A 72,089-nucleotide genomic window follows, 5' to 3' on the forward strand; every position below is an offset into this window, starting at 1 on the left:
GCCCAAATCAAGACCTTTTGCGGTGTTTTCTAGAAGCAAGATAATTTTAGCTATCTTCCACTCGTCAGGTAGCCTAGTTTTCTCAAAGGTAGTGTTCACAATGTTTAGCAACTCACCCGTAAAGCTATTTGCCAAGAATTTGAGCATGCTAACAAATATGCCATCGTAATGCGTAGCTGCTGATCTCATACAAGCTACGGTTAATAAGATTCTCAGACGAGTTGACTTCTTCAAAGTCATTTCACTGCGTCAGCATTCTGAATACGTCAGAGCACTGTGACTGGAATCACAATGCAAGGACACGTGTTATGGAATCAAGATTATTCTTAGCTTCCACTGGGGTCAATACAACGGACTTCGAGATATGGCTGACCGAAGGTTTCTTGTTGTGGTCCATGAATATGTATAGGGCTTTCTTGTTTTTTGTGTCAGATAAGTAAGTGTTTGCATTGGCGTTATAATCATCCTTAGCTTTCCCAATTATCCGCTTAAAGGAGGCCGCATAAAATTTGGTTTAGTTAATCAAATTTAGGCGGGCTTTGGTTATAAAGAAGGCTCTTCCACGCAGCTTCGCTAAGATAGGCCTTTAGACATACCTCAGTCTACCGCAGCGAACCTTTTTTGTTTCTAGTAGAAACTCCTATAGTGAATGTGGACTGTTCTGTTGCGTCAATCAGGCATTTTAGAGCTTGCTCCGCGCGCTCTGCCTTATCAGACGAAGTTAATGAGTTAGAATAAAAACAGGAACAGCGCAACACAGGAGAGTGAGTAAAGAGCACAGGACAGAGTGATGACTAGACAGAGCGCTGACAGACCTAGTCAGCCCTTTCTCCTGTGCTCTTTCCTCGCTCGTCCTATGTTGCGCTGTTCCTGTTTTTTTTTTCTCTGAAGATGAAACAGTCAGTCTCTTTGAACACACTTTTTAAGAGGTAATAGCGGATTTCACAATCTTTCCATGTGTACCGGTGTTGACAAATTTCAACGTTTTATTGCTGACTGTGTGGGGAACACATGATAGAAAAATGAATGGGGAAATAGTCACTGGAAGTCCTGCTATCTAGAGATCTCTACGATGTCACGCTGACTCGAGCAGCTGCCGGAGTTAGGTCAATCACGTAGCTTGAGTCATGGCGTATAAATGTTAGAGCCCGTTTATAACAGCAGCGAACATTTTTGATGATAACTATGACTCCAGGAGATGACCACTCGTATGTGACCGGTAACCCCGCGCGATATGATGTGAAATAATTTCCCTTTCAATGACAGCTCTGTCCTATTTACTGAATTAACCACCAATGTAGCTTGTATTACAAACACCCGTAGGAAATAGAACAGCCTTGTGAAAAAATTTGGAAGGCACCATAGCAACTACACCTCCGCTACGGCCACAAATTCGGTCTACTCTGAAGTCGCGAGATTATTAAAAGAAAATGATTTTACAGGCATCAGCCAATATTCTTGTTAAAGACCTATGTCTGCGTAAGAAGTATAAGTAAGGCGTTGAATATCAATTAAAGAAGACAATATATAGCGGCAGTTCCATTGAAAAACGTTTAACTCAGTCATGAATAGTAAAACACAGAAGAAGCAACAGTCTCTCATGTGTTTTCCGGTGGGCGGTAGGGGGGCTGAGGTGACCAGCTTTCCTATCCGCGTGTATATATATATATATATATATATATATATATATATATATATATATATATATATATATATATATATATATATATATATATATATATTTTATATATATATATATATCTGTACCATAAGAAGCCCACAAAGACACCAACATCTGTACAGCTGTACAGGGCAAATAGCGCGTACCTAGTAATTGCATTATAGAAATGACAATACAATTGAAAGTGGATGTAAGAACAACATGCCACAGGTGGGGATCGATCCCACGTCTTCGCGCGCGTAATGCGAAGACGTGGGATCGTTCCCCACCTGCGGCAAGTTTTAATCCAGTTTTCATCCAGTTTTAATTGCCCTAATTTATCGTTGCTTCAGTTCAATAATTAGCTACACGAAATTTCGCCTGTGCTTTTCTTGGTGTTTTTATTTGGTGACTGCCTATGATGTAATTAATTAAAATCGGTCCCCTCGGTTTACATTGTTTCTTTTCTCGCCTCTCTCTCTCTCCCTATATATATATATATATATATATATATATATATATATATATATATATATATAAATATATATATATATATATATATATATATATATATATATATATATATATATATGTGTGTGTGTGTGTGTGTGTGTGTGTGTTCACTGGAGCGACAGCCTTATATGAAAATGTACATGACCTTCATAGTAGGAGAGAGTTCAGTTTCACAGCCTGAGTACTCTCCCACCACCAAGAATCTGGCGTTTATCAGTGGTGTAATCTTCCACCGTGTAATTGTCGCATCCTTTGCTATCACTAATACTGCTTCGCTTTTGCGGCGAAACTGCATCCTCTCTCTCTCTCGCTCTTCTTTTGTTCTTTTTCTGTGAGTCCTAGTATAAGCGCTTGTGTGCGTGATTGCTGTTGATTCTGATTTCGAGTGAACTCTGCTTGGCCTCATTTCGGTTTCTGATTGAATTATACAGTGTGCCTCAAATATCAAGCACAAACACTTAAAGAAAGAGCAGTTGCACAGTTTTTCGTGTAGCGCGAAAAGAGGAAGGTCATAGTAGAGAAAAACTGCGCTACAAGAAAAACTGCAAGATCTTACACGAACAAGCCCAAATATCTACACTGATAGTGCACGTTGTTTCCAGTAGAGTGGAGTAGCCGCCAGTAATTCTTACGAAATATGAAAAATACCACGTGACTGCGCCCCACCCGCATCATGCAGCAGCGCCCTCAAATAGGCTGATTGGAAGCAACTGCACTGTCTATCGCAAACCCGAAGAGACAGCGCACTACCTTGATAACGGTACAGAAGGATCACCAACAGCAGGTGTCGCGGCTTTGCAGCCTGCTATTCCTTCCCCTCTACGTCCTTCTTATTATCCTTCTCTCAAGGCCAACTGATCACATTCATAATGAAAGCCCGTTGATAACCCGGCCGAAGCACCACTTCGACCACGCGCGAAACGCGAAAATCAATGTAACAGGCATAGCATGTTTCAAAAGCCCGGCTTTGCTCGCACCGCATCGACAGAGTGCGCGCGCAGCTAAATTTCGCGCCATAAACTTGCTTCGGAACAAAGCCAAATTAAGGTTACGGTTTTGAGAGAGAGTGAGAGAGAGACAGCTAGATCAAATAGAGGAAAGGCAGGGAGGTCCACCAGAAAGGCTTCCGCTTTGCTACCTTAAACTGGGCGAAAAAACAGGGAACAGAAAGAGGAAAGCGGTATAGAGGTAACACTGTGTGTGCACACAGCAAAGCGCCTTGAAGTCAGTATTAATTTTCATGAGAGTGTATACGTGCTGCAAAAACAGGTTCATGGCACAACATAAAAGCGAAATGAATAGACCGGGAAGCGATCCATGTGCTGAGAAAAGGCAAAACCGATGTGTTAAATAAAGTAAATAACCAGTTCTTCTAAATGAGCCGAATCGACAATCGGGACGTCTACACAAAAAATAAACGAAAAATGCATCAGACTTCAATGTGCCCATATTTTCTATGAATTCATAAGCGCCGTTGAACACCAGCTGCTCCCTAGAGGACGAGTTCGATTAGGTCTCCTTCTGCACATACGCAGTACTGAGTCCGCTTTATCACTTCGGTGGATTTCTTGACGACCAACCCTTGAATTCTGCGGCAGACATCCGTTGTCTTTGTCTTGAGCTAATCTGACGTCTATCTCAATCATGTAAGCACGATCTTTCACATAACCCACAAAAAACAAATCAAGTGAGAAGAGGCCAGGTGACCAAGCCGGCCAATTTACAGGCCCATGCCTTCCGATCTATGGCGCCGTTTCGTGCTCGGCTGCTTCTATGGGCTGGCGCTCTGTCCTGCTCGTACGACAGAAAAGACGTGACAGAGCCACTTCATTGAGAAACTCATCCACCACTCCTTTAAAAATTTTGTCCACGTAACGCTGTTCAGTCAGTGTGTGATCGAAGAAGATGGGACTGATTTTAGCACAGGCGTAAATTCTGCGCCGCACGTTGAATGATCACTGGTACTGGTGCCGAGTGCGTTTTAACCAGTGTGCCTTGTAGTCGTTCCAATAGTGTGCATTATGCAAAGTTACCTCTGCGTTTCTCTGAAAATTGGCTTCATCTGTGAACATGATTTCGCTCAAAAATCCGTTGACTCATCTGCTTTTGTGAGGACCCAATACAAGAAATCTTGACGATTCTACAGGTCCCTATGCTCCAAGGATTGGTGCTAGTTAAGGTGGTACGGGTGAAAGGCCGTCGTTTAGAATCCGCCAAACTGAATGCCTGGATGGTAGCATGAGGGTTTGCGGCCACAAATACGAGAACGTAGGCGAGGACTAAATGATGGAATTCTGCGCCGCTATATATATATATATATATATATATATATATATATATATATATATATATATATATATATATATATATATATATATATATATATATATATATATATATATATATATATATATATATATATATATATATATGTGTATATATAGATGCGGCCTTTCTCTAGTCATTCGCAGCTCCCAAGGCAAGGGAGCTGCGAACTGCGAACCTTTGAACGCTTGCACCGGCGTTAACAATTCGCTTTTGTGGTGATACGTTTTGTGGAAAAAAAAGAACAATCCATGCACTTTATCTACGCTAAAGCAACAGCTATCGCAGCTTGGTTCCAACTAACACCACACGCGACGTGTTACTTCGGCCGAGGCATTGCCAAAGTAAACGCGCGATCTCGATGCTTCACGGCGAAGCTGTATATGGCTAGCTGATTCGTCCGTCCGTCCATCTGTCGTCTGTACGCCGAAAACTCCTCCGGTGCTACCCCATGCGAATGTACATAAAAATAAAGCGAAGGAGAGACGCGCAATTGGGCGCACGAGTAATGACGTCATCGCCCTCCGTCGCAGCTGAGCGGGCGCGCAGCAGTTTCTCTCAGCCTCCGAAATGAGTAGAACACGCGTCATACGTACTCCTGAGGAGCAGGCAGCTTTCGGTCAGCAACGCCGTGAGCAGAACCGGGAACGAGGTCGTCTACGCAGTCCCGATGATGCAGCCCGGACCCAAGAATAGGCTTGTGCAGCCGAGCGAAGCAGCATCTGCGTACTGAGGATCCGGCAGCGTACGAAGCCGGCGGGTAATGAACCGTTGAGATTAACCTAGTGATAAAAACCGCAGTCGCACGTTTCAGCTTCGCTGGTTAACAATCTGGCGTAGTGCTTGGGCAGTGATTTTTTTCTTTATTTCCTTCATTCTGTTCTTGCTAACACAAAAGGAACCTGTTCGAGGGCGCTGCTTTAGGATGCGGGCGGGAACGGAGCCACATCGTACTCGCCATATTTCGCAGGGTTTCTTTATCAGTAGGAAAAATATCAGTACGCATTGGTACTTTGCTGAAAATACTGCAGTTAGATGTCCCTTGGATGTGCCCACAAATGCCTCTTTGACACTTTGATGATCATGAGAGTGCGTCTCGAGTTAGATAATTATTTGCAACTAGCTAATTAAATATCAGTAACAAAGAAATTACTGGCGGCTATTCCCCTGTAGTGGAAACATGATGCTCCATCCAGGTTTTCTTCAAGTAGCGCATTGCTTTCTTTTAATCTTTGGGCATGATGATAGTTAATTGGGAAAACCTGTATACATTTATAAGCTCTGCATGCTAGTGGCAATATTTTCATATCTAATAAATGCTGCAAATTATTAGAAGTGTTTTTAATCAGTCGCTAACATTGCTAACTGCAAAGGGAAGCGACGCTGAGACACATATCATTCATGTGCATTTCATGTACAAAAGACTCTGCAGGAGGGGTCACTAAAGTATATAGGTTTTACCAGGGTCAAGAAAGCGCGCAAATCATTTTGAAGTGAGGTGAAAATACAGCGACAGATTCATTCTCTAGCCATAAGCTATCCATACCTTTAAAATAATTGTTAATTGGCTACCTCCGCCTCCTTAAAAATATAGTATCAACTGTATGCATATATATTTAAGTACATATTATAAGTGCATATGGTCTTTACAGTGGAAATTAAAAACAATGTTGAAGTGAATAAATACGGATGAGGCAGCCCCCGCTGCTATTTCTAATGCGCTTGTTCTGTTGTCAGGATTAGCACGAACAAAGTAATAAATAAACTCCGTGTACATTCGCGCCAACAATGATGCAGTAACCTATTCGGCACAATAAATTTTTTTATTGAAAAAGTTGATGCAAGCCAAAAGAAACAAAGAAACCTCGAATGATGTGGGTGGCAAAACTCTGGCAATAACAAATTAGAGAGGGGCGGGAGCAGGCTTCGGCATCACCGAGAGGGGTTTGCAAATGGAGAAAGGTTTCGATGAGCTCCAACAGATTTTAGAGCAACTACACGAGTTTTTCACCCCCCTGGCAAACAACCAACGGTGTGAGAACCGACGAGGCACATTAATATAAAAAACCTTTATAGTTATTTTCTGGCGTCTCCTTGTTACTTCGGCAATTTATTTGGAAATAGACCGAACTTCCTAAAATAGCAATACCAAGAAAAGTCGTAAAATGCTCTCTTGAATCTCACAGAAACGCGAACTGAGATGAATATCACTAATGTAGATAGTAAATATATTGAAAAATCAGGCTACCACAACAATAATCTACCGTAACCGACGTCTATGTCTAAACCAGGAAAAGAACCAAACAAAGCAATTTCGAAATCAACTTCAGCGGCTTCCGGTGGCCACGATACGGTCACGTCCACCGGATGACGCGTTGCGATCTTTCGCATTGAAGCTCACGGCCAACGCCGACGACGCCGACGCCGACGGCACCGGCTTTTCTGCGACACGAGCTCCTTAACGCTGTCGCGTTAAAAAATGGCTGTGGCTTAGCTAAGGTTAAGCCCAGGATGCGAAGCATACTAGCCTTTATTTTAACGCTGTCGCGTTAAGGAGCTCGTGTCGCAGAAAAGCCGGTGTCGTCGGCGTCGGCTCAGGCGTGCGGCGTTTGCTCAGGCGCACATTTCGTTGTCGCGCCGAACGCTGCGTTGCTCGACGCTCACCGCGTCCGATGCGGGGCGCGTAGTCGCTGCGCCGTAGCAGAGCCACCTAGAAACAGTCTCTGTAGCACGCCGCAACCTTCGCTTCTCAATCCAACGAGCAGCTCTGTCTCCAGGAGGCATCTCACCTCCTGAGTGTCTAGCAGAGGCAAGCGCAGCTTCTTATATACCACCGCGACGCCGCGAGCGACGGCGCGAGTTGGAGCCCCGTTTCTCCTCTGTCGTGACGTCACGGTGTCACGTGGTATTGAAGGCGGCACTGCCGCGCCTGAGGAGCTGGGTTGAGCTCTAGTAATATGCTTCGCATAAAAATGGCTGTGGCTTAGCTAAGGTTCAGCCCAGGATGCGAAGCATACTAGCCTTTATTTTAACGCGACAGCGTTAAGGAACTCCTGTCGCAGAAAAGCCGGTGTCGTCGGCGTCGGCTCAGGCGTGCGTCGCTTGCTCAGGCGCACATTTCGTTGCCGCACCGAACGCTGCGTTGCTCGACGCTCACCGCGTCCGATGCGGAGCGCGTAGTCGCTGCGCCGTAGCCCATTATCTTACACCCCTTGGCGGGTCGACGGTTACGCTGTCGCGTTCCACTCTTGAAGGCGAAGCTTAAGCGTCCGCTTTGCAGCTGTTACGACGTCATATGGTAGCTACGCGGCCGCGCGTGGCGCAGCAAGGAAGAGCGTGGTTGTGCGGCTAGTATGCTTCGCATAAAAATAGGCCCTGGACCGCGGCGACCATTCACAAAAGGGTTCCTATATTGATAAGTTCAGCATGATCACCTCTAATACAGGGCAGCACAAACTTTGTAAGCTGTGGTACTAAGTGAAAGCGAAACTTTCCTTGCCTCTCCCTGACTCTTTGCGGGTTCAGGCGGCTGTCTGCTACCTTGCACGATTGGTCACGATGCGTCAGGGCTCGAACTACTGGTTGGCCAGTGGGCTTGCTTCGACACAGTATACCATTTTCCTCGCTTTTACCACCTTTCCCACTCAGTATTTGTGGTGGTTCGCTGCTGTGCGACACGATGGACCGGTATAGCAGCTATTAAAAACTAGGGCGGCCCGAGGGTGGGCAGATGAGGCGCATTGAAAACGGAGCACAGAGGTGAGCTCCACCACAGACAACATGACACGGAATCGTGTACGGAGCGAGGATGAAGCAGTGCGTCGAGTGAAGCAGGAACGTGCGGGACCCAAAGCAAAGCCTCAGTTGGAATGAGAGCGAATTTTGACTCGTAAACTCGAAAACGAGCAACATGCGTACGCACCGAATAGCTTTGACAGCGATTGCCCATTTGCTGGTAAACGCGAAACTTGAAGGCGTCGATATGTAGTGCGTATACAGCAATGAAACGGGATTGGGTCGTTTAACCGCGCGAGCAAATACTTTGAGAAACGCCTCGCGCTGAACGACCTTGGTTCGGTGTAGTGTGTGTGACAGACTTTGTTTTGTGGGGTGTGTGTCTGATGCTGGAACACCGCAAATGCATCTTGAGGGAAACCAACTTCAAAAGAACGTGATGGAAGGCTACCTGGTTCTTCCTGCAACGCGTTGAAGGCTGGTGTGGTGTCATTCGTGCTTTCGTCCACGTTTCTTGTCCTGTCCAACGCCTAGGAATAATCCCCGTGAAACGTTTCCACCATTGTGCGCTCTATAGCTACAAATACTATCTAAAAAAAGAACAATTTTTTTTTGAAACGCTAAGTGAATCGTTGCCTAAACTAATTCTCGCTGTACACGCTTATTTTCTGCTGCACATAAAGTGCCAGCCTTTCCTTTCTTTTTTCCTTTGTCGCCCAACTTGCTATATACTCCCTCTCGGGCTCCTAAGTGGTAACACTATCCAGAGACAGGTCAGGAACACTATCCAGAAACAGTTTTGAGAACCAGGCCACTACTCAAATCTATTCCTCAACCCGAGATAGAGAAAAAACACATTTATCGAAGTTGTCTCGGATAAGTGACAGGTGCCGGGACCCACAAATATATATTGAACGCATTTATCGCACATTTCGCTCTCGTCCTCATAAGGCTATTCAGCTCTTTTATTCCACAATCGTTACCCTTATTTGCTTATCTCAAACTTTGTTTCATAATGTTGCCTTGGGTGTGTTTGAATCTAAATGCCTCCAGCATCAGCGCAGCACTTTTTAGACATGGCACCGAAGCACATTATGCTGCAAAATGTCGTCTGTTGTTTTTATGTGTGCATGCAGCAGCATGGCCCAGTGTCGCATATCAAGTAAAAAAAAACACTGTCGTTTAGCATTTGCTCAGTAAAACGTTTTGTCTGGTAGTCACGTATTACTACAAATGGGGGACAGCAGCATCCAATGCTAAACAGCATGGTTATGGCAAATACCCCGGCTAAGGGAAGAGTTTTTGGCAACTCTCCGAATTCCTGCCCTGCATATTTTTTCCAGTGCCGGTAGTCATTTTGTTGCCTTAGGCTAAACTATTTGACGTCAATCCGACCATCTACCTCCATTTGATATGATTTCGTAAAAAAAATCATAAAATACTTACTACAAAATAAAGGACCAATTTAAGTTTTGCAATTTGCGTTAAAAGTTACACTGTTCTTCATGCTATGCCTCATCAAGTAAATTGCAGTGAAGCTGATTGCCGTAAACATGACACAGGCGATGAGAGAAGTTTTATTCAAAAATAAAATACACTTTCAAGGCCCCGGATGGAGAGACGATGTGATGTTGATTTTGCCGGCAGGCGTTTAACGTCATGGGGAAATAGGGGCGCAATTAATGGCACAGCTGTGCAAAACATACCCCATGGAGCTGCTTTCAGAACGATTCAACAAACTATAAAGCCTGTCATAGCATGCTTCGGACCTGTAAGCCTGTCAACGCGCTTCCTATAGACAGCAAATGGTCACGCGCCTGCGCCGTTCAATATGAAATGAATAGTCGCGGATTTCGACTGTTGAAATCTTATGCTGTAATGCAGTCAGTCATCGAGATGCTAGAGGGCTCGGGCTTGTTTATATACAAATTTTTCCTTAGGATGCGCGGGAAAACCATACTCATGGACGGTGGCTGCAGTGCTCGCAGTGGCAGTTGGTGATCCTTCATTAACCCGCCACCTATTAGAAATCGTTCCCCTTGCTTCAACGCTCTCGTGGAAGAAGTATGAAGAAACAAGCTGTATGGTATTGAGTCTGTCGTTATCGAGGCTTTATGACGGAAGGTCAAAAACGCAGTTAGTCAATGCGCTGAAATATATCTGATCTCGTTAAAGTGAGTGCCTCAAGAGCGAACTAGTGGCGTGGCTGCTCAAGTCTACGTCGCCGAGCATTGCAGAGTCCCGCAATCCAAAATACGAATGTGTTCAAGCTATAACTGGATGTGTACCTTGAATAATTTCAGTTAGTGGATTCACTGATTGACTGCCAAAGTGGAATTTGTCCCTGTCTCACAGTTGGCTGTGGCCGCACCTGTGGTAGCATTCCTCATTGGGCGCAAATTGCGAGCGGCGAATCCCACCGGTCGGATCATCATGTGCGCCCACGGGTAGGAGTAGTGGGCACCGTGGCTAAGGGTCATCGGTGAAATCCACTCGATGCCATCACCCACGGTGTCGTGGTGGCCGTTGAGGTTGAGGCCGTTAAGGTTCGAATCGTAGCACTTGCTGTACCACCAGGCCCCTTTGTATTTAAAGGCACAGTTGTCGGGGGAGTTGTCGTTGTCCTCGTCGAAAGTGGAGAACTTCATGTTGTGGGCGAAGCTCAGGGCGTCCCAGCCTGAAGGGCAATATAGAAAAAATACGCTTCATGAATGAGTAAATTCTAAGTGGTCACTCTATAGGGCAGTCTGCCTCAATGCCGCGAGTAACGAAGCTGAGATTTGCTTCTCTTGTGTGCCGTTTGAATCGTAAAACGAAGCTCACTATGATTACGTATACTAGGCCTATCAATTGGAAGTGCGTATGTACACGATCTAACTAATATCCGCGTCTAAATCTCTCAGCCCTTGCTGAACAACAAAAATACCGCGTGAAGCAGGGACTGCTTTTAAGTACTGTAAAAGCTTTTCCGAACAAACTAATCTGGAGAGTGAATGCCTTGATATCACTGTTACTTCAAAAAAAATATTTGTGTGCAATGGAACCTCTATTCACAAAATATATATACACAGAAATAGTTCGTAAGGCAAGATTGCCACAAGCACGCTCCCGGTGGTCAAAATCAACCCTGAGTCCCCCACTACGGCGTGACTTATAATGAGGTAGCGGCTTTAGCTCGTAAAACCTCGAAATTCAATTCAAGGCTGCTACTAATAACGATGTCGGACACATTACTTGTGAAGGTGACCGGTAAATTGCAAACAACAGTTAGAAACGAACTGCTTAGTGAATTGTGGCTCAAGGAAAAACTGAGTGCTTTCAACCTCATGCTCGCAGGTTGTTACTGTGTCTCGTTGAATACATAGCGCACAGTGCTGCCTTGACAAGACGATATGTTTTGGTGTTTCTTCGAAGCCATTATATTGATTGCTTTTTTTATTTAGGCTCAGTCGTGTGTAAAAATGTAATCGTTAGAAATTATTGAACCGTATTATACAGCTGTTGTGTTGTGTCAGGTCATTTTGCTCATCGTTATTTTCCTTTTCGGGTATTTCATCTTAACTGTCTCGGCAACCTCACGTGCCTGCTGGCGGAAACGTCTGCTCCACGAAACTTGGCCACAATACACGTGGAGTGACAGATTTTGATTACGAAGTTACTCACGTGGCTTCCGCAGTTCGGCATGACAAGTATGAAACGGACTATAGACATTTCTCTGTGTTACCTGCGTTCCTAAGAGTTTTGCAGTTTTGCTTTTCTTTACGCGAGCCAAATGCTTTAAGTGAAATATGACTCCCGCACACGAACGTTCGAAAAATGTCCCCAAGCGCCATTCATCCTAAACGCATAAATAATGGAGTGCTGTAATGCAGTATAAACACTCACACTGTGATAATATTATCATAGTAAAAACATGGGTAGTACATTGTGCTCAAAACGCGCAGAAGCTACTCTGAGCACATAGACAAGGGCCTCGCCGCTAGTAGTAAGTAGGAATTAATTAAATGTATTCACCGCATGGCATTTTATCGTTCTTGCCTACAGAAAGCTGCGACTAAAAAACATGTACCTCAGAGTTCCAATGTTCATTTCTGTCGAATGCATCTTATGACCTATATAATATAACTGAGTAGAGAACGTTATGGCTGCGCTGTCGCACGTTCAATACCAGAAAAACATAGCATTGATAAAGACTATGGTACTCCAAAGACTAGATCCATGGCCGGAATGCTAAATTAAATATTTTTTTGTGCATGCGCCTGCGTGTCTTACGAGTTTTAACTACCGGCTCCAAGGAACATTTGTTATATATCTTTGTGTGTGTGTGTGTGTGTGTGTGTGTGTGTGTCGGTGTGTGTGTGTGTAGGCGTTTCTCTCTCTGTGTGTGTGTAGGTGTGTAGGTGTGCGTGTGTGTGCTAAACACAAATGCTAATACAAAACTGCGCGATATTCAATGGGTTCATCCTTTGTAAGCATTCGTGGTTGCCCATGAACGTCGGCAAAACAACTGGTTGTATAGCCAAATAAGCTCTTAGACGCCAAAGGTGCAAGTTTATGTAAGGGGCGATCAAAATTATGTTTCGCAGTGTTAATAAATTTAGGCGCTAGGAGGTACATGAAGCCCACCTATACAAATCAGGCATATGGCACGGACACAAAGTAAGATGATAATTGTCATTATATACACAGTAGCGCAGAAGCACATGGACCCCGAAAGAGAAAGACGGGACACAGCGCCAAGAACCAACAGCGGTGCAAAACGAAAGGAGAAGGAAGACACGAACAAGTCAACAGCAAGATAAAAAAAATGACGTACAGCGCAATGAACAAGGACTGCGAGAAACGACATACACTCTTCTGACTTCCAACAATATTTTATTTTGCTGCCACATCGTGCGCACCTGTACAAGAGGGACATGCGCAGAAAAGCAATGGCTGTCACAAGGGGTGTTTTAACAGCAAGTCATTGTACTAAGAACATGGGCACTTGAAGAAAAAACGTTACGATTTCTATCTGTTTAGATATATGATTTCACTAGGGGTCAGTGCGCCACAGAGGGCACTAACGCACGCACTACCCAGTTTTCTAATGAAATCAGCTTCTGTAATTTCCGGGATGACCTGTGAGCGGCGTCTGGCTCACAGGTCTCAAAAAGGGGCATGCAGCCGCAGTCCCGGCAAGGGATGCCCAAGTGGCCTTGAACAGTGTTATGGACGCGGTTATTGTGCTCTCTTAAACGATCGTTTAAGCACCTGCCTGTCTGTCCAATATATTTACTGCCGCAAAACAGGGGAAATTGGTGAACCACATTCATTGCACATGTCACAACACGTTTCTGTGCCCGACAGAGCTACAACTCTGACGTAATTAAGGCGCGTTGACACGCTTACAGAGCCTTGCCAGCTTTTCCGGGACTGTTAAAACGACTGTGATTCCTGCACACTGCCCAATATTGTTTAGCCTATGGGAGACATCATGCACATGCGGCAGCACTGTAAATCTGCGTCTTTCAACCGGCTGGTTCCTTGACTGAGCGGACTCATCACGTTTTCTGCGCCTCTTCAACCTCTCCTAATTGCTGCTATTCACAGGCGTTCCGCTTGTCCACGTGTCCATGGCGTAATGGTTTCAGTATTGGACTGCTGTATTAAAGGTGTTCTGTTCCAATCCTGCCATCGGAGATTAGTTGTACATTCTTAAAAATGATGAGTTTGCAAAGCCATGACATCATTAAAGACCAGAAGGATGTAGTTTGGGGAAATCCATCTACTACATATTTTCCCAGGCAGTCTAAACGCATTCTCTCCTTGCAGCTCCCATGTCGACACTAGCATCGCAGCTCACCCTACTAAAGAAACTGTATGGGACAGTGCTTCCATTTGTCTAAACTTCTTCCGTTTGGCTTCAACCAAATTGTGCGACATTGCAAATTGGTCTTATTAAGCAAAATATTGCCCATATGTGCATGTTTTCGCAATGATAGCCCATCTGAGTTATATCAATAGCCTAAATATATATAAAAAATCACGATTGCTCTAAATATGAAAAGATGAAGCCTAGTAAAACCTGTCACAAGACCGTTTGAAGCCATGAGCTCAAAGATGAGACATATCCGCGCACTAATTAGCCGTGTCATGGTTAGCCGTTAATTAGCCGTGCCACCAATCCTTCTGGTAAATTTTGCAGGAATATATGCAGCCAATAGAGTGAAAAAAAGCTCACCCACGCTGTCAGCTGCATAACACACGAGCCTTTAACTTGAAACAGCCCCTGCGCAAATATCTGCATTCGTACTCTCGGCTGTCCTGGCCAATGACACAAGAGTCCAGCAGCCAAAATCAGGCGCCCCTCACACAGTCTGCATCAAGTCAGCAGTTCGGCCACTCCGGACAAGTCATGGTCATATTCCTACATGATACCTAAAATACCGTGTTACTGTACCTTTTGGCCCAAGGAACTTTCCGATCTTCATTGCGAATAATTCATTCTCATCGGCGACTCGCACGCTTTCGTAGTCTATCCAGAGGCCCTGGTTCGTGGCGTTGCCCAGGAACACCCGAAGCGCCATCGCCTTCTCGCCAGACGTCAACGTGTGCAATGCTTGATTGCCTGTGAGAGGAATCACCCAGGTAGTCAAATTTACTTTCATATTCGCTGACCTTCACAACAAACTTTGGTTGAGACTAGGTTTTCCACTTTATTTCTTTTTTTCCTTTTATGGATCGTTTTTTCCTCACTTCCTTGCCTCCCGAAATGCGACCGAGCTGCTAATGCCACCTAAATTCCAAAGTGTGTATTGCGTGCAACAAGTGGCAATGTTAGAACCGAAGAAAGGCGAATTTAGGAGATTATATTACGAGTACATTCAAAGTCGTCGTAAACGTTATTTTTTAAAGCCGTCACTACGATAGTCCAAGACGATGCATGAGCATTAGGGCCATAATATGTCTGCCAAAATAACCATGTACCACGTTAATTTCCCTTTTGTTCGTTTGTACCAGTTCCTTCCCCTTTCCTGTGGCACTACTCACTTGCCAAAACCACCCACGAGCATGCAGGCATGACGACTGTATGACGCAGGCACAGTGACAGTGAAATAATGAAAAAGGAATGGTATCGATGGAATCACAAAGGCCTGTGACGACGATGTCATGCGGCAATGAGATGTAGGTAAGCTATGACGATGGAAAAACGTCGACAACGTGGCGGCAATGACGCAAGCACAACGAAATGACGAATGTGTGACGATAATCGAGTGATGATGACCGTATGACGACTACGAGACGCGGAGATGACAATCATGACACGACCAATGCGGCAATAGGGCACGACAGCGAGTAGGTGACGACGACGATGGCGAGGCAACGGCGGCATAATAACGATTGCACGAGGACGGCATTATTACGATAAAACAAAAACTGCGAATAACGTCGGCCAACTGACGAAAGCTGTATGACAAGGGTGGCATGACGATAATGGTAAGATGACGCAGAAATCATGAAGATGGTGAAACGAGAGCCTCACGACGACGGCAAGAAGTGAATGGTATGACAGTGGCGGCATGACGATAGTCGGATGTTGAACTTGCAGTGGTAATCATGGAACGACGGCGATGGCATTCCAACCTTGGATAACAGAAAATGCATGACAACGATTTTACGACGAAGCAGTGACAGCGTACGGCATGACAGCGGCATGAGGAGAATTTGATAACGACGAATGTATGATGACAATGGAGCAAAGGCGATGATGACGAAAGCTGGCTGGTGACGATGGCGTGGTGACATGGCATGGCGAGGGTCGGATGACAAAGCTTGAGTGATGATGATGGCACGACCACGACGACATTGCTGGCGACGGTCTGACAGCTGAGGCATGATAGCGACTCTGTCGTGATAATGCCATTAGAAGACCGGCAAATTCATGATTGAAGGGCGACGGTATGGTTGCATACCATGACGAGGGAAGATTGACGTCAATGAAACGACATGACGAGGGAAAATTGACGTCAATGGAACGACAAATGTGGTATAACTACGAAAGCTTGACGAGGGTGAGAGGACGTTATTAACGTAACGACAATGACAAAGCGACTGCGTGATGACGACGGCGTGATGAGGACGACAGCGAGAATCGGGTGACAAAGCTGGTATGACGACAATGCAGGAACCACAACGGCACAGCAATCCGGAACACATGCCTAATAGTCCAAGCTATTAGAAAACTTCCACCAATGGTTTGGAGGAGAAGGCATGACGACAACAGCTTGACCAGAATCATCACGAAACTATCAGGACGAAGATGGAACAACCACGATGGCATCTTTTCCAGGAGCTGATACCTAGTGGCCGAAGCAGGTAGATAACATGGGCCACGGGATCAACGTAATAGATAGATAGATAGATAGATAGATAGATAGATAGATAGATAGATAGATAGATAGATAGATAGATAGATAGATAGATAGATAGATAGATAGATAGATAGATAGATAGATAGATAGATAGATAGATAGATAGATAGATAGATAGATAGATAGATAGATAGATAGATAGATAGATAGATAGATAGATAGATAGATAGATAGATAGTCTAGAGTATTTATGATGAAGTAATGGGCCCTGTATTTGTAACAACTAAGTGTTCTCAGTTTTGAAAGAATAAGGAATTTATGGCGTAGAATCTTAACGCGAGAAGGTTAAGGGCCGCGTGTCGCAGAAAATCCGGCGTCGTCGTCGACGTCCTGCATCTGGCGTTGTGCGTCGCTTCGCCAAAAAGTATTTCGAACCAAATTCCGAACCACGCATACCCAACGGCTGTTCTGCCAGCAAAGTATTTCATACGTTGTCTTTCATTCTTTACAAATTTATCCCACAGAATTTTGAGAACGGCTGCCCACAAACAAATGTAATGAAAAAAAACAAGTTAGCTCTTTTCAGACTGAAATATTGAAAGTACAAAACATTAACAGATCAACCCACGCAAGAGGCCGCGTTTCTTCTAGAAAGCTTGCCTTTGTGCATAGCGGTTGCCACCGGCGTTTACCGGTAAACATTACGGTTACATAAGCTGTAGTTGCCGAGAAACATGAAAAGTAGTCAGGAGTCTTAGAATGCTATCACGTTCCACTGTTAAAAGCGAAGCTTAAGTGTCCTTCAAATTTTTAAAATGAATTATGAAGACAAGCAAACATTTCAGTTGAGATATTAAATCCTTGGTATTGTAGTGTTCAGCCGTTATCAGTATTAGTTCCCATTGTTCTTCGTTTTCCGGATGGGTATACACTCAATCGCAAGTTCAATATAATATTGTATTGCATGTGTCAGAATGGCTTTTGAAACCGCGCGATCTATGGAACACCAGATGCAACGACTCGGTGACGCGAGCCCCTAGGTAAAGCAATGGTATTTTAGGCCAACCACGTCATACTTTGCTGATTGTGGTTGGTGGTTCTACTGCTCTCTTGAAGAATAGTTCACCCACCCAAAATAAATGAATGAATAAGTCAGTAGACGTAAGCTCAAACCCCTATCGTCCTGCCAAGAGCCTAAGGCTTCAGGCATTAAGCCACATTTTTTTGTGGCCTCGAATGAAACAGTGCTTACATTGTACATATTCAGAACAGCAGTACAACAGTACAACAGTACAACAGTACAACAGTATTGTGCTACAATGAACCGTGAGCCGTGGTTGGCTAACTTTGATGACAATTCCAGCATGCGCAAGTTCCAATTTGGGAAACCACTGCAGTACACGCCTCTGTATTTTCCGCCCTTTCACAAAACCGGACGCAGATTCCCAAGAATGTTCGCTCATTAGCCCTCGTACACACGCGTATTTCTATTTCGTAAAAACCAAGTAGTCTTACATACAAGCGATGCTTAGGCCACATCACGCAGCTCGTGCATGCGAGAACACATTAGCGCAAAGGCACATGTGTTTGCCACTTTCCATTTTGCCACTGGCTCGGCAATGAAGCTGGGGAATAATAGTCAACCTTGCTATAATCCTTTGTGTCCCCGTAATATGCACTCGGAGGTTCCCGCCGGGCCCAGGAAAGAAAGAGCCAAGGCCATCTACAAAGGCTAGGGCCATGAACATAAAACGCACGCACCGAATGCAGCCTCCGTACTGCCAAAACACCAACAGTGGTCGTAGTCGGCCAACGCAATCAACATGTCAGAGGCCTAACCCTACGAACATACCAGCCTTTAGAGTCGTAGGAAGCGGCGATCGCTCTAGGCATTGCGCAGAAAACAGCCGAGGTCATCAATGCCATAAATACTTACTCGCAGCAAAGCGTGCACTAATTTATCGTGAGGACGAACCCACTGTAAAACACAGCAGATCATTTCCCAACACCCGCCGACGGACCGATCAACATCATTTGGGTGCCCACGTACTCTGCTGTCTCGGGCAACGAAACCGCCCACCTCTTGGGCCAAGTTTTATCCCGCCAAGACCGGGAGGTGAGCAGATGAAGCCGGTTGCATTGACCAAGGATCACGAGAATACGCACGCCCTTTAGACGACCACTTCGCTCATAACAATAAACGCCACAACTCGTCCGTTACCCTTCATTCTCCACTATACCGCTTCTCTGGAGACCCCGGAACCCTCTTTCTTGAGGTAGAGGACTACGACAAAAGCCCATTACATTACCACAAGCTTCGGAAGAGAGCGCTGAACTCCTACTTCGAAGATAAGCACCTTCTGGTGCTGAGGGCTGTGGAAGCAGAAAGAGCTCAACTCCTCTAGGACAGAAAACTTCTAGCTCCCTATCGCTATGTCCATTTAAGATGTTTACTTTCTCTCTCGCTTGCGTGCGCGCGTCGTGCTTTTCTTGAGGCGCGCCTGTATTTGCCATTCTTCCCTCGAGAAACACCAAACATAGCCTTCATCGTCATCGTCACATTATTGTGCCGACGTCTCACAGTATGCATTCGTGTGATCTGTTGCCCAAATTCCGACATAACTTATTAACGACGTAGTCGTGAAACATAAGCATACTTTAAAATTATTCTTGTGAATTATGCTCTGTACAAACAAATATTGCATGAGATTTAACATTGCGTACTATCAGAACAAATGCAGTTAGACGTATACCAATTGCTCTTAAAGTGTTGGCTTTTGCTTAGCGTTGCGGCGTTGGCGCCGTCTGCAGTATTGGCTGATCCCGCCGATTGTCCAGTCTACATTTCCCATGCGTGTGTGCCGGTGGCTATGTGGCGCTGCCTGCATCATCATGCCACGGAGTATGCACCATTGTCGTCACACCATCTGACGCGTCGTCGTGCTGTAGTAGTCTTCATCTTATGCTCTTCTTACAGTCCTTGTCACACCGTCATCATCAACTGATTGTCGCCATACAGTCGTCGTCATGTACTCTTCGTCATACACTCCATTCTTGTCGCACCGCTGCCGTTGTTCATTCGACGTCATTCATTGTTTTACGGCATCGTAATCATGCCGACGCCATCCAATTCATTATGCAGCTTTTTAATGCGACTGCCGTCAACTAGCAATCCTTGTCTTACTCTCGTCGTGATGCTATTGTGCTCTTCCATCGTTACCATTCTAACTTCGTAGTTCAATTCTCATAAAACCATCACCCTCATGCCGTCTTCTTCATGCAGTCGTTATAGTACAGTAGTCGTCGTAAAGCCGTCGTAGTCCATTCATCATTCAATGGAATGATGTCTACAGCCGCCGTCATCCCAATGTCCTTGTGCCATTGTCGCTGCGAAGTTATCGGTATACTATCTGCATATGAGAATCATCATGCCGTTTCTTTATCTCATTGTTGTCGTAGCGCCTTCCGGGGAACGAACAAATGTTGCAAGGGAATGCCGTAGTTCTAACGAAAATGCCATAAAATATAATTTCTCCTGAAACATCACCTAAAAAAGTCACAGGCCAGCTCGGCATACCCATCCCAATGATAGCGTAAACTGGAGCAGAGGCCCCATAGCAACTCCATTTCCGGCAGCATGCACTAGACTGCCTTCGCAGCGAAGTGTATTTGTGTCATTTTCACGAGAGCAATCTGAACTGTCCTCCAGGTGTCGACGAAAAGCTCTGCTTTGTGCTGCTCTCTGCACAGCGGTCGCCGAACCTAACATTGCCTGATTGCAACCACTCACGTACCTCTACAATTTGCTTCTTCAGCAGCAGTTCGTACCTTGTGAGGCGGCGCCATAAAGTGCACAGGTTTCGAGACAACGCGGCACACATATCACATCCCTTGACTCGTGGCACGGTACGATGCTGTGGCGGATGATTTATTGGCATTCCCTTAGATAGGGGGCCGTGATACCTAGCCTGCCTTAGTTAAGCAGGTTCAGCTACATGCAATAAACAACTGCTACATGTACCTGCTTCATTTGGGAACATCGGGGTGAATACAACACAACTATAATTCAAAGTTTACACGTATCATCACGCCTTCTACCCCGGCCCAATCGAGCTAGATGTCTAAAAGTTAGGGCGGCTTTTTTTTTCATTCGACATACGTCAGGCCTTCGTAGACACACCATCGTCGTCCTATATTCGTCTCGCATTCATTGTCAGATCACCATTGTGATACAGTCGCGCCTGTGCAATCGCCGTCATTCCATGTTCGTGACCTGACCGGCGTGAGGCTGTCCTCGTCACGTCTTCTACTGCCACTATGTGGCTGAAGTTATCTAATAGCTTGGGCCACAAGGTATGTGTTCGTGATCGAGACGCTATCATGGCCGTTTCATTGTCGTCATGCAGTTGTCATGTATTGCTTGTGATACTGTCGTCGGAATGTCGTCGCAGCCCTTCGAGCATCCCCACTGTAATTTCAATATCTGACTCTCGTCATGCTACCGTCGTCATAGCTTTGCCGCCGTGACATCGTCGTCTCGCTGTCGTTTAACCATTGCCATAGCTTCACTATCAGCCCCCCATTGTCGTCATACCATCTTCGTTGATCAATCTTCGTCGTCCTTAGCTCATCGTTCTATTGTAATCGTGCGGTCATCATTGAATCGCCCGTGTTGGTCATACAGTTGTATGACGATATTAGAAATTAAAATAAGCATATAAATAAATAAACTTTAATAACAAATAACTAAATATCACGATCATAAGCAACAACTGCATTCACAGGATAAGTTAACCATATAATGAAGAAATGAAGAGAATGACATCCCGGGCTCAGTGATCATCATCAAGAGCAGAAGGCACGAGATCGGCGCTCGAACATCATCATGTTCGCCCTGCGTAATGTTCTGAGCTACCGCCTGTTTGTTGGACTCGCCCAATAAACCGCCTTACATTTCGTGGATCGTGCTGGGTACGCCAAAGTGGGCACAGGAGCACGGCATAATGATCAAGTATTCTTGTCCATGCCACCAGGCAACAAAGGTCCTAGCGGAACGTGCCATGCGAGACGTGAAATGGTATTAGAAGATTTATCCAGACGTTGCCGGTGGCTGCAAGTGCTGTCTCGAGGCCGCTGTGAAATATCACAACAGATCGTACACCACAGGGTTAGGTTGCAGCCCTCAGTTTGCCACTTCAGGTACAGCGCCGATACTTCCTGCAGATCGTGAGCTAGTGAACTTTTCCTAGAGGACTTCGAACTCGCTGAAGTAAGCAAAACTGTCAAAGAACCGGAGGTCTCCAAGCGCAGCTTGAAGAGAAACCTTCATAAAAGGCACAGTAGCGAGAAACCAGACATACAACCTGGAGACTATGTCCTTGTAAGAAAAAGAGTTGTAGCTTCAAAATATAAATTCTCCAAAGTTTATAGACCATTTCAAGTGATTAAGACCGCATCCCAGCATGGAATACTGAAGAACGTCTGGTACACCGGAGCCTGGGATGAAGATCAAACGGAGTGCGCCTCGATTGGAAACATATTCAAGCATTACCCCAGGAGGTGTAATCAAAAGAAGTCCGGAAGAGTGAAGCGGCCTGCGCTGGACGCATGAAAGAGGAAGTGGGCTAAGGGTGAAGTGAGGAGGAAGTTAGAATAGAAGGGCGGAAGACACCATCTCACTGAGATTATGTATTTTCGACTGCCATTCTAGTAAGAAACGCTACAATATATAGTCTCTGCATTACGAGAAGGATGAACCATTGCATTTTTTCTTCCTTAGGGGGTACAAGCCATTGATTATGATGATAGTTCGTGCTCACGCACACGAAATTTTCGCGGAACCTTAGTCATAAACAACTTCGCTGTAATGCAAAGTTTTGGGGGCGCCATCCGACCTTTGTGACACACTAGTCGAGAGAGGGAAGGCCAATAATATATAGTACGGGATGATGGCTGAGTGAGTTTTGGTGAGAACATTTTGAAGTGTAAAATTTAGTAAGCTCTGAACAACAGCATTCTGAAATAGGTTCCAAAGCATAAATAATTAGAAGAAATCTGTCAATCACAACTCTTTTGTACATTTGTAGCAAGAAAATTCGCAAAAAACTCATTCGGTAAAACAGATGTTCGCGAAAAATAAATTGACATCAAAAGCAAATTTGAGTTAATTCTAGGAGAATTAACTAAGTGTGAATAAATGAAATACCGGAATACTTTAAAATAGTATTTGCTATTCTGATGGGGCGGTAGTTAATTGGGCAGTGCGCATTGAAAAACTTCGTTTTCCATTGCGCACTGGCCAATTTTTTCTCGCAAACTTTGTTTACAATAGCGTCATGACGACTTTTTTTTTTACTATGGTGCACGTATTCATACAGAGTGATTCGGCAAGACAACAGCCAGCAACAGCAACATCACTATAAAAGTCGGAGGAGGCAAAGAAAACTTCGCAATAAAATCTCAAAGGAGATTCTTTGCATTCAGTACCATGGCCGGTATAACGTAAAGCTATTACAATCTGTTTCTGTTCCAAATCGGCAATTGATTTACTATGGGGGCCACCATATTGAATTTATGGGTGACGACATCAATTGGCGGCCATCTTGGATATATCAGTGACTTCATCAATCAATCACCAATTGGGTTGCTATACGGATTTACTATGGGGGTCGCCATCTTGAAATCCTCGTACTTCCTCGAAGTTCTCGCTGAAGGGAGGTGGTAGCAGACTCCAAGGAAACGAGAAACGTGATGAGTAAGAGCTAATGCTCTTAAAACAGAGTGGAATAGTTTTGCGTTCATCATCTTTATCGTCAGCCTATTTATGTCCACTGTAGCACGAAGGCCTCTCCCTGCGATCTTCAATTACCACTGTCCTGCATCAACCGATTCCAACTAGCACAGGAAAATTTCCTAATTTCGTCGCACCACCTAGTCTTCTGCCGTCCTCTACTGCGCTTGCCTTCTCTTGGTACACATTCTGTCCCCCTAATGTTCCAACAGTTATCAAATCTGCGCATTACATGACCTGCACAGCGCCATTTTTTTCGCCTAATGTCTATTATAATATCGTTTATACATGTTGCTCTCTCATCAAAACCATTCTCTTTCTGTCTCTTAAAGTGGTGCGTAGGAATATTCGTTCCATCGCGCTTCGCGTGGTCCTTAACTTGTTGTCAAGCTTCTTTGTCAGTCTCCAAGTCTCTGCACCATATGTCAGCACCGGTAAAATGCACTGATTGTATACCTTCCTTTTCAATGGTAACGGTAAGCTTCCAGTCATGAGCTCACGATCTCTGCCGTGTGCTATTCAACCCATTTTAGGCTTCTGTAAATTTCCTGTTCATGGTCAGGGTTCCCTGTGATTAGTTGACTTAGGTAAACGTAAGTAGTTTTGCATTATAGGGCCATTAGTTTGTCAGCTGGTTTTATTAAATACACCACGGCGAAGCGTCCATTCAGGGTCTTACCAATCCAGTACTCTTTTGCTGGATCACCGAACCCATTGGCATACTGCGTCCAGTTCCGATAGAAGTAAAATGCATTGTTCCCGTACTGTCCGCGCTTCTGGATGACCTGCATGTGTTTTATGAGAACGAATCAGCCAATTAGGACAAACTGGCCCCAGTTTACTGAACAAGTAATTTCTAGTGAGGTCTCCCGCTAACATCATTTTCAAGGAAACTACGTCATCACTCGACACAGCTCACCAAAGGACAGCACACATAGCAGGTCAGTTAATAACATGTATTTAGTGTAAAAGGTGTAATATGTATGTCAACAAGCGTAAGACAGCTGACATAAAGAAGTATAATGTGGATAGAACTTAAGAATCTCTCAGGATGGGAGGAAGCCTAAAAGCAGTGAAGAAGAAACTAGGAATAGGCAAGAAACACATGTGTGCTTTACATAACAAAGCCGGCATTATCATTACTAAAATGTATGAGATAGTTCAAGTGGCTGAGGAGTTCTGTAGAGATTTATACAGTACCAGTGGCACCCACGACGCTAATGGAAGAGAGAATAGTCTTGAGGAATTTGACATCCCACAAGTAACACCGGAAGAAGTAAAGAAAGCCTTGGGAGCTATGCAAAGGAGGACGGCAGCTTGGAGAATCAGGTAACAGCAGAGTTGTTGAAGGAGGGTGGGGAGATTGTTCTAGAAAACTGGCCACCCTGTATACGCAATGCCTCATGACCTCGAGCGTACCGGAATCTTGGAAAAAGATAAGATAATCTTAATCCATAAGAATTTTTCAAGCCAATGAGTTGAAAAATTATAGAGTGGTCACCTTACTGTCCGTTCCCTACAAAGTATTGACTAAGGTAATCGCAAATGGAATCAGAAACACCATAGGCTTCTTTCAACCAAATGACCAGGCAGGATTTCGTAAAGGCTACTCAACAATACACCATATTCACACTATCAATCAGATGATAGAGAAATGTGGAGAATATAACCAACCCTTATAAAAGCTTTCATTGATTACGAGAAAGCGTTTGTTGCAGTCGAAACCTCAGCAGTCATGCAGGCATTATGGAATCAGGGTGCAGACAAGCGGTATGTAAAATACTGAAAGTTATGTACAGAAAGAAAACAACAAAATCTCAATAAAGAAGGGCGTCAGGCAGGGAGATACGATCTCTCCAATGCTATTGACAGCGTGTTTACAGGAGGTATTCAGATACCTGGATTGGAAAGAATTGGGGATAAGAGGCAATATAGAATACCTTAGTAACTTGCGCTTCGCTGATGATATTGCCTGCCTCAGTAACTCAAGGGACCAATTGCAACGCATGCTCACTGACCTGGAGAGGCAAAGCAGGGGTTGGGTCTAAAAATTAATCTGCAGAAAACTAAAGTAATGTTTAACAGCCTCGGAAGAGAACAGCAGTTTACGATGGGTAGTGAGGGAATACATCTACTTAGGGTAGGTAGTGACCAAGGATCCGGATCATGAGACTGGAATAACCAGAAGAATGAGAATGGGCTGGGGTGCGTTTGGCAGGCATTCTCAATAATGAACAGCAGCTTGCCATCATGCCTCAAAAAGAGGTGTATAACAGCTGTGTCTTACCAGTACTCACCTACGGGGCAGAAACCTGGAGGCTTACGAAAAGGGTTCTGCTCAAATTGAGGACGACGCAACCGGCTATGGAAAGAAGAATGATGGGCGTAACGTTAAGGGATAAAAAAAGAGAAGATTGGGTGAGGGAACAAACGCGAGTTAATATATCTTAGTTGAAATCACGAAAGAGAAATGGGCATGGGCAGGAGATGTAATGAGGAGGGAAGATAATCGAAGGTCATTAAGGGTTACGGACCGGATTTCAAGAGAAGGGAAGCGTAGCAGGGGGTGGCAGAAAGTTAGGTGGCCGGATGAGATTAAGACATTTATGGGGACAACATGTCCCCAATTAGCACATAACCGGGTTGTTGGAGAAGTACGGGAGAGGCCTTTGCCCTGCAGTGGGTGTAGCCAGGCTGGTGGTGGTGATGACGGTGATGAATGTGTATAAGTGCCGGTACTGTGCCGTTACACATGCGCCATTCACTGCTTCTGCACTCCTATAAAGACAGAGCGCACGCTAGAATTCTGTGCATACAAGAATTCACGCCAACCCTGATCATGCACATTTGATTAGTGAAGGCGGCTTGTCAATGGGAATATTATTACGAACAACAAGTTGTTTTCAGTCTGGCACCGGTTCCAGAGGGGTGTGCGGAGTGAAATAACAAACGCTACCTAAGTACCGCAACAGATATACGTCGTCCAGCTCATTAATACTGACAACCATCGTCGATGGTTTCCGCATAATTTTTATTTCTTTTCGGAACAAGATGACATTATTTACATTTGAATTGTTGAGTCGTTGAAGCAAGCGCTCCTTAGAATTGGGCTGTGGATTGAAAGCATCACATTGACCTTAGCGTTGAGCGTTGCGAAACATTCAGCATATGTCACTCACAGTTAACCGCGGTAAGCAGAGAAGTGGTCTCACCGTCCAGCCACCTCCATCCGTTTGCATATCGCAGTAGACGTCCTGCCCTGAGCGGCCTGCACTTTCATGAAAAACAGTGTACACACCACTCGTCCTCTGACCAGCGTCCAATAAGTCCCCGCAGTGTCGGGGTTGTATGGTATCTGCATCAGTTGAATGTACGGTAGAACGTGTATTTAATAGGAGACATAGCGGTGACATCTTTAGCTGTTTTCATTCACGCTTTAACACAAATGTGTTCTCACAGCGTACGCTAATTGTTAGAACGCGATAACGTTGCTACACGCGCAATATCATTCCCGCTATATCTACACATTCATACGATAGTATGTAGATATACTATGATGTCCCCTGTGGAAGCAAGCACTGGTGGTTGATAACGTTCGATTACATAGTCTCTCGTGTTCAAGTGAATGACAGACTTATGGCCTTGGCGAGTGAATACCCTTTGGTCATGACACGTGACTCACGAGACTGACGAGGATAAGCGCGCAAACAGCTCATAATCGCTAACTTTTGAGAAAGTTCCAGTCCAGAGAAGTATTATTACAAATGGGATAACCATGTTTGCAGTTGGTCAAGTATTAAATTTAATAACAAATGATGGCATGCCCCACAGTATGCTATTGAGGGCGCCACTGTTCCCGACACTGTAGTCGAACAAAGTCTCCCAAAAAGTCACAGCAGTGGACCTTCGACAGGAATTCGTAGCATTTGTTCATTAACGTCAGTGTGACTGCGGACGCAATTTTTTTGAATGAACAACATTTCTTGGTGGTACTAGCCAGAGCCACGGCGATAATCGCAAATGGTAAAGTTTCTTAAGTATTTAATTTAATGCAGTACAAAAGATTGAGCAGTTAGATGTAAGGAATTCTCTGCTTTTACAGCAAGCGCTTAAGCGTGAGCCGGGACGCGGCTGCATAAACACTAAAACGTGAACGTTAATATAGAGACAATGCTTTATGCTCACGAATGACAAAGAAAAACAAAGATAGAATAAATAAAACAACAATATAACAATATAGCATCGCGCCACATACCAAGATCACAGCACCTTTAATAAGTGCTCGGTAATACAAAAGTATTAATATTATTTTCACTCAAAAATAATATACGGAAACGAAGAAACAGGGCCACGCCCAAGTCTTAGCATACCTCACTAACAAGTATCTCCCCGTGAGCCCAGTGCAACCATGGCTCCTACATCGGGGCCGCCAACCCCCAACTGGACGAAGACTTTAGTGTCGCTGAGATCCAAGCCGCCCTGCATAAATTAAACAGCCGCTCTGCCCCTGGACCCGATGTGTTCACTAACAAAGCCCTCCGTAACCTGGATGATGGCTCCAACACCCACCTCACAGATTACATCAATGACTGCTGGCGTAATGGTGCCATTCCGCCGGCCTGGAAAACAGCAAAGGTCATCCTTATTCCCAAACCTTGCAAACCTTCTAGCCTCGATCATCTTCGCCCCATCTCACTAACCTCATGTGTAGGAAAGGTTACGGAGCATGCCTTCCTCACCCGAATTAACACCTATCTGGAAGACACTGCAGTGTATCCTCACTCGGTCATTGGCTTCCGAGACCACCTGCTGACCCAAGACGTCATGCTACAACTTAAGCGTCTCATACTAGAAGGTAGAACACGTACTATACTAAAGCTATACTCGGTGTTGACCTCGAAAAAGCCTTTGACAGCATAGCCCATTCCACCATTCTTGATCGCATCTCACGCCTTAATCTCGGTGCGCGAGCTTATAATTACGTCAGAGACTTTCTCTATGATCGCACGGCCTTCCTTTCGGTGGCGAATCTCCCCTCCGACGCCCATAGTCTGGGCAGCACGGGAGCACCCCAGAGCTCAGTTACCTCCCCAATGCTTATTAATCTCGTCATGATCGATCTTGCCAAGGAGTTGCAGCAAGTGGACCGCGTCACCCACACCTTTTATGCTGACGATACAACCATCTGGGCCCACCAAGGCGCTGACGACCGAATAGAAACGGCACTACAATCCGCCATTGAAGCAGTCGAGACCTATCTCCAAGGCACGGGGCTTCGCTGCTCCCCTGCGACGTCGGAACTCTTCATCCACAGGCCTACTCTCCGTGGGCGCTGTCCGAAATACTCCAGTGCTAAATGCCATTGCGAAGACATTGCGCTTCATCTGATGGATGGCAGCCCCATACCTCTCGTCACCAATATCCGTGTGCTTGGCATGCTCATAGAGGCGAACGGAGCAAATGGCATGGCCCTCGCCAAAATCAGGATGAATACAGCCAACACCATGAGACTTTTGAAGAGGAGGAGAATGAAAGAGGCGAATATTCTCCGAATAATACAGTTATTCATAGTTTGCCTAATCACCTACGTTGCTGCGTATCTAAACTAGTACAAGGCTGAACAAATCAAGCTCAACATCTATACTACGCAGTGCCTACAAACAAGCCCTCGGCCTCCCCGGTTGCACCAGCACTGACCTCCTCCTACAACTAGGCGTCTATAACACACTGGATGAGCTCATCGAGGCCCAACGCCGCTCTCAGCTGGAGAGACTCGCTCTCATAGCGACAGGCCGCCATGTCGTCACCTAGATCGGTATCACCTACAACCATCAACGCGGCCATAAACAACAGATACCCTACACCACACGAGTCTTGATTCACGCCGACCCTATCCCCAGAAACATGCACCCCGAATACAACCGCTCACGCCGCACAGCACGTGCCATGGCTGTCACTAATTTCCTTGCTTGCCACGACGGTGTGAGTTTCGTCGACGTCATCGAATGTCCCCTCGGTACCCGCTTTGCAGCCGTCACCACGCGTGAAGACTCTCTCCACCATGCTGTCAGCCTTTCAACCCCACACGCTGAGGGAGCTGAAGAAGTGGCCATCACGCTATCCATACTAGACCTAAAATGCCATACCATCGTCTCTGACTCCCGCTCCGCCGTTATCAACTATATCAACGGCCATATTTCACACCAAGCCTTGCGCATCTTGCAACAAGCACCCCGCTCAACCGACGATCAGGTTACACTCATCTGATTCCCAGCTCATCTTGGCACCGTCCCCCCGCACTTCCTCAACCTCAACGAGGTTACCCACACCCTAGCGCGAGGCCTAGTTAACCGCGCGGGAGACGGGGAAGCTGCCCCCCCCCCACCCTGTAGGGATCGCCTGACACTCTATAATTATCTTGTGAAGGCGTTCTACTTAGAGCGCAGAACATTCCCCGGCCCACACAACAAACTATCCCGAGCGCAGGCGACAACGTTCCGCCTGCTCCAAACCAATACTTACCCCTCGTTACAACTTTACAACGAGATCTACCCACGCCTTTACCCCAATCGCACGTGCCGTATCTGCAAGACACGGCCAGCCACACTTCCACACATGCTTTGGGACTGTACACAACAATGCCCCCGACAATAACTCTATGGCCCTCTCGTCGAGATGGCACGCTGCCCTGAGTAGCTCCAACCTTGGCGACCAACTCGGGCAAGCCAGCAAGGCTGCGAGGCGGCAAAGAGACAAGACCTCGACGTCCCCACATGGGAGGCCTAGGCCCAGCCACCACCGCTTTCTGGTTTCAATAAAGCTTCTTCAGTCAGTCACAAATAAAATGAGACACCCAATGAGAATGATCTTTCTGATAGAGTAAATGCTGTTTGTTACATAGTAATGTTCCCGTAGCCCTGTGTTCTCGGTCCGTTCAGTTTGTTGCATGCTACCTGGCATGATTTTGGGTGCTGGCGATTACATCTTTGCTCTTTAGAATATACTCGTTTGTGAATTATGATAGTGTCGGCCCCGCCTTCTCAATACAGTGATCTTGTGCTTTACTGCATGTCGTCCGCAATAAATAAAATTCACTCGTACTGAATGAAGAGTAGGTTTTGAATTCGTTTTGCAAGATGAAATTGAATTTTTTTTTCTTTTTCTGTGACTTTCTCTTCTGTCACGCTGCAGCGTGAGGTCTCCATGATGTTACTTTTATTGCAAGAGTAATATACAGAGGGATTATTTTTTACATTTTACGGACTATTTGAAACTCGAGTCGCAGGCAATATGATTCTAGTCCTTGAGCTGGATTACTCAAAGAGGCAGATATGCATGAGAAACCAAAATCGATATTCAACTTTTTAACCACATTATGTGCTTAACTTCATAATTAATTATTGCACAGCGCATAAGACAATTTATGAATTGTAGCGGTGAATTCGCAAGGCGTATCCTTTTGGCATGAATTTACAGACTGAAACAAATCTGGAGACATGCGATACAAAATTCGTCATAAAGATGTTTCGTTGTTCCACTTACTTTCTTGTAGAAAACGCTCTTTTATGCACTGAACCACCAAGTAACTGGTATGCCCATGAATTTCATCCCACACTTTGAGACATGATATCTCGAAACTGGTGTAATCCTGGAAATTCATTTCATGTGGATGTCTTGCAAGCTCGCTGGCTACATATTGCTGATTGCAAAATGCGCCGTAAAGCAATTAATGAAACAGTTAATTAATGAACCCTTTAAAAATTATTTTAATACAAGGTTCGATTCCTCGTACTAGTAGTGTTTACCTCTTCGAATAATACAGCTCCAGCCCAAGCGTTATGCTATCTGCCACAGGTGACAGTTTTGAAATTTCGTAACACTTAAAATTATCCAACCCGTATGAAGCTGCTCGAGGCGAATTGGCGCCGTCATTGTCGTTGCTCGTTTTGTCGTGCTGTCCAGCTATCAAAGACACATGCTCAGCAGCACGCGCGTGCAGGATTAGAATGCCCCCAAAGACGCGATTCGCACATGGCTTCAGAAGTGAGAAAGCCACGGGATCGCACCCTCATCCTTCGCTCAGTATGCTCCGCCGGAGCCAAGGCACCGTTCTGACGACCAATGATTGCACGAGCTTAGCGCGCACAAGTATTAGCGTTGCTCCTGAGAAGCTGCGCGCAAACCACACCACGGTGAACATCAAGCTAAATTTGTGTGAATCTTTTCTTCGGGCGCTCACCAGCCTATACGCTTTTACTTGGGTCTTAACAGGGCCATCAACGATGCGGGACACCTGACAATCGCTTGCGTGATTCTTATCACGCCAGCCTCCGGGAACACCTTCGGCAAATCCTTGCAATCGGTTTTAATGTTTCGCCTTTGGTTGACGCTGACAATTTTAAGGCTATCAGCATTTTCAGTAACCTTACTCAGGTTTATGGTATGTATGTATGTATGTGTGTATGTATGTATATATGTGTGCATGTGTGTGCCTAGGCACGTATCTATGCATGTGGTGCCCACGCCTGAGCTCTTACCCAAGTATTAACTTGTGTCGCTGAGTGGTCCATGGGTAAAATGGTAGTGGATCGGAGTGCTGTGCTGAGGGAATCGGGTTCAAGACCAACCGTTTGACCAAGCTGGGTCACTGGTCGTGCAGCACTGTGTTTGTGGCGCTCTCCAATGACCCTGTTTCACGACAACTCGGGTCACTGCGCATGTGACACTTTGTACGTGTTGCTCTTTATGGACTTTGATGCTAACTGTTTACCGTATGTATGTGGCACTTGTGTTTTCTTCAACGAACCCGTTTAACGCGAACTTGGGTCACAGAGAGTTTGCCACTGGGTATGTGTCACTCTTCAATGAACCTCTTCTATGTGAAGTCGGCTCACTGGGTATATGTGTCACTGCGTGTGAGCCACCCTTTATCGGTGAGTAAAACATGTCAACCAAAAATACGCAGTTACCATCAGATCAGTTGCTTTTAGCTTTAAACTCGTCGATCATTTCTAAAGGTTAGGTGCACCGCCATTATTTTCTGGCAGCATCATTTTCATTACTGTCTTTTTAGATTCTTTTTATTCCGATATTGTGGAAAACAAATGCCTTTTAGGGATGTTTATTTTTAGCCATTCACGTGCTTGTTACCATTTCCCTGCCTGTGGCGACTTACTTGCCACAAAACATGAACCACATAAACTTTCGCGTTGTACAGGCGTGTTTTCTGGCCGTAATTATTTATCATTTATTGTGTCAGAATGCCACCCTATACAACAAAGGAAACTTTGCTAGAACAATGGATGATTATTGTGACTATCATCAAATTGTCAAACGCTTTGAAAAAACTATTTATTGACTCTATGAAATCTGTGATGCGCTTGAAGGCATATATTGATGCGGCGAAGGCGTTTAGTTGGGCTTTCTTTTATTGCATGATTCCTTAGCGAACCAAGCTGTTATCTGGAAAATTTGTTGTTATGGTATGGGCTTCTGTACATATAAGCAGTCTCGCCATATGTGTGTTGAATACAGCGGCTCGATCCCCGGCGTGGAAGGCAACTGCCACAATTCATCTCGCGCCACTGGAGCCCTCTCCTGCCGCCACCAACCAGTCCACCACAGCATCTAAGCTGCAGAAATCAGAAACCTCCCGAGTGAAAGCACGTATGTCTCAAAAAGATCTAAAAATGTCGATGCGAGTTTATAGAAGCGCCCTGCCATTTGGTTACACGAGGACATGCGCCACTGGCATCGAGACCTTTCTATCGACGTTGAAATTCCTATTGCCAAGCGCCTACAACCACGAAAAAGGGGTCAAAGGAGCCATAGAAACCAATTCGCTCTAAATGTCGCATCTCCACGCACAACATTTTCAGGCGAAATACGTCATCCGTCAGAGTAAATGCGCGCACCGCGGCTTTGAACAAACCGTTTGTCGAACACTAACGCGCCTCTTGGTGCTTTCCTATACCTCTCCGGCGTTTCTCGGCGCTTAATAACTTTTGATGACCAATGTTGTCTCCCTAAAGGCACATTTGATTTGTGAATAACCGAATGATTGAATTCCGTTGCAAACGCTATCGCCGCTTATGTGACATCATGCACTGTAAGCGAACATTTTTTATGGAAAGTATGCAATGCGACTCACGCCTAACACGTGCGAGGGCGTCCACGACTTCTTGCGCTGAGTTCTCGGCCCACTCGAGCGCTGGTAATGCGATCGCAACAAGGGGTACTGCGATGAATACCATGGCGACAAGTACGTAGATCAAGGAAATTTTCCCAGCCATGGTCAGTGACTGTATACTGGCTGAGACCTGCAAGTACAAATAGATTTGAACACTTAGCGCCATTTCAATACCTATTCGATGTTGGGCAGAGTGGGTGTGTCGCCGGCGTTAAGAAATATGCCACATGCAGAGGCATGTAAAGACATGACGGAGACGAAGGCGTCCATGTTGTGAAGGTCCCGTCCACAGCACCAGTCAGCAAGAAGATGCTCTTCCTCTAGATTGTAAATACAGTATTGGTGACACAATGAAATTGACATCTGTAAGAATTTATGTTGGAATATACAGACTGCTGGCAACTTATGTATGCGTTGCGAACTGCCACGTAGTTCCTAAAATCAGGGAGCACGATGTTACTTCTTTCGCCGATTAATTAACGCTTCACAATTTTGAGAGCTTAGTACCCATGAAAAAATATATGCAGCTTGAATATTCATGTTGTAATCTATATAAAACAAGGCTGTAGTGAAGCGGTACACTAAATGCAATACAATCGAACTATATGCGTACGAATGTCTTAGTTTTCATCGTATGTAACGTGAAATTTCATGCGACATATGCGTTTCTGCACAGAATAGCACGCCTTATTAGTCGTCTAATTGAAAGGCATACTTATACACCGCGTTGTTCATGAGGTATCCTAACCTAAATTCAAATCCACAACCCAATGACGAAACCTCTCAGCACACTGCAGGACGTCCACTCCGCGAAGCTACAAGGATGAGGCGATGTATGTGCTTCGTTAGCTGAGTGGTGCATGAACACAGAAGCACGAAAGTATGCACATGTATAAACTAACTCTATACCCGTCGTTTCAACTCTTCTCACGCGCACTCGCACATAGACATCCTGAACGATTGACCAAGAGTCGGTACATGTACTGTGGCAAGTATTCAATGGGCCATAAATCGGTAGCGGTAATAATTATTTAGGAATATAGGAGAAGCTATTGAATATAATTCACTATTTCAGGAGGTCCGGGGTCTTTAGGGATACCGGTCGCCCGATATTATACGTGACTGTTTTGCATCATAATTGCTCTCTTGCGCAGTACATAGGTGCACTCACTGGGCACTACTTTGGTGGTCAACGTGCAACGTAGTAGCGGCTGGTGGCACCGAACCTTCTGTCCAAAAACGTGGTAGGCCAAAAAAAGAAGATTTAGAAGAATGGCATAAGCGACTAAGCATCGTGCACTCTTCCATTAGCAGATTCGTGCTTCAACAATTTGTATAACGGGAAATTTTGTGCCCAGTTTTCGTGTTGTGATTTGCGACATGGAAAACACGTGCGCTCAGTAGCACCTCAGTTTGTGAGTGAATCGCGTACAATATAAGTCGGTTTGTTGCGACTTACTATGGGGGATGGGGGCGACATAGCCGCCGACCTGTCAACCAGCTGGCGAGAGCCGATATGGGCTACACGGTGAAAGTTTCGTTCGGAATTATGTAGTGATCAGCAAGATAACATAGTAGTCGAATCCGGCTCGGAAGCCCTTTAAAAACCACTTTAAGTATTTCTACCTCTAATTTAAATGTATAATATTTTCTAATCTCAGTCTGATGCCTTAAAAGGCTAGTTTAAGCGAGAGGAAACTTCACTAAAACTCCTAAATTACTTTCATTTTAAGCTGGAGTACTGTACGGCTGCAATATTTTAGTCAACTGGTTAATAATAAACAACAATTCTACAACTCAGATCTTACATCAAGATTTCTATAGTCACGTTCTTGTAGAATTACTCTGCGTGGTCGAAAAAAAATTGAAACAATGTTTTTAATATTTTTTTTGCTGTGCAACCATGTTTGGGCAGAATAGAATTAAGAAATGTTTTCTACATTTTTTGTGTGTGTCTGCAGTTTCTTTTGCCATGTTATCTTTTTCTCTTCTTCTTTCTTCGTTAAAATTAAATGGTCCACAACTTATATTCTCAGGTGTCATGTATCCTTTTTGACGTTACCAGCTTTCTGTGCTGTTCGGCTTTTTTTTTTTTGATTTCAGGGTAAGGTTGCGGGGTTTTTGAGAGTTATCTTTGCGACAGCTGATTTATTCGTTGTGTGCTAAAACAGATCAACTTATAGTAGCTTAATGACTACCACTAAAGCCGACGTCCCTTCAGGTTTAGTCGCGTTCAGCCGACGCAAACAGTAACACAAATATAACCGTCCCGGAGTGTTTCTCTAATTTAAAAATTTTTCTCAAGCGTTCAACGACCGCCTACTCTGCCATTGTAAATGTTAGCATGCTTCTGATATCTCCTATTCATCTTCCGTCGCCGCAACTACGCCGCCCTCCAATATTTTAACAGGTGAACATAATGAAAATTGCCAGAGCGTTAAGATCAGAAAAGAGCATCACGAAAAGTGCGTGGGGCTCTCGTTGTGAACGAATCACAAGTTATAAGTAGAAAACATTCGCTAGAAAGTGAAGCAGGCAACGTTTACCACGCAAAACATTATCTAGTGAGCCTACCTTAGGAGGGCTCTTTCAGTGGTTATCAAGTATTGCCTGGGATCTTATTGACATTAGTGAGGCTAGACGAACTCGTGAGGCTTGTATAGTGCTGACTAATGGCCGCCTCCTCTGCTACAGAGGTTGTCAAGATAAGAGAGAATACAAGGTGTAATTTATGATCCGTAAGACATACGGGGCAAGATTGATGAATTCTACGGCATTACTGAGAGGCTAGCAGCCATCGTAGTAAAATTTAATAGGAGTTATAGAATAACTGTAGTACAAGCGTACGCTTCAGCGTCCAGTCGTGGTGACGAAGTACTAGAGTAGTTTTTTGATGTGGAATTAGCAGTAAGAAAAGTGCGAACTCAGCATACTGTTGTTATAGGCGACTTGAATGCAAAAGTGGTGAAAAAGAAGCCGGGGAAGAAGCAATTGGCAACTACAGCATCTACTCTAGAAAGAATAGAGGAGAGATGTTGGTAGAATGTATGGAAAGGCATAGGCTCCGAATAATGAGTACCTTTTTCAGGAAGAGCAGCAACAGGAAGTGGACCTGCTAATGCCCTAATGGAGCAACAAGAAATGAAATGGATTTCATAATCTGTGCCCATCCCGGCATACTGCAGGATGTAGAAGGGTAGTGACCGTAGTTTAGTTATGTCTAGGATTTCTCTAAATTTGAAGAGAGAAATAGTAAAACTAATCAAAAGCGAACAGCCCAATGTAGACATGAGAGATAAAACTTTATTATGTCCTTGATTGGGTGCAAGGGGGGCGGGGCTTGGGAGACTATCCCCAGTGCCCCCTTCCTCAGACGGTGACCAGTCCTTGCTTTCTGGTAGCGTCATCGGCCATCCGGATGGCCCAGAGCTGCTCCTCTGGGTCCAAGCTGAGCAGCAAAGTCTCCCATTGCTCGGCCCTAGTTATGATGCGTGTAGTGTTAGTGCAGCAGGTGTTGGGGAGTGAGTCTTTGGGGCATTGCCAAATAATGTGATCGAGGTCAGCGCGGGCCTCGCACGCTTTGCAGAGTGGGGAGTATGCTTCGGGTTCAATGCAGTTGTATAGGACGGGGTTCGAGAAAATTCGAGTCTGAAGTAGTCGCCAAGTGGTGGAATGAGATTCATTCAGTGTTTTGTGTGCGGGGAGGGGGGTAGCGTAACCGCTGTCTGCGGTAGTGGGGGAGAATTTCTCAGAACGTGACCATTCAGTCCCGCGCGTGATGGCGATGCAGAACAGAGGGCTGGTCAGTATCAGAAGACTCAGCAGAAGGATGATGCGCTCGGTCTGCGAGAGCTCGGGTGACATTGTGGGCGGCTTCGTCCGAGCCAGGTCCGAGTTACCAGGGGCCTAGATGATCTGGACGTGGTGTTGTCTTAAGCGAGGAGTACCAGAGATTATCTTCTGTGCTTGGGGCGCTATCAGTCCTCTCGTTTAGTTGTGAATGGTCGTTTTTGAATCGCTGATGATGCAGTGTGCTTTGGTAGCCGCGTAGCTGAAAGCAGTGGCTGTTCATTCTCCTTCTTCGGTTTCCGCGGTGAATATTGATGCGGCATCGAAGAGCTGGTACTGCGAGCCCGCGACTGCGACGACCACCATGGCGTTTTGGTTGGGGTATTTCTCTGTGTCGACGTAGGCTACGTGAGCGGCTTGGTCGTAGCACTTTTGTGGTCATTTAGCTCTTTGTGCACGTCGCTCCGGGTTGTGTTCAGGGTGCATATTGAGAGGTATGGGCGGGACGGGTTCTTTTATTCCGAATTAGGTGGTGTAGGTCATGACTAGTGTGCCTACAATGCGCCTGCGTGTGGTGGAATTGGCGAGTCATTCGTATTGGCTAATACGCTGCGCTTCAATAAGCTCGTCTATGGTGTTGTGAATGCCGAGGGCGTCCGGTTTCTCGTTAGAGGCGGAGATGGGGAAGATGTAGGGCTTGTTTATATGCCCTCTTGATCATAATATTGTGTTTGAGCTTGTCAGTTGCATTGAGGCTAAGGTAAGGGGCAACATAGGTGATTCTGCTCGGGGCGTAGGTGGTTACCGGGCGTATAAGGTTGTTTCATTTCATGTCATTGTGCAGTAAGCGTAAAATCAGACGAATTCAGGCTGGCGCTCGTAAACAAATGTGCGGCTTTAGATAACCAAGATGAAGGTAACGCAGAGGTAATGAGTACAACTGTAACTAGGAGGATTTCAAATGGAGCACCTGAAGTGGAAGGTAAGGCACCAGAGCAACCAGCAGGTAAGCTCTCCCAACTAACAAAGGACCTCATAAAGAAGCAGCAAGGCATGGAAGTGTCTAGCTCGAGAGATCAGACAGAATTCGCTGAACTATCACTACGTATCAACAAGAAGAAAGCAAGGAATACTACAAATTATAACGTGGTGACGTTTGAGGAAGCAATAAAAATGACAGCAGTATGAAATGAGTCAGAAGAAAGCTTGATATAGAACAAGGCAACATAGATGCAGCGAAAGATAAGCAGTGTTATGTTAATAGCCATTTCGATTATATAGTAAAAGCAGCAGAAATGTACTATACTGACCTGCACAGTACCAAAAGCAGCCATGCTATCTTCATTTGAAATAGTAATGAACAGGATCTCCTTCAATAAGTAGCGATGAGTTAGAACGGCCTTGCAAAACATGACCCGGGAAAATGCGGCAGGAGAAGATGAATAAGAGTCGCTTAATTGAAAGATGGAGGCGATATCATGCTCGGAAATATTTCTGCCCTTTATATGCAATGTCTCATGACTTCAAGTTTACCAGAGAGCTGGAAGAATTCTAGCATTAAACTATACATTGGATGGCAGACGTTGAAGAACTAAAGAATTATAGGCGTCTTAGCTAGCTTTGAGTATTAAAACATTCACTGAGATTATTTCCAATAGAATCAGGCAAACACTTGACTTCACTCTACCAGGAGAGCAAGGTTGGCTTCAGAAGGGGACAATCCAGAACGGATCACATTCACGTCATCAATCAGGTAATGGGGAAATCTGCAGAGTGCAATGAACCTTGTTGTATGGCTTTCGTAGATTATTACGAACGTTTGAGCTCCGTGATTTGATTTCCTTTGATACCAGCAGTCATTAGCCTCGTGCGCGATCGATGGCGGCGAACGGCGCTCCGGTGACGTCAGTCACTCTATACTCGGCGCTCCGGCTGTAGAGTAACTTCATTCTCACGCGTTTTCTCACGCTCCAGCTGCGTCTCGTGTAGCACGGCGTTCTCCAATTACTGTCTGTGTTTCTGTTTCTGTTCTAAGTTCTATAAATGTTAGCGTTAGTAGGGCAACAAATGTTGCATATTTAATGTTTACCTGCTATATCACCTCCCCATGTGGTAGTCCTGTGGGTATGGCGTAGAGCGGCTAAGCTCGGGGTCGCTCATTCGGTCCCGGCCACGGCGGCGATCGCAATTCCATGGCGGCGAAATGCGAAAACGATCGCGCTTGCCTAAATTTAGGGGAAGGTTGAAGAACCAGAGGTGTTAAAAGTGAATCCCGAGTCTTCCATTACAGCATGCTTCATGATCATAATGTAGTTTTGATACCAAATATCTCACTATTTCATTTTTTTTTATTGGAACATTTTCGTATAACCACAGCACTCGCGGGCAGGGACAAGATCTGGTAACTAAGTAACAAAACATCGAACCGAGCAAGTAAATGAGTCTATGCAGCTTTTCAACTGAAGCACGAACGCAGGACTCTTTCACGAAAATTCGCGTTGGCTAAGTGGCGTTGTAGTTGAATACAGATTTTAATTTTCGCTGAGAACTCCAGTAATTTGATGTTGCATATAAAAAATTGTCAGCCCAGAAAACTCTTTTTTTTTGTTACGAGTGGTTTATCTCGAACACTACCTTCACCACTATCTATTGTGTTTCGCAATGGTCAAATATGCTTTGCTGCACTTTCTTAGAAGTAAACCTCATTGCCACTTTCTAATGAAAAAATATTGTCTGTTTAGGTTTGCTCAGGACTATTCTATTCAACGCTCTTCTATACTGCCGGAGACCACTCGGAAGACATCACTTTATCAATGTAGAAATAAAATATTGCTATAAAAACTCAAGACTGCCTGTGAACATTGCCATTTGGGTGTAGGCCACCCCCTCCCTGTCTTTCCTAGTGTGTTTAGCGGTCCAGCTATTTATTGGGTCAAGTACAAGACAACCTAAACTTATCAGCCTTCTTGTTTTATTTCATCACAGTGCACAATACATCAACATGGACTCATAGATTAAAGGCTCCACCTTGGTGGTGTCTTTACCCTGTTAGTCAATGTCAGTTTATTGTGTGCTGTGATCCAATACAAATGTACAACCAACTACTCAACCAGTGCGCCCTGACCAAGGTCAATACCAGTTTACGTTTTAGATTTAAATTCGTATGACGCGCACAGAACAATGCAAATTGAAAACGGCGCTCTAAGCAAACGATATCAATGGTTATTATAGCGATAATATATCACAGCCGGTCATCACAGCCACACAAGTCCTCGTAATTTAGTTTCGCCCACTAATGTTGTCCACCAATCTATCAGATGTTGCAGACCGCATTCGAGTAAATGCTGTTAAAGCAGTGTATGTATGAACGCCTAGCAGCAACCAGCTCGTTTCCTGAAAGTGACATCAAATGTCTTTCGTAATATGCTTGAAGTGCTGGGCAGGAATAAACTTGGAATGTCTATTGCCAATGGAGTGGGTGACCGAACACGCAGCACGCTCTGAACAGACAAACTCATTATTACATGTAATACCGTGTATTACATGTATTACATGTAATGCTGCAGCATTTCGCCTTCGGCTGCGGCGTCTGCACTGCAGTGCAGACGCAATAGCCGAAAGCCAGATGCTGCAGTTCGTCGTCGAAAGAGGGCCGACAAATCATTGTCAGTAGGCCGCGACACAGGAACAGCAATCCCAAGTAACAAACGCCGTGCACCCTGACGAATATAGCAGATGACAGCAGGAGCAATCGACATTAAGCGGGGTGACGACGGCGACTGCGAAATGGCGTCCGAAAACATTGCGTATATACTTTTCTACAAATCTGCTGACTCGCACTTCAAACATTCGAGCAAAGCAGGTCGACAGGCAGCGCCAAGCTGGTTTCACGTATCCAGTGCGCGACCGGCGCGGCCACGGCTTCTCCTCAATGACGCCACGGGCTAGAGGGCGCCACTCGAAGATCCCGGGGCTAATAGAGGCATTGCGTAATCAAGGAGTAAAGGAGGCATGCAAGAATATCTTGCCAAATATCAACAAAGTTTCCATAGCTGCCTTTGTTTTTCACAAGAAAAGCAGAGCGTTACTTAGGAAAAAAACGTTGAGGCAAGGATAGGCAAACTCTCCGATGTTATTCATGCTTAGAAGTATTCAATCTGGGTAGGCTTAGCAGTGAGTATCAACGGTGACCATCTCTGCATTATTCGGTTTGCAGACAACATTGTGCTGTTCAGCATCATTGGGAATGAATCACAACAAATGATTGAGGACCTTAGCCGAGAAAACATAAAAGTCGGGTTAGAAGATTATTCTGCAGAAGAGAAACAATTATCAATGGCCTGGCAAGCGAACAAGGATTCAGGATTGGCAGTCAGCCTCTACGTTCTGTACAGGAGTACGTTTACCTTGATGAATTACTCACACAGGATCGCGATCATGGGAAGGAAAATTACAGAAGAATAAAAAAATCCATGGAAACTTGAGCGCTTCTTATTATTTGTGAACGCTATTCATTAATGTCTAATTGAACAGCGCTGAGCGGTCCTTCCAATCTTGCGCTGCGAGTAATTTACCACATCGGTAAGTGCTGCCCGAGTGAGCAAGCAGCAGAAGCTTGCTGTGCAAATAGCCATCGGGAGGCGTGTCGTGGCGATGCCCGCTCCTCTCAGGCAACCACTGGGGAGCTAACACCACAGACGTTCTGCCCTTTCGCCCGCTCTGCGAACGAATCCTAGATAGCACAAATCCTTCGCACTTCGATTCTTGACGCATGCTACCTGCGCGACTGCCGTATAATCTTATAGGGATGTCACGAGTAAGCCGCGATGATTTTGATGTCACCGATTTCGTCATGCCAAGCTTGACATAGGGAATTTCGGTCCAAGTCACACGACGTCATAAAGCAAGGTGCATAAGCCTGCTAAGAGGCACTGACTCGCTCGTACAGTGAGCGAGGGCGACCTGGCTTCGCTGCTGGTGCACTATCATGGCAGCAGGTGTTCCTTATCGCCCGCTCAGCTTCGTCGAAGCGCAACTGGTGACGTGGTGTCCCAGCCAATGGGAACTCCGTCGAGCCGCGATCGTGACGTGGCATCGCAGTGAATGCCGATGTGAATTTAGGTGCCGATTCGCTGTTACAGAGGACAGACGCCGGCTTTTTCGCTCAATGGGCTACTTGAGGCTTTCTTATCGAAAATGAGCTGGAGTGCATACGCCATGCATTACTAAACCATGGCTGCGAGGTTACCACTGGCGTTGAAAAATAGTGTACAATTCTTGCATTCTGCCAACGCCAACATGTGGGGCAGAAACTTGGAGGTTAACAAAGACGCTTGAGAAGAAGCAAAGGACGGCGCAAAGAGCTATGGAACCAAAAACGTTGGGCGTAACGTTAAGAGATAGGACGAGAGCGGTGTAAATTAGGGAGAAAACGGGCATACCGATATTCTAGTTACCGTTATGAGAATTACAACGGAGCTCCGCAGGCCATGTCATGCGTATGATAGATCACAGGAGGTCCATTAGAGTTACAGACTGTGCGCCAAGGAAAGGGAAGTGCTGTCGAGGACTGCAGGAAACTAGGTAAGGCGATTAAATGAAGAAATTCGCAAGCGCAAGTTGGAATCAGCTAGTGCAAGAAAAGGGTAATTGGAGATCGCAGGGACAGACCTTCACCCTAAAGTGGGCATAAAGAAATAGGCTTATGATTTTGAAATGTTGCCTCTCCAAAACAGGGACATTTATTTCAAATCTCAATTACTGGGGTTCTTGTCTTTCACAAGGATGATATTACGAATCCAATGCAGGCACCATGGAGATGTGGCCTAACTGAACTTGTCTTTTTCTATCTGCCACAAAGAGAAAGCTACGCAGTAAAATTGGGCATCGATTGCATGATACCGGGTCATCGTTGGGCACGGAACATGCCTTTGTGATTGATAACCATTCACGTTGGTTTCACAGGCATAAATTTTCTCATGGCACATGCCCTGTGCTGAAAATAAATGCAGGCGAGCGAACATTTATTTCCGCAAGTGTGCTTTCAATCACTGGTGCCAAACTCAATAGCAAAACACAATCAAAGAAAAACCACGACATTCACTTACTCTGCCTGTGCACACCGCAATGGTTAACTTCAGTTTCGTGGGGCCACTGGCGATCGTTCTGACAGATCGTAAACACTGTACACCACAGGCACCTAATGGTGAGCCCTGCCCGTGTAGTCCGTTTAAGTAGGAGACTCGATGACCGGGGCACTAAAAACGTCTGCGTTTCACGGAAACCCAATACTGATATGCACTGCAAAAGTGTTGCGTTAGGGTGCTGCTATCTACTCAAGTCGACTTCGGGAGCCCTCGCATCCGCCTTTACCGAAACTACCGAGTGCCCTTGTCGAGTGCTGGGCGACTCTTTGGTCGCCAGTGCTTAAGCAACGTCCACCCAGCACACGTATGTGCTTGAGATTTTTTAATTCCAGAATTTGCCCTAGTCATATGAGCGCAAATTTACAAAGGCCATCAATTACATTCGTGCAGCCCTCTTCGTTGCAGGTATTGCAGCAGTGAATTAGCACGCCTGTTGTCCGCCATCTAACAGGTAAAGTAATCTGGCACATTCGGCTTTAATTCGCGCTCCATGAGCAACTTGTGCTTAATGTCCTTAGTTCTGCAGCACAGCGACAAATCCATAAAACGGATTTCTGAGCTTAGAGGAGTGCTCAGAGACCAGAAGGAATCGAGGGCGGTGGGCTATCAGGTAATGATGGCCATGTGTTCGGCCAAGTCAATAAACATATCTTGCTCTCGTGCTCAAGGCCTCAGCATCTCGACCGGAAAGTGCGCCTTAGTCGATTTTACCCACTAGTCCATGACCGCGTATCCCATTTCTATTGACCACCAAAAATTTCATACGCAAAATCTCACCGATTCCTAGGCGTTATTATTGACAGAGACCTTTCATGGAGACCCCCCCCCCCCTCCACATCTCATACTTGAAGAAGAGGCTTACTTCTATCTCCCGTATACTAAGGTTTCTTGCCGGTAAAACGTGGGGCACATCCGTTGCATCCATGCTTCAACTATACAGGACGCTCTTCCTAGGATACTTGCGATACAGCACACCAGTGCTGACCAGTGGTAACAAAACTAACATCGATGTCCTACAGAGCATTCAAGGCCAAGCCCTTCGAACATGTCTGGGGTGACCTCGAAGTGCTTCAACCATAGCAACAATTGCCACCGCAAGCCACAATTGCCACAAACCACAATTGCCACCACCCTATAATGACCTATATAGCTATCGATGCACTTTGGGCGCCCGTTCGCCATATATCCACAGTGCCTAGCCACCATGTCGCTCGATTGCCTGAGAAAAGACCCAGGGCAGCATTCTCCAGATCAGTTGCGGCTAACCTGCACTCTTTGTCATTGAGGCACTCACCCGCAGCAAGAACGCGATCCCTTCTGTGGTGCTTCCTGCCTCCTGTGTAGGTTGCTGTTCCAGAAGTAGTGATGGAAGCTACCCTGGCCACCGCGGCTCTGAAGCACATCACATTGGAATTTTTTCATTGTTCATACGCTAACTGAATCCATGTTTGCACGGACGGTTCCGTCTCCGAAAATTCGACGGGCACCATTGTTATACCATCTCAATCAGTCGTGACCCAGTTTAGGATTTCACACGTAATGACATCTACAGGTACCGAACTGTCTGCTCTTCGCGCTGCTGTCGAATACATTGAAAAAGAACCATCCAACAAATGGGCAATATTTTGTTATTCGAAAGCAGCCCTCCAGAGCTTGCGAGGTTTACAACGTGGCAATTATGAACAGGTGGTGTCTAAAATCAACGAAACTTGCCATTGCGCTTCTGAAGGAGGACATGATATCATATTTCAGAGGCTGCCGGGACATTGTGTCATCGTTGGTAATAACCTCGCCGATGACGCTACCCGACGTGCCCAGGATGGCGCACCTACTCTCCTTATACCTTTATCGAGAGTAGACGCTGCAAGAGAGCTTCGCCGTCTCGCTCGTACCATCACCCTAAGTTACTGACATTCACCACAGGACTCTAAGTGTCATTTATACAGCCTCGACCCATCACTAAAACTTAAATTGCCAGCGAACCTTTCACGACGTCACGCAACACTGCTGTATCGGCTGTGAGTAGGTGTAGCATTCACCAACTCCTACAGCTATCATATTGGAATGGCGGATTCACCAATGTGCGCCAAGTGCAAGTGTGAAGATACCATCAGTCACCTCCTGTGCCACTGTTCTCGCTTTGATAACTGACTTAAGAGTATCCAGTGTGCCTTGAATAGACTGGATCCCAGGCCATTTACAGAAGCAAAGATCTTGGGAGCCTGGCCTCACTGTTCATTAGTCCAGAAAGCAGGTCGAGCGCTTCTTCGCTACCTGAAGTCAACAAACTTGAGTGGGAGACTGTAGACATCCTACACTTAACTTATTGCATTTGAAAGTGTGCGGTATAGACTCATGTATTCTCTCTCTCTCTTTCACTCCCCATTCCCCTCCCCACGTGTAGGGTAGCAACCTGGACTCAGTCTGGTTAACCTCCCTGCCTTTTCTTCTCCCCTCCCCTCTCTCTCTCTCTTGCTCTCAAAAACCAGGCTCAACTCCATCTGAATCCGGAGCAATCCTCGAAACATCATATCTAATACGGCAGAGGCACACTATCTTTGCTAAAGATGTATTCATGCAGCTCGTCGTTCACATACAAACCGGCGAACATATCGATTATCACACCGATTCCCTCTGTAGGCAATGGCCATCCATATGTGGGACGATTAGGAAATGCTCTCGCGCAAGATAAATGTCGTGAATACGTGGGCCAGACATTTGCAAACCTGTTAAATGGGTTGCGAATTCTTTGAAAGCTACCAAATGCATAGCAAATAGGGCTGGTATTTGTTTCGGGCTCACTTACAAAACAAAAACACAAAATTATATAATACAACCATGAAAAAAGTACGAAATGATGACAGTCATTAACATACGCTAAATAGGATGAAGGCGAAGGCCTGGGTGTTCAAAACACATTCATTAAATTACTTGACACGCTCATTCGAATGCGTTGTTACATCCTATTACATGTTTCTCTCACAAAATGCGGTGGTTTCGAGTGCCTAATTATATTTTCTTAATAACTGCGTCTTCGACCTAATAACACCAAAGTCGTGGGTTCGACTTTCACCAATGGCCTTTTGTTCGAACATTAATGATGGGACCATCAATTCTGGTGCCATTGAATCTTAGTCTCACTAAAGTCAAGGGTTCGACTTCCACCAAAGGTCAGGCGTTCGACTCCTTCCAATGATCGTGGGTTCGACTACTTCTAATGATCGTACTTTGGACCACGGATAGTGGCACATTATTTTAGTGTCGTTCAATTTTGGTCCCAGCAAAGATCGAGGGCTCGAGTCACAGGTTCAAGGTTCGGTCATGGGTAGCACCACCAATTTCGGTGCCACTGAATTTCGGTGCCATAACGCCATGCGGTCAATTTTTCTATGACGCCAGACAACAGACTTTTCTGCCCATGAGCCACTTAAGGCTTTCGGCTTAAGAACAGTTTTGTTCCTTCTTTTAATACCTTCACTATCATTTATATGAATATGTTTCTTCAATCCACTGGCGGGCACGATGAAAACCTGTCCTGCAAGAATCGCGGTGCCATGCCCTGTTTTGTCGAGCATTTTTATTGTGCGCATCATATGTTACCCATTGTTCTTCTGTTATGTCTAAGTATTTCAATTATTGCCTCCTTTTTTGTTATAGTTTCACGCGGGTATCCAATATGAGTAAGGCGCATTGTGTGTACATAAATGCCACATTCCTGAGCCCATTCCACTTGTAGGATAGGTCTGTGTAACCTGGCTGCGAAGTGCAATCCGCGAAATTCAGAGGCGAATTGGGGTCACCGTGTCAGTGCGTATGACGGTTTTTGTGATCTCTTAAAAATGCTCATGTTTTAGCACAGAAAACAAACATCTAAATCTAACGAACATCTTGGAATTTATGGGAAGCGAAGCTTTCGTGAAGCAGTTAATAAAAATCCTATATATTTTCCCATCTCGTCCTTGCATCTAAGGAAGAGGAAAAATAACCTTTAGTACAGCAGATTTATTAGAGCTAGGCCTCTCTACCTAGATGACGCCCTCGGGCCCTCGGTCCCTGGCGGCTTCTTCGGCCTGCTGGATTGCCTGAGTAGGTCTTCCTGTGCGCATCTGAGCAACGCGGTCTCCCTCTGCTCTGTAGTCTTATGTGTATTATTCTGTGTGGGTGTCCGAGGACAAGGCCAAACCGTATGTTGTAGGCTTGCCCTTCCTTGACCGAATCTACATCTATCCGTGTAAAGGTCTGGATAGTAGCTGTGGCAGGCCACCGGGTTCGGATATGCATCTGTTTGTAAGAGGCGCTATGCCTTCGCTTGCCGTCTACTTAGCGCGGACTGTGCCGGGGAGAAATGGGCCCGTCCCGATTTATAGTGTTCGGTGATCTCGTTAAAACTTTTTATCCTTTCTCTCCGCTCCCAGTATTTACATGTCACCTCATCGGTCCGTCAGTTCTCGAGCAACGTTGTGCGTCATTACTTTCCCAGGAAGGAAGGAGTGTGCGGGCGCCCATACAGTGTAAACATATCGATCTTCACGAAAGTTGGTCAAATTTTTTTCGCGCTTCCGGCGTGATTCTTACTTCTTGCATAGTTATTGACGGCTGTCTTGGAGTCGCTGACTATGATATTAGCCTCTGTGGAGGTTATTGCCAGTGCTAGGGCAGCCTACTCCACCACCTCCGCCTTTCCTGTTTATACACTGCCACTAACTCTGGAGTCACCCTGCAGACTAGTGTCACCTATCGGCCTATTCTGTTTGTGTACTCCGCCGGGTCCACAGAGACTGCGTCCCTGGCACTATGGAATATTTTCTGGAGAGATCTCGCTGTCGCAATTCTATCTTCGTGAAACTCCAGGTGCATGTTTTTATGGATTGCGGATATTGAGAGATGTTCCCTTACTTTTATCGGAATATATCTCTCTGTCGTCTGTGCTATGCTTCGTAGGTTATTCCGATGTAATATAAGATGTGTTTCCCCATCAAACTATGTGTGATTATTTCATGCTGTGCCACTGTTTTGGCCTCAGTAAGTTCGTCTAGTGTGTTGTGCACGCCGACTGCCAGGGACTTCTCATTTGACGCATTTGCCGGAAGTCTCAAGGCTTGCTCACACGCCCTTCTAATGATGCATTCTATTTTGGATTTGTCCGTGGCGTAGACCTTAAGGTAAGGGACCACATATACGATACGACTTATCACAAATGTTTCTATTATTCGTATGACACTCTGCTGTTTCATGCCATTGTTCCTATTGGATATCCGCTTTATTATTCTGATTGTTTGTTGAACAGTGTTATCCAGTAGTCTAATGGTTTCTTCATCATGGCCGTTTTCGGATATGCGCAATCCCCAGCATTCTCAGGCTCTCCACTATCGGTATCCTGGTGCCTTCTACTTTGACGACGATGCCCATCCTTTCCTTAATGTTTTTTCCACCCCTGCTTTTGGGTCTATACAGCAGAAGGTCTGATTTTTGCGAGGAACGTCTCAGTCCCTTGTCTCTGATGCAGCCGTCGACCGTGTTTACTGCTGTTTGCACGTTCTCTTCCACTTGCCCGTCACATCCAGCCGCCACCCAGTGGGTGATGTCGTCCACGTATAGGCTGTGTCCGTGTCCTTCCATCTTTTCGAGTCTAGCAGGAAGACCGTTCATTGCCACGTTTTATAGAAAGAAGGATAGGACTGAACACATGTGCCCCGTGCCAACATGCATCTCCCGTATTCAAGCATTCTACAGGCGCCAGCTTCCCATTAAATTTTGTTTTCACACAGTTATTTGTGCATGTGAGTCTGACTGCGTGTACACGTATTTGCGTTCATTGCGGTAATATATGCTCCCGAATGCTATTGTGTTATGTATGAATGTGGCTTCTTTTGAAATGGAATGATTGTACAGATGCACCGAACGGGGTTCCTCAGTGGCCATGGTGTTCGGCTGCTGAGCACGGGGTCGCAGCATTGAATCCCGGCCACGGCAGTGCATTTCGATGGGGACAAAATGCGAAAACACCCGTGTACTTAAATTTAGGTGATCGAACCCTAGGTGAAGAACCCTAGGTGATCGAAATTTCCGGAGTTCTCCACTATGGCGTGCCTCATAATGACAAAGTGGTTTTCGCATGTACAAATTTATAACAATATTTATTTATTTATTTATTTATCTGTATATTTACTCATCTATAGATGCTGCGATCCGAAATCACATAATAGCAGGGTGGGTATATATAGAAATATGTAAGCATGTAAACACACACAAAATTTATCAGATATGCAGGCATTTTTCAAACATTGGTGAATAATACATAAAAACGTGCAAGCAAATAACGCACACAATTTCATAACATTTGCAAGCATTTTTAGAACATTCATAAGAAATCCAAGGTAACAATCTCAGAATTAAAATTATTCCAGTCTGTTATTGTCCTAGGAAAAAAAGAATATTTGAAACAGTTATTCCCTGCGTTCAAGGGCGTTATTGATAAAGTATGCCTTCGTATCGTGTTTTAACCTGATGAGTAAGTAAAGAACTTGTAAGCGTTAGCCTTATAATGGCCATTGACAAGTTCAAAGAAGAACTTTAATCAGCAGATACGGTTGCGCAGTCACCAGGCGTAATCCACTGCGTCTTACGAGCTCACCAACACACGCACGGCCGTATGAATTGACCAAACCTATCGTATGTTGTGCACGTTCCAGTTTTCTAATATTCGTTAAAGTGAATTAGTGCCAAATAATTACGGCTTATTCCAGTAACGGACGAATGCAGGAATTGTACGCCAGTAAACGAACACTAGGCGTAGATGATTTCAGTGAGCGCCTCAAGAAAAACAGATTACGCAATAAATTTGCAATAGCAGTATCTACGTGCTTCGTCCAGGAAAGCTCTTTGGTTATCCATAGGCCCAAACATTTAGACTCTGTTACCTCTTATAGAGATACGTTGCCAACACCATATATAAATTGAAGGTTTTTTCTTATGAGTGATTCTCATAAAAACAGTTTTTTTCAAGTTTATTAGACATTTGCCATTGTTCGCACCAAGCACCTTTGCCAGGTCATTATTTAGACACACCTGATTATCAACAGAAGTTATATTTTCATAAACAATAGAGTCATATGCATAAAGTTTCATGGAAACTGACAGTTCTGCTACTGTCATTAATAAATAATAGAAATAAAAGTGTTCCCAAAATGGATCCCTGACGGACTCCAGACGCAACCTCCGCATTGTTAGAAGTATTGTTTAAGGTGACGAATTGGTGTCTCCTAGTAAGGTAGACTCTGATCCAGGTGAGTATGCGTTCGTTTTTTATATAATACCCTAATTTATTGATTAATTTGGTATGAAACACCTTGTCAAATGCTTTGCGAAAATTCATGAACACAATATCTGTTTTCTTCCCTTCATTAATCGCCTGTGCGAGATCGTGCACAGTCGCAACTCATTGAGTACATGTAGATAACCTATGTCCAAAACCATGTTGGACACCTGTAGGTACCTTGTGTTCTTCTAAGAAACCTAATATATGTTCAAGAATTATATGCGCAAAATTTTGGCGTGATGTAGATGTAAGAGATAATGGTCGGTAATTCTCTACGTGTGCCTTTTTTTCGGATTTATGCAAAGGTTTGATTTCGGCCGACCTCCAGTCATCCGGTAGGGAACCATCGCGTAAAGATATGGTGAATACGACATACATGTACTGAGCACACCATTCCGCATAAAGCTTTAAAAACGCTCTTGGTATATTATCTGGTTTTGGTGACTTTTTAGTATCAACGTTCAAGAGCAAATTAAAAACGCCGCTCTCAGAAATAACAACGTCATATAAACAGGAGGCTGTATAGAAAAGTTGGGAAGGCAACCATTATCTTTGGTAAATACCAACTGGAAGAATTTGTTAAAAGTATAACAAACGACAGTCTCATCACTTACACATTTGCCGTCTATCGTGAACCTATTGGTGGAAGAAGGTTTAGGTGTGATTTGGCGCCAAAATTTCTCAGGAGACAATTTAATAAGCAAACGCAGGATATTTTTGCACTATTTTTCTCTGTCGCAAATTATTTTCTGTTTTAGTCGTTCTGAAGTGCCTTCCATAATAGATTTTAAGGTTACATTTGTGCTTGATTTCGTTTATTTTTTAATGTAAATATTGTTGTCGCTCCTCTTCTTTCTATTAAAGTCACATGTTGTACCTCCATGGACCACCCACAAGCGGATATGCACAAACTGAAACCCCCTTGCTTGTACACTCTCCCTTGATATAGGCCGGTCCTCGACCTGACGTCGACTTAAATGCTTTTATTTTGTCCGCATGCGTCAAGTTCCTTCGACCTATTACCTGCCGGAATCTGATGAAGTATTTTGACCACAATTATATTACATTGTATTTTCCTTCTGTTGATAAATGTTCTGTTGCTATAATTTTACTCCGTCTTTTTTTTCGTATTAGGGAGGCATCGTAAGCGTGTCACTTGGCCTTGCTGCCCGTTTGTCAGCGCTCCTCTTGTTCGTAAATAAGAATGCGCGGTCCTACACAAAGAACACTCATACATGGCAAGGCATCTTATTTATTTATTTATTTATTTATTTATTTATTTATTTATTTATTTATTTATTTATTTCAGCATACTGCAGCCGCGAAGCACTATCGCAGGAGTGTGGAAATAAAATGCACAGAAAAGCATAAAAGGAGCACTGAACATCAATGATTAGCAATATAGAATTGAAATTCATCGAGTCGTAAAGATCTTGCGTAACAAGGTACAGCATTCCGCAATTCTGTAGAACGGACAAAAAAGAGTATTTAAATGCATCAGTATGATGGTGAAAAATGGACGTATTCAACTCATGGGGATGTCTCGTGGTTGTGGGTATAGTGGGTGCGATGTGTTGGCTTACAGGGAAAAATCGTGGGGAGTTCATTAGAGTATAAAGAAACTTCAAAAACTGAATGTGATGACGAGAAGAAAGACTGGTAAGTTGTAGACTAAAAAAATGGGAATTGGGTCAAAAATACCTGTCAAAGCAACGATAAATGAAGCCCACAGCTTTCTTCAGGACATATTCAATTTTCTTGACGTCAGATATTTTGTGTAGGTTCCATACAATAGAGCCATGCTCCAGTATTGGATGAAACAGCGATTTATAAGTCAGGAGTTGTGTGCTATGTGCGACTTAACGTAATGTGTATTGCAAGTATCCTAACGTTCTAAGCACACGGTTGCACATGAGTTCGATGAGATGCGGCCAAGATGAATCTCGAGTCAATAGAAGACCTAGATACATAGACTGTGAACGATATCCTAGAGTGCAACCATTATACGAATAGATAAGCGGAGAAGGGAAAGAACATTTGGTAAATTACATAGAGAGAGTTTTCCGTAAGTTGATTTGCATCTGTCAAGTCCCACTGCATGATTCAGATGATGCAAATGAATCATTAGTAATAATGTGATCATCATAAATTTTGATCGTATGGCACAAAACACAATCATCTGCGTGCATGCGGAATTCAACGGGAGGATTACTTGGTAGATAATTTATCAAAATCAAATATAGAAGCGGACCTAATATTGAACCATGAGGCACGCCAGACGTTACATTGCAAATGGAGCATTGAGAAGACCTAAAGAGTACGTACTGGGACCGATGGGCTAAAGAAGAGGAAATCCAGTTAACTAATCCGTGATTGTTAAGAATAGCAGTGAGCTTTTTCAACAATTTGGAGTGTGCCGCAGTGTCGAAACCTTTTGAAAAATGAATATTTCGTCAATTTCATCACTTTCATCGAGGGCCTGGATATCATGAGTCAAGTCACTAACCTGGGTTGTGGTCGACAACATCAGATAACACATTATTACCCTCTAGAAATTCATTTCCTTGTTTATAACCTATGTCTTCAAGTATTTTGCAATAATTAGATGTGGTAGAGATGGGTGGACTGCTTAGTTCCAGATTTGAGTAGTAGAAGAATATTAGCTGTTTTCCAGGCAAAGCGACAACATACGTCGAGAAAGGTTAAAAAAAACAGTTAAATACAGACTAGTCAGTAAAGAGTATACAAAAAGAAATGCATCTAAGCAATAGCATAGCTGCGGCTTACATCTTTATATTTTTACAGCGCGTATCCGGCTTTCTAGTAGCATTATCTGCAATGTGGTCATAGTTCGCACCTTCAGGAACTGAAAGACGTAGAACGAGTAGTGTTGTCTAGAGGCACGTTTGAGGCATGCATGATCGGCATGCAGGATAAACGCAAGGACCATTAACCCCCAAATAAAGTATTAGTTGACGGCCTCCAGCCCGACTTCGTTCAAGTTTCCCAGGTCGGCCCTGCAACCGCTGTCTTCACCTTCAAATTGATAGACTGCTTCGTTTAGCCACCTAGACCATAACGAAAACACGTACGCTGTGCTTGTGACTACGACTCCGTCTCTACGAGGGGGGGCTCTGTGGCGGAGTCGACGACGACGAAGAGCTCGACGACAGCGCAAGTGCAGCGAGATTGTGAGCTGTGAAAATAAAGTTAGCTGCCTTTGTATATCGACGTGGCAACATCTCTTCTTGCCGCTACACGTTATTTCGGCTCATTTTCGTTATTTATTTTTCACACTTTTTGTTGAGGGCTGATATATGAGACGTGTCTTTCAACTTATATTCTATTTACCTGCCTCATGTGATCTTGTGCTGCGCGCGGAGGTTGCGGGTTGGTCGATACAGTGATTCCGTGCTGCGTTTCTTATTTAATAAACTTCAATTTATGTCGTTCTTACGTTAAAACCAGTCTAAATTATCATCTCCATTTCGCAGCGCGAGTGTTGTAGAAACAGATAACGTGGTCGTGCTGATTCTTTTTTTCTTCCAATTAAACAAGATGCCAGAGTGTCTATTAGAGGACTACTATTTCTTGCTTCATTCCCATCCAAAATTTTTGAGCCCACTTATTAGCACATACATATTAAAAATCAATGAACACGGTGAAAACGCACTATCCTGGCATACTCTTGGGGCTGTTATTCTGTTCTCGTGTCCAGTTGCACTTCAAGATGCGCGTGACGAATTGGAGTCCCCTAACGTGACTCGACTCGCTACATTGCTACGTTTGAATAATTTATATTCTGAGATCACTTTTAGATTGAAGTATATTCGCGCATTTCTTGAGTGGAGTCATTGCTTCACAAAGCTTAGACATGAAACTGCAAATAAATATATTCAGTCCCCTCTATCAGCGAATTTCGAACGAATAAATCTCAGGCGATAAGTGCAGATATGGGGATTGCGGAAAAGTTCGCATTTTATACCAACTTCTGCTTCCTTGAGCCGGACTTGTGAAGGCACTGTAGGGCTCTCTCCAACGTAATGAAAACAGACCTCGTCGCTGGCTTATCACCTTCCGCAATCGCGAGATGGTTGCACGCCGTCGCGAAACCGCTCGGAGTGTCAACACGTTTGCGTTTCACGTTATCGGGCGTACGCCGAAGTTCCATGTGTAGCAGTTGGAAAGCTGACTCTATCAATGGAGTAGGTTCTTGCCACATATACGATTTGTTTTTTTAGAGCACTTGGGGTACTTCCTGCTGGGATAGAAAACTTACCTCTGCCGGAGGGAGTAGAAGCAATACATTGATGTAATTGTACTCTGTCGAAAAGTGCTAGCTGCAGGAGTACAGTTTCCCTCTGTGGATATTAGTACAAATGGCGTGATGCGGTCGCTGAGCTAATACTGAGTCTGCTGGTAAAATAATATTACCTGAAAACTTGATTCAGAAATTGCAAGTGCAGATATGTCCGCTTTTAACTGCTTCTAGTTCTTCCTATCTAAATTGAAGTTCTCATTCCAAGCTCCCCAACGCATTGCATTGTACATAGCGTCAAAAGCCTAAAGGTCACTCTCAGCTATATATAACCTTCCACTTATACGAGGCTGTCTTGAACGCTTCCAAAAAGCACAGTGTATACATACATAATCTGGGTGTCTGGAATGACCACAGTCACTCAAGTAGGCGTAAGTACAGTCTGTTCAAACTAGAGTCCGCTCACTTTCAATTTCGCAGAAGAGTGTCCAGTGAACATTCTTTTGGAAGCTTACAGAAAGCTGCATCAATCATCACATCAATGCTCAATAGAAACGCATAATTAATAAGCAAATTCGTTAAAATGCAACATGAACAGAAGCGTACATAATGAGAAAGTGCACATTTACTGAACACGACGCAAATTATTGTAACACACGTTTACAGAAAAAAGTCTGTGTATGTTTCACAACTTTTTTTCTGTCCGCTTGAGATCTCATCATGGAGGTGGCTGCCCCGTCAAGCTTCCCAAAATCAAGGCTATTTGCTGCCGTCACCATCCTTGCATAAATTTCAAGCAAATAAAAGTTGAATTTAATTCAGAAGAACGCTCAATAGGAGGTCACAAAGAAATTCAGCCACGAAAAATTCAATGCACTTGCAGGCGGCAAAGAATTACCTTATGTTGGCTGGTACTTCTTAGAGAAAAAAAAGTGGTTATGTGCCAAGGTGGTGAAGAACATGCAAAGGATTCGAACTAAAAATGTTGGCGCTGCAAAGATACCTGTTTCTAGACTTTATTTATTTATTTATTTCATATACCTCACAGGCTCCAGAAGGAGTATTGCGTGAGGGGGGCGGTACAGATAACAAATGCGGAGCAAAAACATAGTTTTTGTTACATAAGTATGAACAAAACGAAAATCAAATAATAAACAAAAAACGCGAAGTAAACAAAGATAAAAGCAAGGAAGGTAAACGAACAGGTGTTAGCTTTTCAGTATACAGTAAAGCAAACAATCTTAGAACAAATCCTTACATAAATAAATAACAATGAAGTTAAAAGTAACAAAACTGAACAGATACTTGTTTTTAGCTAAGTACTAGCCAAATATGCAGTGATTTTTTGTCTGAAGGTTAATGGGTCAATAATGTCAGCGAGGTTATCAGGAAGACCATTCCACGGTGCAATCGCACGTCGCAAAGCTGAGCAGTTGAATGCATTGGTGTGACCGAAGATGCGTTGGAAACTGAGATGATTATGGAGGCGTCTAGATGTGCGGGAGGGACGAACGAGTAGTAAAGTAGATGGGCGTACATTATGCATGATTTTGTGCAGAAGACACAGTAATGCTATATTCCTGCGCCATTCCAAAGATGAAAGCGACAACGACAGCTTGATGTTAGTTACGCTCAAAAATGGGCTATAATCTCTGGAAATGAAACGTGCAGCACGGTTTTGGATCGACTCGAGAAGATGGATTAGATATGTCTGATGAGGTGACCATATAGAAGCTGCGAATTCGAGCTGCGGTTGCACTAATGTTTGGTAAGCTATCTTTCTTGTGAGGGAAGGAGCGCCGCGAAGGTTACGTTTTAAATATCCGAGAGTGCGCGATGCTTTAGCCATTATTTTCTCAATGTGGGATGACCATGAAAGGCTAGGTGTTAGAATAATTCCAAGATACTTGTATGAAGACGTGCGAGCGACGATACTATTGTCAAGTGAGTAACTGAAAATGGAGTAGGACTTTTTGCGAGTAAATGTCACCAGTTTGCATTTGTTAGTGTTTAGGGTCATTTGCCAATCCAAACACCAGTTAGTGACACATTGAAGGTCACGTTGAAGAGCAATATGATCAGCGGGGGAGCGGATTTGACGGTAGATAACGCCGTCATCTGCGAATAGTCGAACACTGGATGTAATGTTTAATGGCAAGTCATTGATGAAAATCAGGAAGAGTAAGGGTCCAAGGACACTTCCCTGAGGTACGCCTGATGTTACGTTACTGAAAGAGGAAGAGTACTCGGTCAATGACAATGGACTGCTTTCGAAAAGACAAAACGTTTTTTATCCAAGAAATTGTTAGTTCGTCAAGGTTTAAGCATGAGAGTTTAGAAATGAGGTGACAGTGAGGCACGCGATCAAGTGTTTTAGAGAAGTCGATGAATATGGAGTCAGTCTGAGCATTGCCGTCCATATTTTGAAAAAGATCCGTAGTGAATTCAATTAGTTGTGTCTCACATGAAAAGCCTTTTCTGAATCCATGCTGATGTTTAAAAAAGAAGTTATTACATTCTAAGTGATGAACGACATTAGTAAAAATGATGTGTTCGAGTAACTTGCAGGGAACGCTGGTTAGTGATATTAGACGGTAATTACTCACATCGCTCTTGTCACCTGACTTGAAAATGGGTATGATTTTGCCAACTTTCCAATCTATCGGCAGCTCCCCTGTTGACAGTGACTGCTGAAATATATGACTAAGGATTGTACTGGAAGGGACTGCTGTATTCTTTAGGATTTTCGTGTTGATGCCATCAAATCCGGAACTACTCGATAATTTGAGATTGTTAATCAAAGTAGCGATTCCAGCGGCTGTTACGGTAATAGGAGTCATATATTGGTAATCAGAGTCTGCCATCTTTGGCATATTGGAATGGTCTTCCTTTGTGAACGTGGAAAGAAAGTAGTTGTTAAATACAGATGCGCAGCGCTCTCGCGGTATGGGAAGACCAGTGCTATCCACGAGTTTGGGAGTGTCAGTGCTGTTTGAAGGAGATATTGTTTTCCAGAATTTCTTAGGATCATTTTTTATCAGTGACTGAAGGTCATCAGAAAAGAATTTATGCTTTGCACGACGAAGGGAACTGCAGTAGGCTTTTTCGCAGGCTTTATATTTATTCCACGAACCTAACGTGTTGACACTTTTGGCTGCCCTGTATAAACGTTTCTTTTTGTTTTTTAACGCATTCAAAGTTTTATTAAACCATGGTTTGGAGCAGTTGGTGCGAAATGAGATCTGAGGTATGTATTTATTTGCTAAACCTAGTAGTTGTTCTTTAAACAGGCTGTCGATAAACAGAGCACTAAATTCAAGAAAGTACCATTTTATAGAATAAGAAACCCGGACACACGTACAAAAGACTCTGCGAATATTTAATGTTACCAATTTCGTTTACGTAGTAATAAATAGCACAAAAAGTGAATAGTAGAGACTTTTAGCGTGTCCGCTATTCCGGCAAACGGCGGCGGTTTGTGTGGATTGCTGGATGGGCGAGGGCGTAAACGAGATCAACCGGAGCGGTGCAATGCCTGCTGGCGTAGAATTCAGACAGACAAACAAAGAGCTGAAATTGCAGTAATCAACTATATCCTGCTTCGCTGCAGGTGAAAATTTTCGGCAGCGGCGTACACGATTACGCTGCTGGCGAAAATTTACGCCAGCAGCTCAGCAGAATATAGTAATTGGCTATAGGCTGTTTCACATGACGCGGTTTGGGCGGAAAAAATCGTTTCAGAGCAATTTTCGCTGACAGCTTTCACATGCGTTTGCGGCAGCGCGATTTCCATCGCAGCGATGCGCAAGGTAGCCTGCTGCTCACAACGTATCCATGCCTGCATCGTTTAATAAAAACAACACGGAAACTAGTCTAATATTCAAGTTTTCGTATTTTTATTCGATAATAGAAGAGGAACATCATTTTTTAACGTTTAAAGATATTGACACTATACGACAGCTTGCAGATACGGTGAGTGAGGCGTTACACAACACGGCAAGTATGAGCGTGCGGCTTGTGCGGCATCGGTGGGGTGGTTCCGTTTAGTACACTCTAGTTTCGTTGTAACTATGGAAGCCACAACTTTTTTTCCTGGATGAGTATTTGCTTTTGCAGAAGAGCAAGCTACTATTGAGTGTGCAGGTATAAGCAGGTGGCGCAATTTGCAGCGATGAAGAGGTTGACGACGGTGGCTACCTGCCTTATGTTGAAGCGGTGTCCTTCTCCCGACCTGGATGGCGTGCAGCTTCCACTTTTAAACGAATTGTGTAAGCGGAAGAAAATAATAACGTTTATGAAGCTCCTAAGCCGCAAACGCTGGTGGGTACGCTCTAAGCATAGCTAAAGCTGGCGCATGACATTGCTCCACAGAGCTACCAACGCGCGGTAGACGAGGGAAGCGCCTATTTTGACGGCGCTTTGTTTCGTCACACACATTGCCTCTCCCACATTGCTCCAATCGCTGCGACCAAGCGACGGCGCGACTCACTTGTTGGAATCCAGTCGCGGAGAGCCCATGACGTCGCGGCGGTCGCTTAGCGACGGAATTCGCTGTGTCACTGACAGAAAATCGCGCCATGTGAAACAGTGTTTGTGTGGTTGAGCTTTGGACCCCCAGCTGGCGCCACCAATCTGGCCGCTCATGTTTACGCCCCGGCTCAACTGGCAAACATACCGGGCTTGCCGGAATACTGCACGTACTAAAATTCTCTCGTGCCAGGTTGTAGCGACTGTGAAGACGCCGTGTCAGAACTGTGAGTCACAAATTTAACTCTTTATTGCGCGAACTTGTGCCCAGCAGAACATGTAACACTGGAGCGCAACAATAGTGGCGAGCAATGTCGGTGATCGTTGAAAATCTCATCTGCTGGTCAAGCACGACGCCTTTTATAGACCTCAGACTCTGCCCAGGTGGCGCTGCGGAAAAACCCGTCACCAGCGCCCCCATCGGAGCCTTGGCGCGAACTGAGTAGTGCAAGGAGAGCTGACCGCAAGCGAAGGTGGATAGGCCACAATGGACCCTTCCCTTTCGTTTGTGTTAAGGCGCGGTTTCCTAAAAATCAAGGACCTGGAAAGCTTCTTCCGCCCATCTACGCTTCGGAAAGGAAGCTCAGCAGGGCGTAGTACGTGTACAATATAAAATAAAGTCTCAAGTGTTATTTCGGCCTGCTGCAACTCCCAAGTACAGAGACCATCAGGTTTGTCTATAGGCATATCAGCATAAAAATCTAAGCATTTCAATTTGGTTCATATTGAATATGTCCTGAACAAAAGACTTACGTATCTTCTGTATCTTTATGTATTTTACCGTAATGTTTTGTCTCGCAATTATTTACAGGGAGTAAATCCTTTCATAGTCTTTTCCAGGGCAGCAAACAGAAAACGTTTTCCAAGGCAGCAAACAGCGGGCAATCATAATGAAAGTAAGCTTCCTAGAGTGCCTACTGGCTGCATCTTTCTTGCAGAAGCTACAGCATCGCTCAGTACCTTAATTTGAACTTTTCGCAGACGCTTCGAGCAACAAGCGCACACAAATAAATGTAAATAAACGCGACATTTTTTTCTTTACACACGGTGTAAACGGAACGGCGTACTTTATTTAAAAGTAGTCTCCACCATCATCTAGACGTTTGTCCCACTAACGAACCAGTCGCGAGATTACGTTTCATAAAGCTCCTTGGGTTGCTGCTTCAAAATGTCGGTAAGTGACTTTCACGTCACCATGAGACACGAATCTGGTTTCCTTGAGCTGTTTCTTTCAATGGCCTGAAAATGTGGAAGTCGCAAGGCGACGGGTCTGGCCTTATGGCCGATGTTGCAGCGTTTCACAATTGAACTTTGCCAGTTTTCTATTACCCCCATCAGCGATATGGGGACCTGGATTGTCGTAAAGCAAGATTATCCCATTCGTAAATTTTCCACGTCGTTTGTTCTTGATTCGGACACGCAGACGATCCGTCTTTTCACAATATTGGAAACGGTTGATAGCCTCTCCAGGTTTAGCAAATTCAATCAGTGATTGCCTATGCCAATTGAAAAAAAAAAGTCAACTATACATTTCCGGCGGAAATGACGGCCTTTGCTTTCTCCGGAGTGATGTGTTCGAATGTTTCTACTGTAAGCTTTGCCATCGTGTTTCAGACTCGTAGTAGTGGCACCATGATTCGTCCCCGGTCGCAATTGCAGACAAGCAATTGTCACCCTCATTGTGACACCGGATAAGATGAGTCAAAGCAGCGCCAAAACCCTCAGTCTTCTGGCGGTGGTTCAAAATCTTAATTGTGGAGTTTACATGCCAAACCACTTTCTGATAATGAGGCACGCCGTAGTAGAGGACTCCGGAAATTTCGACCACCTGGGGTTCTTTAACGTGCACCTAAATCTAAGCACACGGGTGTTTTCGCATTTCGTCCCCATCGAAATGCGGTCGCCGCTGCCGGGATTCGATCCCGCGATCTCGTGCTCAGCAGGTTCAAAATCTTGGGCATCCATTGCGCACACAAGAGCCAATAACCGAGATGTTCATGAATTATGGTGTGAACCAAACCATGGCTGATGTTCACACGCTCTGCCAGTTCATCGACGCCAATCCTGTGTTTTTGTGTAATCAGCGCATCAACCTTCGCAATTTGCTGGGGGTGATTGCATGGCGGCTTTCGCCCGGTCTTGAATCATGCTTGCCTCTTCCCCGTCCGTCTTTGAACAGTTAGCTCCAATGCTCCACAGTGGCCAATGAAGTTCAATGTCCGACGTATACACGGCAGCCATACGGCGACCAATTTTTTGGGGGGAAACACCCTCAGCTGTCAAAAACCTCATGACACCACGCTGTTGAACTTTTGGAGTGTCCATTATGTCAGGCAACCATGTTCAGCCCAGTGTATGAGAGCATTAAAGAACTTTTTTTCTCACACCTGCGTGTCACTTTTGGAAATTAGAGATACATGTGTGCTACGCGTATGCCTCGCAGATAATGAACCAAACCATTATTGCGTGGGATGTATTGGCTCACTTTCATTTGACTCGCTTTCGTACATTAACAATGCGAAGGTACCACTTGATAAATGGCAAGATGTGTCACCGAAAACAATGTTCACTGCACGTATACACAAACCCTCCCAACAATATATATATATATATATATATATATATATATATATATATATATATATATATATATATATATATATATATATATATATATTTAATCTACGTACGTAGCTAAGAAAAAGTGACTGTATATAATGCGTCAAACAAGGCAAATAAACATGCTGCGCAATCACAGATTCACAGATCACAGAATCTTAAGGTCGGCCCCTTCTTCCTCCACCCCCCCCCCCCATACGTATCGCGTGCGATGAAAAGTGGCGCACTTCTTCCGCGCTTTTCTTCTTTGCACACACAGTACTGAGCCACCCTCGTCGGCTCACCCATGCCACCCCCACCCCTACGCTTTCACAAGCACATACAGCACGCGGCGCGCGGTCACATTATCGCCCTTGGACTTTATACGGAACATGGCGATGACTGCGACGGCAAGAATGCACCTGGAGTGTCCATATAATTGATACCGCAATAATATAATAAGAGTATCGGTAAATGATGAAACCCACGGCCCATTACTTTCTGCAAAAGAAGTAACAAAACTGAAGTTTCAGCATGCGACCACTCGCTGCGCCGCAAGAATTACTTTTTTTCTTTTGTGGTGCGGGGGCACCGATATGACAAAACCGAAGAAGAGCATGTTGCCCACAATCGAATGCCTACTTTGGGCACCTAATGGGGCTATCGAAGGAATATCGAAGAAAACGTGAGACGCTTGGTCGACAGAGAACTATACGCATACTGCTCCGTATCCTACACCGGCGAGACAAGACTTTCCGGAGAGATTGCGCTCAAGCCAACACGTTGCAATCCGTTGAGTCCCCACAGTGGTGGCGGCGAGCGACCATTGTCTGTTTTTCTCGTCTGCTAGCCGGAAAGCGACTAAAACTCTACCAGGTGAAAATCCACTCGGCCAGAGAAAAACGAACGCGCACTAAAGTGCGCCGGGCAGTAGTCGGCGCAACACGAGAAAAACGCCTTCGCTCTGACTGGCTCTGGCAGCCCGCGGGTAGCGAGGACAAGAAAATTGAAGAGGCTCAATGTGTTGTCGCAATTAAAAGTCAAAGCAGAAAAAATAAACGAGGACTTAGGTATTATTGCTGGCTTTAATGTCTTGACATGGATGCTTTGGCGCACGTGAAAAAGCTGTTGATATTCTCTTCTGTGATATGATCGTACAAATGAACCACCACAATGATTACCTCATCCGACCTCGCTGCGCGCTTTGTCAACTTGTGTGGTAATGTGTTGTTTTGGCTTGTCTTGTGTGGACCGTTGTACGACATTAGAAAAGTCAGTGCACCTTCGGAGTCCAATGTTTATAGCAACATTAAACCCACAAAGTTCCGGAATTGAAAATCTAAAGCACGAATTTGGAGATATCAACCCACCTTTTGCATCAAAAGTTTATGAGAACTTTATGCGCATACAGTGTCAGAATTGAAATCCTTGCGGTCCGTGGTTCCGCGGCCTGCTCGAGATGCCGCGGCCAGCCTGCTGGCCATCAAAACTCCGTTCAAACTATGTGCTTGGATGGGGCTCCTTGAGTTATGTGACTCGCGGTGCATGGGCGTTGGAGCGAAATCCAGCCCAAGTTCGCAATGTCCACGCTGAAATGTCTTTTCGAGCGTGAAAAAGACATTCTCGACAAAATCCAGAAGGATTTCGTGCGCCGGGAGTTGTCTTGGTCGGCGGTGCACGGCAGCACGGGAGGGCGGTGAAGCCCCATAAGTCCCTCTCTCCCCCCACCCTGGCTACGCCCCTGGCTGCAATTGATGTGCCGTGAATGTACTTTGCCTCTGTGGGACTCGTACGTTTTCACCATGTGTCGTTTGCGTTCGTTGTCTCAGGATTTACGGAGACACCTACTGCCTGGCTTACCACGACGTGAATAGACCATGCCATACCCTCTGTGGCGAGCCGTTGCCTTTGCAAACTCATATGCTTTCCTCATTGGAATGGCCCACAGCCCCACGTGGGACACATGCAACAGCAATGAGATGCTCGCACATACTAGCTGTGTCTGCGCGCGATATAGTGCGCAGAGACAAGTATGTGCAGAGTACTGGACCAATTGGAGAATCGTTCACTATCAGAACTTAACGTTTTAGGTAAGTGCTCCCAAAGAACTTCCGCGTTGAAAGCATTACTCGCGTTATTAAGGTTCCTGCGATCTACGGGGCTTCACGATAGACTTTAAGAATGCCGCCCCTTACCGCTCTGTAGTGTAAGCGCGTTGTTCGCGCTCGTCTCTTTCTCTCTATCTCCCCCTTCCACTCTCTTTCGCTTTTTATCCCTTTAACCCTTCCCCTCCGTGTAGGGCAGCCACCCGGAAATACCTCTGGTTAACCTCCCTGCCTTTCTATGCATCCTTTTGTCTCTCTCTGTCTCTTTTTATCTTGGATTCCGATTGCTGTTTATAAAACCATATAACCCTAAGTATCTTGCAATGGAAACTGGAATCACGTAATGCTTCTTTGAAAATTCAAACTACAATTACGGAGAAAATTTCTCTTTTTAGCTCGAAATACCCCTAATATTGCTCGCTGATATATGCCTATATGATGTATTGTAAGCACTGAGTCTGCTACTCGCTTTCTGCAGATTTCCGCAGCCTAAGGAAGGAGTTTGCGCATTTATTACAACGAAGCTTATTATGGCAAAAGTTCGGTGCACTTTTCGTGTCCGTTAACAAATATGCCTGAGCAAAAACTACCACAATCAGAAAAAGCTCGTGTCACTGCTCGCGCGCTCATTGTCTTCTTCCACAGCTGGCTCCGTCGCCGCTCGTCATGCCAGCGTTCCCATACTGAACCTCCCTCTGCAAAGGCGCTGACGGCACTCTCCGACTGCAAGTCGATGCGGTGATTTCTATCTCAACTTTTCTTAGCTGACTATAGCGAAGTGAAAACATGAATATATGTAACAAATGTATGACACGAATGAACGCCTATGTATCAAAAATAAATGCGTGTGCTTACCTTTCGTTCCGATGACCACCGAGCATTGTCATGCATTGTTGTATACGCATATATTCTCATAATCCGCAATAAATCTTTGTTCGAAGTTAGCGCTGGTCCTGTGTCGACTTGATTCTCGTCCTTACTGTGCTATGTCACTTGTATCACGATAAGTAACCAACATGCCCAAACCTATTCCCTTATCTAGAAAATAAATCTGTTCGCACCTTTGCTCCAAGTTATGTGTCACCTGTTGGTCATGTGCTACACAGCTCTGCTTGTCATCCACCTTCAAAGAGTGGAATGGCTAATTATCTTAAGCTATCCATTTCATTGTACGGTCCACGCAGTAGGAAGGGTAGCACATTCGTACATGATACCACACCGTCCAAGTAACCACGTAAAACGCTCCAGGTTTTTGGGACGCCCGTACGCATCACCTTGCCCCTTCGGTGCAGCTTCGTATCTCATCTTCACGGCATCCAATCTAGACAACAGTTATTTGCCGACTACGGATTTGCGCAGCTTCTGCGAATATCTTCACTTGTCACAGGGGAATCCCATACAGCGGCGCTTGGGGCAACTGCCGCGGTGAAGAAACCAGGTTCGTTGCAATTCTCCTAGCTTCAGCATTACAGAGGGCCCCTCGCAAACGCGCTAACACACTTCGACGACGCGACACTTTCAGAGTAAATTATGTTATAATGCAGGCTAATGCGGTCCTCACAGCCGAAGGTGACTAATGCGTTAATGAAGTTCCTACGCTCAAGCGACACCATTAAGTAAACACTCTCACACTTCAGCGTCTCTCCGTGTGTAAGAGCATTTGCGTGCTTCTGTGTTATTGTATATCCTTTAGCGCAAGCACTTGCCTTGTTCGCTTTTGTGTCCTACCTTTCCATCTCATACAGAGCCAGTGCAGATTACCGACGATGAGGAAGAAAGACACGAAGGCGACGCACACACCACAATTTCATCTTTTCGTCTTTGTAGGAACTGCATATTATTCTCCTGTACATTATCCTCATCTGCATATTATCCTCATCTGCATTATCCTCAACTGCAGATTATCCGCCTGTACATTGAGCCAGCAAGCCCAAATAGAAACCATTTCTTCTCCCCTTGTCCCTCCACCAGTGCCAGGTTTGAAAAGCAGCTGTATTGTTCTGCTTAACCTCCCTCCCATGAACATTTATTTCATTTCTCTTTATCCCTTATTTATACGCCATTGACATGTGGTGCGCGCATAGCTTCTGCCAAAGTCGAAAAGTATTTGTCAAGCCCAGGTGTTTTACAACGAAGGATCTCGCAGAAGTGGCCTCCACTTGAGTGTTTTAGGCTTGTAGCGCAGCTCAGAAAGAACAAAAAAGGAAGGAAGTAGGGGTTATCAAAGGGAACGGAAAACAAAGTTCCGTTCCCTTTGATTACCCCTACCTCCTTCCTGTTTTGCTCTTTCTGAGCTGCGCTACAAGCCTAAACAGTCATGACATACCAACTCGCCCAAACTGCCACGCTTTTGACCTCCACTTGAGTGACGCAAGCAGTCAATAACAAGAATGTAAAATCGTGTGTATTTGTATGTGCGAGATTTGGAAAATGATAATTGTCAAATAAATAATAATTTAAGCTATTATCGATGAGCACAACACACCGTTCACCCTTTATTCTTGCTTGTAAACTTCAATAAATCGGTCTTGCATATATAACCGCCGACCTTAAAGTTATCCTGTTTGAGTGACTATAAGCAGAAAATACAAGGAGAAATAACAGAACTTGAGCAATTCTTTTATTCAGCTGCAAATGAGTTAATGTGTGGTCATAAACTTAACATACTTTACATCGTAAAAATTGATGAGTCTTCACACAAAAGAGACGGCTATGTATAAAATTTGGTTTTCATGCATTCTGTTGCAATTTCCTAGAATGTTATAGCAATCACATGACTCGGGGCGTCCATGGATAACGCTTCCATCTTGAGAACCTGCGAGAGACCAAAGTGGCATTAGTTTAGCCGCTAAGTGTTGAAAGGTGAACTATTCTTAATATGTTTAACACTACTGTTTCATTATCTCTACCATTCTTTTATATAAATTTATTATTTCTATGAGGACAGGCAAGAATGATCAGGCAAGCTCCTTCACGAAATCAGCAAATTATGACCAACAGAGGTATTCTTCAACCTTCACCTATAACAAAGCAAGACGAGTTCTTCACCTATAAATCTTGTGCATTCTGTACTGCATCATCATGTCTTCTTGTCTGATTCCAGCAGAATAGAAATAGTTGCCTTCGACGTACGCGATGCGGAACCATCGGGCTATCGTCCTTGCCGTTAACGTTACTCTGTCATCATTGTCATTTGTCGAGATTAAGCTTAGAGTTCTCTAGCCCAGCAAAGCGCTATAGCTAAACAGCAACCGCGGCGAGTTACCTCCTACACATAAAATCTGCAAGCTCTGGGAGCCAATCGTACCGGAACAATCAGAAGTTTGCTCTCAAGCATATACGAAATTTTTACGTGTACAGTGACTTTATCTATTCTCTGTGAACGGAAGGATAGGTGCATTTGTAATTTTAACTCACACTTTTGTTCTTGTTGTGTTGTTGTGGTATTTCCCTCTCTCTCTCTCTTTTCTATGTGACGCATGGACTTGTTTGTCAGTGTTTTGTTACTTCTTTTTAGAATTCTATTGATAGTCTTCTGTAATTGCAGTGCGTCTGTTTTGTTGGTTTTCTTACGTAACATTTCATGATAGCCCGCCAATTCTGTCACCAAACTTTTCATATTTCGCATTTAATAATTATGATGAAGAACGGAGAGACAATCGACAGCAACAAAGAAACTTTGAAGATGCTACAGTATGTTTCCTTATCGGCTTGCAGGCAGCGTCAAACACAAGCCCAAGACGAATCGACCAGAAAACTCTGAGCAATATTAACGCCGTAGAGATGCACACAAGTTTGGCTGGTCAAGAAAACTCGCTAAGAAATAGGAACGGACGGTCGCTGTTCAAAAATGACACATGAGTGCATCCGCACTGCAGAAGCATCCCGCCAAGTGTAGGCACCTGCTGAAACCGATGACACAGCTTGATCTCGCCATGGATAAGGGAGAAAAAATTGTACGAAAACCATTGGAACATTCCGTCTATGAAGATACTGCTCTTTATGCAGTAGAGCGAAAAGTACTGAAATAATGACAGTTCTAAGAGGCAGTCAATAGGGAAAGAGGCATTTGCAAACGAAGTACAGCGCACTGCCTGCGCCACGTGACATCAGGTGAGCAAACTCATAAAGTTGGATACCGCGTTAGTCAAAACGGTAGCCTAGGGTCGCTGTCACACTTATTCAGAGAAGTAGTGTGCGAAAGTGCTCGCTATTTGAATCGAAGCACGTTGGGAAGAATTTTAAGTGTGACTCGGTCTCCCAAGATGTCATGGACTCTTAATCGCTCCACTTTGGTTTCATATCGAAGTAGAAAGGCTCTGGGAAAAGTTTTAGTTACGTAAATGAAACGGCTTTCTACATGCAGTTACAAAATATCCGAAGCTGGGTTCAATATATCTGGATATTTTTTTCCCTTATTTAAAAACCGAACTATGTTGCAGGGGAAACGCCAGTGTTCTGCGGAATGGTGTTTCGTATGCTTTTACTTATCCTTGGTCACAGTCCTCAACGCGCCAGTGGGACCATATTCAAACTGAAGACACGGTGTCCCACACACGTAACGGGTTCCAGGTAATAGGTACATGTATGTTGAACACTGTCCTGCCTAAAATGGCTACATCACTGGGACATAGCTCCAAGTATTTAATATAAAAATATAAAAGGAAAGCATTTCACTGATTTGAAATGTTATTCGATATAGTCTACAGTTTTATGTGGAATGCCATTTCATTCAGGTAACTGGAAAATATTTGCATTTTTTCTCGTTGCTGCCGAAATTTAAGCTGAACGAAATAATAGTGTAGTGATGCAACACCAAATACTGCCGAATGTAAAGGCACCCAAGCCGCAGTCGTCGTCATCATTGCGACTGTTGGAATGGCTTGCGGAAAGTAAAGAATAATGGCAAAAAATAATGAGTAAATTTGCAAAGAGGCTATTAGCTGTCATACGTTTCCTAAATGTCTACATTGATACAAAGCTTCTTGTTGCTATGCATTAACATTTGACGTACGAGGAGAAGCTGACTCAGTGCTCACAGCCGAATAAATATACCATTAATCTAGCTAACTATAAAATTTTAGGCATCACACTTCACCAAACTTTGCTTGATATTATCTAGCTAGCAGCTTTTCACAACACCAAAACCGACTGACTTGGAAGCAAGAAAACACTGTATTTCTATTTTTCTTGTATAACTACCTTAGTAACGAATAGCTCAGTCACTTAACAATCACGGATATGAAAGAGTGCTCTGAGGTGTGTCGCAGCGCCTTAGACTGCGGTGATCATTAAATTGCTATAAATATGCAAAAGACACATTGGAATCTTTGAACGATTTTTCAGAACACCGATAGGTAGAGACAGGTTTGGCGCTATAGACTATGTAGGCATGCGCTGGATAACCGAAAAGGAAATAACCAGAAAAATAGCTTTGTTCTTTAAAGGTCACTGAAATGTTTTGGGCAAATTTTGTACATGTGTGGGGTACAGCTGCAGCAAAACATTAGCGCTCCAATTTAATCGTAGCGTCTTTCTATTAGCGCAGATACGGACGATTACAAGTTACCCGCTCCCTAGTCATGCTTCTTCTCAACTCCTTCGCCGAGTCATCACGGTTAAGCTCTGCCAACTCTGGCTCTGCGTCATGATTTGACGTCGTGTCGTCTACTTCCGGTGGTCCGGGAGCTAGCGCGCGAAGACGCTCCAACCTCTCCTCTAGCAACCTGGCCGTCGGTTCCCCGCGAATGCTGTCCAAGCTGTGCGTGGCGACGTTCTGTCGCAGCGCCGAGCATGTGGAGTATTCCGGCAATCGCAGACAAGCCGGCAGTTCTGACAGGTGGGTGGAGGCGCAAGCTAAAGCCCTTCCGTACTCCTAACGCTGTGATAGAGGGGCTTTACCGTAAACTTGAGTGGTATGGGCGGCCTGCACGATGCAGACACCTGGTGATGTAGAGCTGAAGCAGCAAAAGACAGATTTTATATTTCAGTAACGAAGATTAAAATATTTTAAAGATTTCAAGAGACAACATGTTCAGGATTGCGTTCCTGCCGAAAATTTACGTGAGCAGCAAAGTAAAATACACCACTTTATTATCTCTGTGGCTTTGTCAAGTTGAGCTTTGTGCCACGAGGTGGCCGCACCGTGCAGGCCGTTCACTTCTGCGCCTCCGGTCGCCCGGTAAAACGCCCAGTCCGCTTGCGGTTCCTGTGAACCCGAATACTGGGCATGCTAGAAGTCTCTCTCGTGGTAGTAATCCTCCATCGTGGAGTGACGGCCGCAAACGCCAAGTAGTGGCGCCAATCGAATGCTGACAATCCTAGGTACTGCAGCCCCTCCGGTCGCCTGCTGCCTTGCAGAGGGACATGAAGTCGCAGCTTGACATGTTGCCGATCCCTAGATTTGCAGCCCTCAACGCAAGGGCGAACCATAGTGAACGCGAAAAGAAAACTCGAGACCAGCACTGACCGCGCACCTCGCATCAACACAGAGCATGTTCTAAAAAAGAAAAGCAGGCAATACTTGCTGTGTACCGGAAGTGCTCGAGTGTTGTAATAAATTGTCGTTGGGTGTTGTATGTCTGTTACTTTTTATAGCAACAAATTAAGCAACATTCCAACTATAGCGAACGACATTGATTCACCATGAATTTGGAAAAATTATCGATGACGCTACCCCAGGTAGCCAGTCGGATAGCTCGCCCAAGTGGCGTAAGTTGGGTCAAACGCGTTAATTGGGATGCGGCGAATCAAAAACTCAGGAGAGCGGCGCCAGCTGCAATCACTCGCGATCCACATATTTAAATGTTATAACAAATTAACTTCGTCGCTGAACGCTTAGATGTCTAGCCTAACGATCAAGAAAACCTGTCCTAACGACTCAGTATGTTTTTACAAAATCATCAAAGTCGTTTCAGGCTCTCCTCAATAACGCATCGTTTTTCTTGTTTATTTTTATGTCATGATACGATATATGTGTACGTGATAATCACAATATTTTAGGAGCATGCTAAGATGCGAAACTTTTGAGTAACGATTTGATTTTCACTTCACTCTCTCCTGCTAATTTCTTTCGTTTTTCCTTTTTTCTGTGTTTTTCAGTTGTACACTTTATAAAAAGTTTTGCTTTCTGCGGTTGCGAATGCCTTAACGATTGTTTTATTTCTACTCTTAGTTGCTGATTTTGTATTATTTGCTGTTTCTACTACATTTAGTGTGCATAATATTCACTTAGTGACTACCAACTGCTGCTTTGTGCTATATATTTCCCCAAATGTATACATTTTCTGACCGGAGGTCCCCACTAATCTCCATGCTTTGGGACCTCCTTCTGCATACTTATGCAAGCATGCTTACCACTTATGACAGAAATAAATTGAAACTGAAAGTTAATGGAATATTAACTATTTGATTTGATGATCGAATAGCCACCAATGGAACATTGGAGATTTTTAGAGTACTTTTCGAAGGCTGTAAATCGTCGGGTGTACGCGATCAAGGTAAAAAACATGAAGCAAAGATGCGATAACCTTAATCTCATCCACAGCGGATATATAAGCTGAAAAAATTTTGAGAAATAATCTGTGATGGATAACACAATTGTAATCACTTAGTTTGACTTCTCAAGTGGGTGGACATTGAACAAGGAATCTAAATATATAATTGACCATCTAACAAATGGTCACAAATTATCTTTAATTATTTACCTCACCGCAAATATTGCAATTTACTAATTGTAGCTGAAGAGTTCGCTAGGCAGATTCACTTCTAACAAATTCTAAG

At 44.6% G+C, this 72,089-nt stretch overlaps 2 protein-coding genes across 5 annotated transcripts in view; both read right to left on the reverse strand.

Annotated features, from left to right (window-relative positions):
* Nucleotides 1-9,781: 9,781 nt before the first annotated feature.
* LOC135913085 (techylectin-5A-like) lies at nucleotides 9,782-43,562 on the reverse strand. Its single transcript, XM_065445753.1, has 6 exons — nucleotides 43,463-43,562; nucleotides 33,528-33,696; nucleotides 26,590-26,645; nucleotides 24,057-24,162; nucleotides 14,676-14,843; nucleotides 9,782-10,910 (listed from the first exon to the last, which is right to left on the reverse strand). Exons 2-6 carry the CDS (start codon nucleotides 33,667-33,669, stop codon nucleotides 10,546-10,548), a joined length of 837 nt encoding a protein of 278 aa, XP_065301825.1. The 5' UTR covers nucleotides 33,670-33,696; nucleotides 43,463-43,562; the 3' UTR covers nucleotides 9,782-10,545.
* A 23,348-nt stretch (nucleotides 43,563-66,910) lies between these two features.
* The window catches only part of LOC135913114 (lysosomal alpha-glucosidase-like), a 154,308-nt gene continuing 149,129 nt past the window's right edge, over nucleotides 66,911-72,089 (reverse strand). For all 4 annotated transcript variants that reach the window (XM_065445789.2, XM_065445790.2, XM_065445791.2 and 1 more), the window contains exon 23: nucleotides 66,911-67,122. In XM_065445789.2, coding sequence (XP_065301861.1) covers nucleotides 67,060-67,122 — 63 coding nt within the window. In that variant the 3' untranslated portion in view covers nucleotides 66,911-67,059. The remainder of the gene's footprint in view (nucleotides 67,123-72,089) is intronic.

Source organism: Dermacentor albipictus, chromosome 2 (assembly GCF_038994185.2).
Source record: "Dermacentor albipictus isolate Rhodes 1998 colony chromosome 2, USDA_Dalb.pri_finalv2, whole genome shotgun sequence".
NCBI classification, from domain to species: domain Eukaryota; kingdom Metazoa; phylum Arthropoda; class Arachnida; order Ixodida; family Ixodidae; genus Dermacentor; species Dermacentor albipictus.

Coding starts and splice junctions, on each gene's coding strand:
- LOC135913085 (XM_065445753.1), bottom strand. CDS start 33,669: ATGGCTGGGAAAATTTCCTTGATCTACGTACTTGTCGCCATGGTATTC. Junction 24,163..26,589: donor CGGATGGAGGTGGCTGGACG/GTGAGACCACTT, acceptor AAACACATGCAG/GTCATCCAGAAGCGCGGACA. Junction 10,911..14,675: donor AAAGTTCCTTGGGCCAAAAG/GTACAGTAACAC, acceptor ATTGCCCTTCAG/GCTGGGACGCCCTGAGCTTC.